The sequence below is a fragment of the Stegodyphus dumicola genome, chromosome X2, assembly GCF_044657685.1.
Source record: "Stegodyphus dumicola isolate Sdum_Otavi_A_Nest chromosome X2, ASM4465768v1".
NCBI classification, from domain to species: Eukaryota; Metazoa; Arthropoda; class Arachnida; order Araneae; family Eresidae; genus Stegodyphus; species Stegodyphus dumicola.
Genome location: NC_140781.1, coordinates 82278440 through 82350528, shown reverse-complemented (window position 1 = coordinate 82350528; position 72089 = coordinate 82278440). Strand labels below are relative to the sequence as shown.

Genomic DNA, 72089 nt, shown 5'->3' with positions numbered 1-72089 from the left:
CTTCATAAGTTTCGTTTCTGGATTTTTAAAATTCTTCTATGAAACTTTTGTAACAGAAGCTGGGATGGAACCCTGGCAGCCAGACAGAATATCCCTTCCCTGAGTGAAAATTTCTATCATTTCTTTGAAAGTGACCTTATAATATTTCAGAATAAACCCTCGTAACACTAATAAATGTATATAGAATTTTTAATGTTTATATAATGCGTGTTTGGTTCATACAATATTTTGAGCTTTTATATTACTAATTCTGTATGTGAATTAACACAGTTTTATATACAACACCTGCTTCAAGGCTAAAAGTAAAGCATTTGAATTATGTTTTACCTTTCGTCTGTTTTCAGACGCAGATTCTATTCTACAATTTACGGAATTTCTCGGTATTGGACATCTCGCATAGCTGACAAAATTTCATTCCTATGTTTAGGTGTTATAGTACAATAAGTCGAGCATCCCTACATTAGTATATGACTTTGATTCCTTCAAAAGAAAAAGGAGTATCTTAGTTTTCTTGAATTTTTGGTCATAATTTTAGTTTGTAGGTAACTGCAATAGCTCTTCCACGAAATTGCATTTAAATTTTTTGCTACATCTCAAAATGCTGTATCTTTCAATGGCATTTGATGTGTTTTGGTTACCTGTATTAAAGCTGGGCTCAAACCCGGGCAGTTAGACAATGTGTTCTTTCCCTGAGTGAAATATTGCTATAATTTCATTAAAGTGACCTGGTAATATTTCATTATTATTTCTTGTACATTGGACTAAGCTGTCCTCTCTCTTGGATGAGAGTACCTAAGTAAAGAACTCAAAATTAGAAACGGTTCTTACGCTAAAATTCGGAATGAAATATTTCTTTTATGGTATATGACTTTTGTTTCCAAGATGTTCTTCGAAGTCTGTTTTTAGAGTGGTGTTTTTGTGCCCTTTTTTTTAAAAATAAAATCTTTAAAAGTATATATGTATAGCTTTTTTAATGTTAATATATTGCGAGTTTGATTCTTACTCTATTTTGATCTGTTATGTCACTAATTCTGTGTGTGAATTAAGATAGTTTAATATATAACACCTGCTTCAAAGCTAACAGTAAAGTTTATTTTGTTTATTTGTGATTTAAAATTACCGACTTATTGTCTTTTGGTGCCATCTTTCTACCAGTGCTGAAATTATTTACTCTTCTCGAAGATCATTATCCCTTTTATTCTGTGTATCTGTAATAACTGTCTAAATTTTTTTTCTTTCGTTATTCATGTTGTACCCATACATTAAAAACCCCTTTCGCTTACTGTACTTCTGTCATATTAGGAAAATCATTTGCTTTTCTATCGACTGCAGTCATGATTTTAGTAACAATGTAGCACATTGCTGGAGTTTAAAACAAAAAAGGCTACTTTTGAACTTTTATGTATTAAGAAACAATATTACATATTTCTCTTTGTGTATAATTATTCTTTAATATCAAAGTAGTTAAAATCTAATGATTCCTTTTTGGCCTCTTGTAGTGTAATTTGTCATCACTTTTGTGCACTCTTGGAATGCAGAACATGAGATCGTGACAGAAAAAGAACGGAGAAATAATGCAGTGCAAAAGGACATCTGTGGCTTTACTGAAAATGTGTGTTTAAATTTTGTTACTTAGATAACTCTATTTTTAACTCTTTTTATATGAAAATGAAACCAAATACAGACAAAGAAATAAAATTGCATTCCTTTACCTTAGTGCAGTTATGCGCAACTTTAACTTACTGGGAGTCAATTTTGAGTTTATAAAATTTTGGCTAGCTACAATTACCTAGTGCACTTTTAATATTTTAGTTATAAATGCGTTACACAAAGTATAAAAATGTGTGGTATAAGATGTTAAGGAAAAGGTATACTCCTTGTATTATTTACAAAAAATTCAGCAAGATGGAAGTTAAATACAGGGAAATCATATTTTAATCTGAAATTTAACACTGCATTTCTTCTGCGAGGTTTCTGTCTCTCTGGTACATGTTATGGCTAAATCCATGCAGTCGTTGGGATGTTGATTTGTTATCCTGTATCTAAACATATATATTAACAAGTTCATTGTTGAAAATCCTCTTTCACATTTTTAAGTAAATCGGAAGCAGAAATTTATCTTTTTAAAAGTTTAACAGTTCATGATTTTTCTGATCTAGGACTATTCAAATGGCTTTTTGTGATATTCTTGATCTTAATTAGGATGAAAATGAGTTTTTTCCATTTCTAGATCAATAGAATTGTTATTTAACATATTCGCAATCATTTACCATTTTTCTTAAATACTAGTATTATGTAATGGGTTTGAAGTGAATGAAGTAGTTGGCCTAATTTTAAATACACTCAAAACATCTAATTTAGAAACTAATTTAAGTTCGATGAGATTTTCCAAATGATTGTTTCAGTTTTCTTATATTTCATGCTTTAGTTCTCCAGATTTTCAAAGTGGCGAAACGTGCATTACATTATGGTAAAAATGTATATTCCTTATATTTGTGTAATATTTTCACAAAATTAATTTTGATTTAAAATGAATTTATAATACCCTTTAATTCAAAGACTTTAGTTCTCCCCCTCTCCCTCAAGTTTAAGATTTAGCTATTATGTCTGTAAGAATGGCTAAATCATAGAACCAGGTATGTTCAATAATTTCTTCATAAGTTTCGTTTCTGGATTTTTAAAATTCTTCTATGAAACTTTTGTAACAGAAGCTGGGATGGAACCCTGGCAGCCAGACAGAATATCCCTTCCCTGAGTGAAAATTTCTATCATTTCTTTGAAAGTGACCTTATAATATTTCAGAATAAACCCTCGTAACACTAATAAATGTATATAGAATTTTTAATGTTTATATAATGCGTGTTTGGTTCATACAATATTTTGAGCTTTTATATTACTAATTCTGTATGTGAATTAACACAGTTTTATATACAACACCTGCTTCAAGGCTAAAAGTAAAGCATTTGAATTATGTTTTACCTTTCGTCTGTTTTCAGACGCAGATTCTATTCTACAATTTACGGAATTTCTCGGTATTGGACATCTCGCATAGCTGACAAAATTTCATTCCTATGTTTAGGTGTTATAGTACAATAAGTCGAGCATCCCTACATTAGTATATGACTTTGATTCCTTCAAAAGAAAAAGGAGTATCTTAGTTTTCTTGAATTTTTGGTCATAATTTTAGTTTGTAGGTAACTGCAATAGCTCTTCCACGAAATTGCATTTAAATTTTTTGCTACATCTCAAAATGCTGTATCTTTCAATGGCATTTGATGTGTTTTGGTTACCTGTATTAAAGCTGGGCTCAAACCCGGGCAGTTAGACAATGTGTTCTTTCCCTGAGTGAAATATTGCTATAATTTCATTAAAGTGACCTGGTAATATTTCATTATTATTTCTTGTACATTGGACTAAGCTGTCCTCTCTCTTGGATGAGAGTACCTAAGTAAAGAACTCAAAATTAGAAACGGTTCTTACGCTAAAATTCGGAATGAAATATTTCTTTTATGGTATATGACTTTTGTTTCCAAGATGTTCTTCGAAGTCTGTTTTTAGAGTGGTGTTTTTGTGCCCTTTTTTTTAAAAATAAAATCTTTAAAAGTATATATGTATAGCTTTTTTAATGTTAATATATTGCGAGTTTGATTCTTACTCTATTTTGATCTGTTATGTCACTAATTCTGTGTGTGAATTAAGATAGTTTAATATATAACACCTGCTTCAAAGCTAACAGTAAAGTTTATTTTGTTTATTTGTGATTTAAAATTACCGACTTATTGTCTTTTGGTGCCATCTTTCTACCAGTGCTGAAATTATTTACTCTTCTCGAAGATCATTATCCCTTTTATTCTGTGTATCTGTAATAACTGTCTAAATTTTTTTTCTTTCGTTATTCATGTTGTACCCATACATTAAAAACCCCTTTCGCTTACTGTACTTCTGTCATATTAGGAAAATCATTTGCTTTTCTATCGACTGCAGTCATGATTTTAGTAACAATGTAGCACATTGCTGGAGTTTAAAACAAAAAAGGCTACTTTTGAACTTTTATGTATTAAGAAACAATATTACATATTTCTCTTTGTGTATAATTATTCTTTAATATCAAAGTAGTTAAAATCTAATGATTCCTTTTTGGCCTCTTGTAGTGTAATTTGTCATCACTTTTGTGCACTCTTGGAATGCAGAACATGAGATCGTGACAGAAAAAGAACGGAGAAATAATGCAGTGCAAAAGGACATCTGTGGCTTTACTGAAAATGTGTGTTTAAATTTTGTTACTTAGATAACTCTATTTTTAACTCTTTTTATATGAAAATGAAACCAAATACAGACAAAGAAATAAAATTGCATTCCTTTACCTTAGTGCAGTTATGCGCAACTTTAACTTACTGGGAGTCAATTTTGAGTTTATAAAATTTTGGCTAGCTACAATTACCTAGTGCACTTTTAATATTTTAGTTATAAATGCGTTACACAAAGTATAAAAATGTGTGGTATAAGATGTTAAGGAAAAGGTATACTCCTTGTATTATTTACAAAAAATTCAGCAAGATGGAAGTTAAATACAGGGAAATCATATTTTAATCTGAAATTTAACACTGCATTTCTTCTGCGAGGTTTCTGTCTCTCTGGTACATGTTATGGCTAAATCCATGCAGTCGTTGGGATGTTGATTTGTTATCCTGTATCTAAACATATATATTAACAAGTTCATTGTTGAAAATCCTCTTTCACATTTTTAAGTAAATCGGAAGCAGAAATTTATCTTTTTAAAAGTTTAACAGTTCATGATTTTTCTGATCTAGGACTATTCAAATGGCTTTTTGTGATATTCTTGATCTTAATTAGGATGAAAATGAGTTTTTTCCATTTCTAGATCAATAGAATTGTTATTTAACATATTCGCAATCATTTACCATTTTTCTTAAATACTAGTATTATGTAATGGGTTTGAAGTGAATGAAGTAGTTGGCCTAATTTTAAATACACTCAAAACATCTAATTTAGAAACTAATTTAAGTTCGATGAGATTTTCCAAATGATTGTTTCAGTTTTCTTATATTTCATGCTTTAGTTCTCCAGATTTTCAAAGTGGCGAAACGTGCATTACATTATGGTAAAAATGTATATTCCTTATATTTGTGTAATATTTTCACAAAATTAATTTTGATTTAAAATGAATTTATAATACCCTTTAATTCAAAGACTTTAGTTCTCCCCCTCTCCCTCAAGTTTAAGATTTAGCTATTATGTCTGTAAGAATGGCTAAATCATAGAACCAGGTATGTTCAATAATTTCTTCATAAGTTTCGTTTCTGGATTTTTAAAATTCTTCTATGAAACTTTTGTAACAGAAGCTGGGATGGAACCCTGGCAGCCAGACAGAATATCCCTTCCCTGAGTGAAAATTTCTATCATTTCTTTGAAAGTGACCTTATAATATTTCAGAATAAACCCTCGTAACACTAATAAATGTATATAGAATTTTTAATGTTTATATAATGCGTGTTTGGTTCATACAATATTTTGAGCTTTTATATTACTAATTCTGTATGTGAATTAACACAGTTTTATATACAACACCTGCTTCAAGGCTAAAAGTAAAGCATTTGAATTATGTTTTACCTTTCGTCTGTTTTCAGACGCAGATTCTATTCTACAATTTACGGAATTTCTCGGTATTGGACATCTCGCATAGCTGACAAAATTTCATTCCTATGTTTAGGTTTTATAGTACAATAAGTCGAGCATCCCTACATTAGTATATGACTTTGATTCCTTCGAAAGAAAAAGGAGTATCTTAGTTTTCTTGAATTTTTGGTCATAATTTTAGTTTGTAGGTAACTGCAATAGCTCTTCCACGAAATTGCATTTAAATTTTTTGCTACATCTCAAAATGCTGTATCTTTCAATGGCATTTGATGTGTTTTGGTTACCTGTATTAAAGCTGGGCTCAAACCCGGGCAGTTAGACAATGTGTTCTTTCCCTGAGTGAAATATTGCTATAATTTCATTAAAGTGACCTGGTAATATTTCATTATTATTTCTTGTACATTGGACTAAGCTGTCCTCTCTCTTGGATGAGAGTACCTAAGTAAAGAACTCAAAATTAGAAACGGTTCTTACGTTAAAATTCGGAATGAAGTATTTCTTTTATGGTATATGACTTTTGTTTCCAAGATGTTCTTCGAAGTCTGTTCTTAGAGTGGTGTTTTTGTGCCCTTTTTTTAAAATAAAATCTTTAAAAGTATATATGTATAGCTTTTTTAATATTAATATATTGCGAGTTTGATCCTTACTCTATTTTGATCTGTTATGTCACTAATTCTGTGTGTGAATTAAGATAGTTTAATATATAACACCTGCTTCAAAGCTAACAGTAAAGTTTATTTTGTTTATTTGTGATTTAAAATTACCGACTTATTGTCTTTTGGTGCCATCTTTCTACCAGTGCTGAAATTATTTACTCTTCTCGAAGATCATTATCCCTTTTATTCTGCGTATCTGTAATAACTGTCTAAATTTTTTTTCTTTCGTTATTCATGTTGTACCCATACATTAAAAACGCCTTTCGCTTACTGTACTTCTGTCATATTAGGAAAATCATTTGCTTTTCTATCGACTGCAGTCATGATTTTAGTAACAATGTAGCACATTGCTGGAGTTTAAAACAAAAAAGGCTACTTTTGAACTTTTATGTATTAAGAAACAATATTACATATTTCTCTTTGTGTATAATTATTCTTTAATATCAAAGTAGTTAAAATCTAATGATTCCTTTTTGGCCTCTTGTAGTGTAATTTGTCATCACTTTTGTGCACTCTTGGAATGCAGAACATGAGATCGTGACAGAAAAAGAACGGAGAAATAATGCAGAGCAAAAGGACATCTGTGGCTTTACTGAAAATGTGTGTTTAAATTTTGTTACTTAGATAACTCTATTTTTAACTCTTTTTATATGAAAATGAAACCAAATACAGACAAAGAAATAAAATTGCATTCCTTTAGCTTAGTGCAGTTATGCGCAACTTTAACTTACTGGGAGTCAATTTTGAGTTTATAAAATTTTGGCTAGCTACAATTACCTAGTGCACTTTTAATATTTTAGTTATAAATGCGTTACACAAAGTATAAAAATGTGTGGTATAACATGTTAAGGAAAAGGTATACTCCTTGTATTATTTACAAAAAATTCAGCAAGATGGAAGTTAAATACAGGGAAATCATATTTTAATCTGAAATTTAACACTGCATTTCTTCTGCGAGGTTTCTGTCCCTCTGGTACATGTTATGGCTAAATCCATGCAGTCGTTGGGATGTTGATTTGTTATCCTGTATCTAAACATATATATTAACAAGTTCATTGTTGAAAATCCTCTTTCACATTTTTAAGTAAATCGGAAGCAGAAATTTATCTTTTTAAAAGTTTAACAGTTCATGATTTTTCTGATCTAGGACTATTCAAATGGCTTTTTGTGATATTCTTGATCTTAATTAGGATGAAAATGAGTTTTTTCCATTTCTAGATCAATAGAATTGTTATTTAACATATTCGCAATCATTTACCATTTTTCTTAAATACTAGTATTATGTAATGGGTTTGAAGTGAATGAAGTAGTTGGCCTAATTTTAAATACACTCAAAACATCTAATTTAGAAACTAATTTAAGTTCGATGAGATTTTCCAAATGATTGTTTCAGTTTTCTTATATTTCATGCTTTAGTTCTCCAGATTTTCAAAGTGGCGAAACGTGCATTACATTATGGTAAAAATGTATATTCCTTATATTTGTGTAATATTTTCACAAAATTAATTTTGATTTAAAATGAATTTATAATACCCTTTAATTCAAAGACTTTAGTTCTCCCCCCCTCCCTCAAGTTTAAGATTTAGCTATTATGTCTGTAAGAATGGCTAAATCATAGAACCAGGTATGTTCAATAATTTCTTCATAAGTTTCGTTTCTGGATTTTTAAAATTCTTCTATGAAACTTTTGTAACAGAAGCTGGGATGGAACCCTGGCAGCCAGACAGAATATCCCTTCCCTGAGTGAAAATTTCTATCATTTCTTTGAAAGTGACCTTATAATATTTCAGAATAAACCCTCGTAACACTAATAAATGTATATAGAATTTTTAATGTTTATATAATGCGTGTTTGGTTCATACAATATTTTGAGCTTTTATATTACTAATTCTGTATGTGAATTAACACAGTTTTATATACAACACCTGCTTCAAGGCTAAAAGTAAAGCATTTGAATTATGTTTTACCTTTCGTCTGTTTTCAGACGCAGATTCTATTCTACAATTTACGGAATTTCTCGGTATTGGACATCTCGCATAGCTGACAAAATTTCATTCCTATGTTTAGGTTTTATAGTACAATAAGTCGAGCATCCCTACATTAGTATATGACTTTGATTCCTTCGAAAGAAAAAGGAGTATCTTAGTTTTCTTGAATTTTTGGTCATAATTTTAGTTTGTAGGTAACTGCAATAGCTCTTCCACGAAATTGCATTTAAATTTTTTGCTACATCTCAAAATGCTGTATCTTTCAATGGCATTTGATGTGTTTTGGTTACCTGTATTAAAGCTGGGCTCAAACCCAGGCAGTTAGACAATGTGTTCTTTCCCTGAGTGAAATATTGCTATAATTTCATTAAAGTGACCTGGTAATATTTCATTATTATTTCTTGTACATTGGACTAAGCTGTCCTCTCTCTTGGATGAGAGTACCTAAGTAAAGAACTCAAAATTAGAAACGGTTCTTACGTTAAAATTCGGAATGAAGTATTTCTTTTATGGTATATGACTTTTGTTTCCAAGATGTTCTTCGAAGTCTGTTCTTAGAGTGGTGTTTTTGTGCCCTTTTTTTAAAATAAAATCTTTAAAAGTATATATGTATAGCTTTTTTAATATTAATATATTGCGAGTTTGATCCTTACTCTATTTTGATCTGTTATGTCACTAATTCTGTGTGTGAATTAAGATAGTTTAATATATAACACCTGCTTCAAAGCTAACAGTAAAGTTTATTTTGTTTATTTGTGATTTAAAATTACCGACTTATTGTCTTTTGGTGCCATCTTTCTACCAGTGCTGAAATTATTTACTCTTCTCGAAGATCATTATCCCTTTTATTCTGTGTATCTGTAATAACTGTCTAAATTTTTTTTCTTTCGTTATTCATGTTGTACCCATACATTAAAAACCCCTTTCGCTTACTGTACTTCTGTCATATTAGGAAAATCATTTGCTTTTCTATCGACTGCAGTCATGATTTTAGTAACAATGTAGCACATTGCTGGAGTTTAAAACAAAAAAGGCTACTTTTGAACTTTTATGTATTAAGAAACAATATTACATATTTCTCTTTGTGTATAATTATTCTTTAATATCAAAGTAGTTAAAATCTAATGATTCCTTTTTGGCCTCTTGTAGTGTAATTTGTCATCACTTTTGTGCACTCTTGGAATGCAGAACATGAGATCGTGACAGAAAAAGAACGGAGAAATAATGCAGAGCAAAAGGACATCTGTGGCTTTACTGAAAATGTGTGTTTAAATTTTGTTACTTAGATAACTCTATTTTTAACTCTTTTTATATGAAAATGAAACCAAATACAGACAAAGAAATAAAATTGCATTCCTTTACCTTAGTGCAGTTATGCGCAACTTTAACTTACTGGGAGTCAATTTTGAGTTTATAAAATTTTGGCTAGCTACAATTACCTAGTGCACTTTTAATATTTTAGTTATAAATGCGTTACACAAAGTATAAAAATGTGTGGTATAACATGTTAAGGAAAAGGTATACTCCTTGTATTATTTACAAAAAATTCAGCAAGATGGAAGTTAAATACAGGGAAATCATATTTTAATCTGAAATTTAACACTGCATTTCTTCTGCGAGGTTTCTGTCCCTCTGGTACATGTTATGGCTAAATCCATGCAGTCGTTGGGATGTTGATTTGTTATCCTGTATCTAAACATATATATTAACAAGTTCATTGTTGAAAATCCTCTTTCACATTTTTAAGTAAATCGGAAGCAGAAATTTATCTTTTTAAAATTTTAACAGTTCATGATTTTTCTGATCTAGGACTATTCAAATGGCTTTTTGTGATATTCTTGATCTTAATTAGGATGAAAATGAGTTTTTTCCATTTCTAGATCAATAGAATTGTTATTTAACATATTCGCAATCATTTACCATTTTTCTTAAATACTAGTATTATGTAATGGGTTTGAAGTGAATGAAGTAGTTGGCCTAATTTTAAATACACTCAAAACATCTAATTTAGAAACTAATTTAAGTTCGATGAGATTTTCCAAATGATTGTTTCAGTTTTCTTATATTTCATGCTTTAGTTCTCCAGATTTTCAAAGTGGCGAAACGTGCATTACATTATGGTAAAAATGTATATTCCTTATATTTGTGTAATATTTTCACAAAATTAATTTTGATTTAAAATGAATTTATAATACCCTTTAATTCAAAGACTTTAGTTCTCCCCCCCTCCCTCAAGTTTAAGATTTAGCTATTATGTCTGTAAGAATGGCTAAATCATAGAACCAGGTATGTTCAATAATTTCTTCATAAGTTTCGTTTCTGGATTTTTAAAATTCTTCTATGAAACTTTTGTAACAGAAGCTGGGATGGAACCCTGGCAGCCAGACAGAATATCCCTTCCCTGAGTGAAAATTTCTATCAATTCTTTGAAAGTGACCTTATAATATTTCAGAATAAACCCTCGTAACACTAATAAATGTATATAGAATTTTTAATGTTTATATAATGCGTGTTTGGTTCATACAATATTTTGAGCTTTTATATTACTATTTCTGTATGTGAATTAACACAGTTTTATATAGAAAACCTGCTTCAAGGCTAAAAGTAAAGCATTTGAATTATGTTTTACCTTTCGTCTGTTTTTGAGACGCAGATTCTATTCTACAATTTACGGAATTTCTCGGTATTGGACATCTCGCATAGCTGACAAAATTTCATTCCTATGTTTAGGTTTTATAGTACAATAAGTCGAGCATCCCTACATTAGTATATGACTTTGATTCCTTCGAAAGAAAAAGGAGTATCTTAGTTTTCTTGAATTTTTGGTCATAATTTTAGTTTGTAGGTAACTGCAATAGCTCTTCCACGAAATTGCATTTAAATTTTTTGCTACATCTCAAAATGCTGTATCTTTCAATGGCATTTGATGTGTTTTGGTTACCTGTATTAAAGCTGGGCTCAAACCCGGGCAGTTAGACAATGTGTTCTTTCCCTGAGTGAAATATTGCTATAATTTCATTAAAGTGACCTGGTAATATTTCATTATTATTTTTTGTACATTGGACTAAGCTGTCCTCTCTCTTGGATGAGAGTACCTAAGTAAAGAACTCAAAATTAGAAACGGTTCTTACGCTAAAATTCGGAATGAAATATTTCTTTTATGGTATATGACTTTTGTTTCCAAGATGTTCTTCGAAGTCTGTTTTTAGAGTGGTGTTTTTGTGCCCTTTTTTTTAAAAATAAAATCTTTAAAAGTATATATGTATAGCTTTTTTAATGTTAATATATTGCGAGTTTGATTCTTACTCTATTTTGATCTGTTATGTCACTAATTCTGTGTGTGAATTAAGATAGTTTAATATATAACACCTGCTTCAAAGCTAACAGTAAAGTTTATTTTGTTTATTTGTGATTTAAAATTACCGACTTATTGTCTTTTGGTGCCATCTTTCTACCAGTGCTGAAATTATTTACTCTTCTCGAAGATCATTATCCCTTTTATTCTGTGTATCTGTAATAACTGTCTAAATTTTTTTTCTTTCGTTATTCATGTTGTACCCATACATTAAAAACCCCTTTCGCTTACTGTACTTCTGTCATATTAGGAAAATCATTTGCTTTTCTATCGACTGCAGTCATGATTTTAGTAACAATGTAGCACATTGCTGGAGTTTAAAACAAAAAAGGCTACTTTTGAACTTTTATGTATTAAGAAACAATATTACATATTTCTCTTTGTGTATAATTATTCTTTAATATCAAAGTAGTTAAAATCTAATGATTCCTTTTTGGCCTCTTGTAGTGTAATTTGTCATCACTTTTGTGCACTCTTGGAATGCACAACATGAGATCGTGACAGAAAAAGAACGGAGAAATAATGCAGAGCAAAAGGACATCTGAGGCTTTACTGAAAATGTGTGTTTAAATTTTGTTACTTAGATAACTCTATTTTTAACTCTTTTTATATGAAAATGAAACCAAATACAGACAAAGAAATAAAATTGCATTCCTTTACCTTAGTGCAGTTATGCGCAACTTTAACTTACTGGGAGTCAATTTTGAGTTTATAAAATTTTGGCTAGCTACAATTACCTAGTGCACTTTTAATATTTTAGTTATAAATGCGTTACACAAAGTATAAAAATGTGTGGTATAACATGTTAAGGAAAAGGTATACTCCTTATATTATTTACAAAAAATTCAGCAAGATGGAAGTTAAATACAGGAAATCATATTTTAATCTGAAATTTAACACTGCATTTCTTCTGCGAGGTTTTTGTCCCTCTGGTACATGTTATGGCTAAATCCATGCAGTCGTTGGGATGTTGATTTGTTATCCTGTATCTAAACATATATATTAACAAGTTCATTGTTGAAAATCCTCTTTCACATTTTTTAGCAGATCGGAATCAGAAATTTATCTTTTTAAAAGTTTAACAGTTCATGATTTTTCTGATCTAGGACTATTCAAATGGCTTTTTGTGATATTCTTGATCTTAATTAGGATGAAAATCAGTTTTTTCCATTTCTAGATCAATAGAATTGTTATTTAACATATTCGCAATCATTTACCATTTTTCTTAAATACTAGTATTATGTAATGGGTTTGAAGTGAATGAAGTAGTTGGCCTAATTTTAAATACACTCAAAACATCTAATTTAGAAACTAATTTAAGTTCGATGAGATTTTCCAAATGATTGTTTCAGTTTTCTTATATTTCATGCTTTAGTTCTCCAGATTTTCAAAGTGGCGAAACGTGCATTACATTATGGTAAAAATGTATATTCCTTATATTTGTGTAATATTTTCACAAAATTAATTTTGATTTAAAATGAATTTATAATACCCTTTAATTCAAAGACTTTAGTTCTCCCCCCCTCCCTCAAGTTTAAGATTTAGCTATTATGTCTGTAAGAATGGCTAAATCATAGAACCAGGTATGTTCAATAATTTCTTCATAAGTTTCGTTTCTGGATTTTTAAAATTCTTCTATGAAACTTTTGTAACCGAAGCTGGGATGGAACCCTGGCAGCCAGACAGAATATCCCTTCCCTGAGTGAAAATTTCTATCATTTCTTTGAAAGTGACCTTATAATATTTCAGAATAAACCCTCGTAACACTAATAAATGTATATAGAATTTTTAATGTTTATATAATGCGTGTTTGGTTCATACAATATTTTGAGCTTTTATATTACTATTTCTGTATGTGAATTAACACAGTTTAATATAGAACACCTGCTTCAAGGCTAAAAGTAAAGCATTTGAATTATGTTTTACCTTTCGTCTGTTTTTGAGACGCAGATTCTTTTCTACAATTTACGGAATTTCTCGGTATTGGACATCTCGCATAGCTGACAAAATTTCATTCCTATGTTTAGGTTTTATAGTACAATAAGTCGAGCATCCCTACATTAGTATATGACTTTGATTCCTTCGAAAGAAAAAGGAGTATCTTAGTTTTCTTGAATTTTTGGTCATAATTTTAGTTTGTAGGTAATTGCAATAGCTCTTCCACGAAATTGCATTTAAATTTTTTGCTACATCTCAAAATGCTGTGTCTTTCAATGGCATTTGATGTGTTTTGGTTACCTGTATTAAAGCTGGGCTCGAACCCGGGCTGTTAGACAATGTGTTCTTTCCCTGAGTGAAATATTGCTATAATTTCATTCAAGTGACCTGGTAATATTTCATTATAATTTCTTGTACATTGGACTAAGCTGTCCTCTCTCTTGGATGAGAGTACCTAAGTAAAGAACTCAAAATTAGAAACGGTTCTTACATTAAAATTCGGAATGAAATATTTCTTTTATGGTATATGACTTTTGTTTCCAAGATGTTCTTCGAAGTCTGTTCTTAGAGTGGTGTTTTTGTGCCCTTTTTTTAAAATAAAATCTTTAAAAGTATATATGTATAGCTCTTTTAATATTAATATATTGCGAGTTTGATCCTTACTCTATTTTGATCTGTTATGTCACTAATTCTGTGTGTGAATTAAGATAGTTTAATATATAACACCTGCTTCAAAGCTAACAGTAAAGTTTATTTTGTTTATTTGTGATTTAAAATTACCGACTTATTGTCTTTTGGTGCCATCATTCTACCAGTGCTGAAATTATTTACTCTTCTCGAATATCATTATCCCTTTTATTGTGTGTATCCGTAATAACTGTCTAAATTTTTTTCTTTCGTTATTCATGTTGTACCCATACATTAAAAACCCCTTTCGCTTACTGTACTTCTGTCGTATTAGGAAAATCATTTGCTTTTCTATCGACTGCAGTCATGATTTTAGTAACAGTGTAGCACATTGCTCGAGTTTAAAACAAAAAAGGGTACTTTTGAACTTTTATGTATTAAGAAACAGTATTAGATATTTCTCTTTGTGTATAATTATTCTTTAATATCAAAGTAGTTAAAATCTAATGACTCCTTTTTTCCCTTTTTGGCCTCTTCTAGTATAATTTGTCATCATTTTTGTGCACTCTTGGAATGCAGAACATGAGATCCTGACAGAAAAGGAACGGAGAAATGATGCAGAGCAAAAGGACATCTGTGGCTGGTAATTCTTGTTTTATATCAACTTTATTTCCACTAGAAATGCTTGAATGTTATAATTTGTACGTCTCTTTTCACATGTTGCTTTATATTGGAGCTTTACTAGTTATTTATTTTACATGAACGCTTCAAATTATGTGTTAATGTTTAGGGTAGCATTTATGCGTTAATTTCGTAGGTTTTGAATTCCATTTTGAATTGTCTGAATTGGTGTTTTCTTTTGTAATATTCGAAGTGAGGTTGAACTGTTAATCACACTATAATTATCAGAAGTCTGAGATTTGTTAGAGTTCTGTTGCTTCGTAGTGGTTTCAAAATTACTGCTGTGGTGTAATTTTTTCCCAAGTGGCCTCCTTTCGCATTACGAGAAGGAGGCTAAACATTTTCTTCTCTGTGTGGCCTAATATTTTCCCTGTCCGACGGGGTTTTCTCTTCCCAACAGGCCAATTTAATTGCACTGCCTGTGTATAAACCAATTTTGTTTCAGATTTTTCTGAATTTAGAGTGTATCTCTCAAGTGCTATTTCTGTTAAAACCATTGAAAGTTAAGTGTTGAACAAAAAATAAATGTAAATAAAAATTTAATGTGTACTTGTAAAGAAAGTTAGTGGAGCCAAATTATCTTCTGTTAAGGATGCTCAAAATGTGCTTTTTCTTAGTTGTTTTAAGCATACTTTATTATATTTTTTCCTTAATCTGAACAATTTTGGCATATTGTGAAGTTTTTTGAACCAATTTGCGAAGATCTATTCAAAATTGATTCGATAAATAAAAATTCATTTTGAAATCAGATCATAGATGTTTTATTATTATCGAAGTAAAATTCTGCAGATTAACTTTCAACTTTGTTTTGAAAAGCACTCTGAAAGTTTCTTTTGGACTTCTTTCCGTTCTCTTGGCAAATACATGACAGAATTATTTTTTGAAAAAGCTGATGTCTTTTGCTTATAATAACGACTGATCAAACTGTAGCCGTTCGCTGTAAAGAGCACATGTTTCCCAGTATTACTTTTAAAGTGTCCTATTTTTTCTTTAATTGGGTCAATCTCCGCTAGAAGATCAGACATTGCTTTTCTGTTATTTAACAATTCCTTCATCTTATCTTTAGTTAAAAGCTCTTCTTCGTAATGAGCGCTTTTATTGTCAAGGGTTTTATAAGAACCCAATTCTTCTTTTGTAATTTTCTGATTCATTGTTTGACTTCTCTATCTTCCGTATGTGAAAATTCTTCGGCATCCTTTGCTTTTGAGGTTTGTAAGATTTTTTTTTGGGCTTCATTTTCAGTCGATGTAAATTGTTTAAAGTAGCAGATAAATTCTTTCCGGTGTTGATGGCTGAATGTTGAACCACGTATGAATGAAATACTAGCAGTGGACAAATTAAATGGAATCCTTCAAGGTACTGCTATACACGAAATCATGCTTTAGAAGTCTGCGCTCAGAAAGTACCTGCTGTATTAAAAATTATAGGCTACGAAACGTGACTTGAAGAATCATACGAGTTATGTAGAATGCAGATTGAGAGTTTAGTCCTGATAAATAAACAGTCTATACAGATGATTGGAAATCATAAAAATTTAGGTGGATTTACTCTAAAGTATTTTATTCCTGGACCTTGGATTAGTTATAAACAGTACTTGTGTCAAAACAGATTAAAGTATATGGATTCCCTGTTTAAGAAAGGAATTTCTCTCTGACAGTATGCAGTCTGTATCATAGCTGGAATAGCGAGGTGTTGCGTCTTCAGGAAGACAAAATCTGTTATTCTGCAATTTTTACTGAAAATGTGTGTTTAAATTTTGTTACTTAGATAACCCTATTTTTAACTCTTTTTATATGAAAATGAAACCAAATACAGACAAAGAAATAAAATTGCATTCCTTACCTTAGTGCAGTTATGCGCAACTTTAACTTACTGGGAGTCAATTTTGAGTTTATAAAATTTTGGCTAGCTACAATTACCTAGTGCACTTTTAATATTTTAGTTATAAATGCGTTACACAAAGTATAAAAATGTGTGGTATAAGATGTTAAGGAAAAGGTATACTCCTTGTATTATTTACAAAAAATTCAGCAAGATGGAAGTTAAATACAGGGAAATCATATTTTAATCTGAAATTTAACACTGCATTTCTTCTGTGAGGTTTTTGTCCCTCTGGTACATGTTATGGCTAAATCCATGCAGTCGTTGGGATGTTGATTTGTTATCCTGTATCTAAACATATATATTAACAAGTTCATTGTTGAAAATCCTCTTTCACATTTTTTAGCAGATCGGAATCAGAAATTTATCTTTTTAAAAGTTTAACAGTTCATGATTTTTCTGATCTAGGACTATTCAAATGGCTTTTTGTGATATTCTTGATCTTAATTAGGATGAAAATCAGTTTTTTCCATTTCTAGATCAATAGAATTGTTATTTAACATATTCGCAATCATTTACCATTTTTCTTAAATACTAGTATTATGTAATGGGTTTGAAGTGAATGAAGTAGTTGGCCTAATTTTAAATACACTCAAAACATCTAATTTAGAAACTAATTTAAGTTCGATGAGATTTTCCAAATGATTGTTTCAGTTTTCTTATATTTCATGCTTTAGTTCTCCAGATTTTCAAAGTGGCGAAACGTGCATTACATTATGGTAAAAATGTATATTCCTTATATTTGTGTAATATTTTCACAAAATTAATTTTGATTTAAAATGAATTTATAATACCCTTTAATTCAAAGACTTTAGTTCTCCCCCCCTCCCTCAAGTTTAAGATTTAGCTATTATGTCTGTAAGAATGGCTAAATCATAGAACCAGGTATGTTCAATAATTTCTTCATAAGTTTCGTTTCTGGATTTTTAAAATTCTTCTATGAAACTTTTGTAACCGAAGCTGGGATGGAACCCTGGCAGCCAGACAGAATATCCCTTCCCTGAGTGAAAATTTCTATCATTTCTTTGAAAGTGACCTTATAATATTTCAGAATAAACCCTCGTAACACTAATAAATGTATATAGAATTTTTAATGTTTATATAATGCGTGTTTGGTTCATACAATATTTTGAGCTTTTATATTACTATTTCTGTATGTGAATTAACACACTTTAATATAGAACACCTGCTTCAAGGCTAAAAGTAAAGCATTTGAATTATGTTTTACCTTTCGTCTGTTTTTGAGACGCAGATTCTTTTCTACAATTTACGGAATTTCTCGGTATTGGACATCTCGCATAGCTGACAAAATTTCATTCCTATGTTTAGGTTTTATAGTACAATAAGTCGAGCATCCCTACATTAGTATATGACTTTGATTCCTTCGAAAGAAAAAGGAGTATCTTGGTTTTCTTGAATTTTTGGTAAAAATTTTAGTTTGTAGGTAATTGTAATAGCTCTTCCACGAAATTGCATTTAAATTTTTTGCCACATTTCAAAATGCTGTATATTTCAATGGCATTTGATGTGTTTTGGCTTGCTGTATTAAATTTGCTGTATTAAATCGAACCCGGGCAGCTAGACAATATGTTTTTTCCCTGAGTGAAATATTGCTATAATTTCATTCAAGTGACCTGGTAATATTTCATTATAATTTCTTGTACATTGGACTAAGCTGTCCTCTCTCTTGGATGAGAGTACCTAAGTAAAGAACTCAAAATTAGAAACGGTTCTTACGCTAAAATTCGGAATGAAATATTTCTTTTATGGTATATGACTTTTGTTTCCAAGATGTTCTTCGAAGTCTGTTCTTAGAGTGGTTTTTTTGTGCCCTTTTTTTAAAATAAAATCTTTAAAAGTATATATGTATAGCTTTTTTAATATTAATATATTGCGAGTTTGATCCTTACTCTATTTTGATCTGTTATGTCACTAATTCTGTGTGTGAATTAAGATAGTTTAATATATAACACCTGCTTCAAAGCTAACAGTAAAGTTTATTTTGTTTATTTGTGATTTAAAATTACCGACTTATTGTCTTTTGGTGCCATCATTCTACCAGTGCTGAAATTATTTACTCTTCTCGAATATCATTATCCCTTTTATTGTGTGTATCCGTAATAACTGTCTAAATTTTTTTCTTTCGTTATTCATGTTGTACCCATACATTAAAAACCCCTTTCGCTTACTGTACTTCTGTCGTATTAGGAAAATCATTTGCTTTTCTATCGACTGCAGTCATGATTTTAGTAACAGTGTAGCACATTGCTCGAGTTTAAAACAAAAAAGGGTACTTTTGAACTTTTATGTATTAAGAAACAGTATTAGATATTTCTCTTTGTGTATAATTATTCTTTAATATCAAAGTAGTTAAAATCTAATGACTCCTTTTTTCCCTTTTTGGCCTCTTCTAGTATAATTTGTCATCATTTTTGTGCACTCTTGGAATGCAGAACATGAGATCCTGACAGAAAAGGAACGGAGAAATAATGCAGAGCAAAAGGACATCTGTGGCTGGTAATTCTTGTTTTATATCAACTTTATTTCCACTAGAAATGCTTGAATGTTATAATTTGTACGTCTCTTTTCACATGTTGCTTTATATTGGAGCTTTACTAGTTATTTATTTTACATGAACGCTTCAAATTATGTTTTAATGTTTAGGGTAGCATTTATGCGTTAATTTCGTAGGTTTTGAATTCCATTTTGAATTGTCTGAATTGGTGTTTTCTTTTGTAATATTCGAAGTGAGGTTGAACTGTTAATCACACTATAATTATCAGAAGTCTGAGATTTGTTAGAGTTCTGTTTCTTCGTAGTGGTTTCAAAATTACTGCTGTGGTGTAATTTTTTCCCAAGTGGCCTCCTTTCGCATTACGAGAAGGAGGCTAAACATTTTCTTCTCTGTGTGGCCTAATATTTTCCCTGTCCGACGGGGTTTTCTCTTCCCAACAGGCCAATTTAATTGCACTGCCTGTGTATAAACCAATTTTGTTTCAGATTTTTCTGAATTTAGAGTGTATCTCTCAAGTGCTATTTCTGTTAAAACCATTGAAAGTTAAGTGTTGAACAAAAAATAAATGTAAATAAAAATTTAATGTGTACTTGTAAAGAAAGTTAGTGGAGCCAAATTATCTTCTGTTAAGGATGCTCAAAATGTGCTTTTTCTTAGTTGTTTTAAGCATACTTTATTATATTTTTTCCTTAATCTGAACAATTTTGGCATATTGTGAAGTTTTTTGAACCAATTTGCGAAGATCTATTCAAAATTGATTCGATAAATAAAAATTCATTTTGAAATCAGATCATAGATGTTTTATTATTATCGAAGTAAAATTCTGCAGATTAACTTTCAACTTTGTTTTGAAAAGCACTCTGAAAGTTTCTTTTGGACTTCTTTCCGTTCTCTTGGCAAATACATGACAGAATTATTTTTTGAAAAAGCTGATGTCTTTTGCTTATAATAACGACTGATCAAACTGTAGCCGTTCGCTGTAAAGAGCACATGTTTCCCAGTATTACTTTTAAAGTGTCCTATTTTTTCTTTAATTGGGTCAATCTCCGCTAGAAGATCAGACATTGCTTTTCTGTTATTTAACAATTCCTTCATCTTATCTTTAGTTAAAAGCTCTTCTTCGTAATGAGCGCTTTTATTGTCAAGGGTTTTATAAGAACCCAATTCTTCTTTTGTAATTTTCTGATTCATTGTTTGACTTCTCTATCTTCCGTATGTGAAAATTCTTCGGCATCCTTTGCTTTTGAGGTTTGTAAGATTTTTTTTTGGGCTTCATTTTCAGTCGATGTAAATTGTTTAAAGTAGCAGATAAATTCTTTCCGGTGTTGATGGCTGAATGTTGAACCACGTATGAATGAAATACTAGCAGTGGACAAATTAAATGGAATCCTTCAAGGTACTGCTATACACGAAATCATGCTTTAGAAGTCTGCGCTCAGAAAGTACCTGCTGTATTAAAAATTATAGGCTACGAAACGTGACTTGAAGAATCATACGAGTTATGTAGAATGCAGATTGAGAGTTTAGTCCTGATAAATAAACAGTCTATACAGATGATTGGAAATCATAAAAATTTAGGTGGATTTACTCTAAAGTATTTTATTCCTGGACCTTGGATTAGTTATAAACAGTACTTGTGTCAAAACAGATTAAAGTATATGGATTCCCTGTTTAAGAAAGGAATTTCTCTCTGACAGTATGCAGTCTGTATCATAGCTGGAATAGCGAGGTGTTGCGTCTTCAGGAAGACAAAATCTGTTATTCTGCAATTTTTACTGAAAATGTGTGTTTAAATTTTGTTACTTAGATAACCCTATTTTTAACTCTTTTTATATGAAAATGAAACCAAATACAGACAAAGAAATAAAATTGCATTCCTTACCTTAGTGCAGTTATGCGCAACTTTAACTTACTGGGAGTCAATTTTGAGTTTATAAAATTTTGGCTAGCTACAATTACCTAGTGCACTTTTAATATTTTAGTTATAAATGCGTTACACAAAGTATAAAAATGTGTGGTATAAGATGTTAAGGAAAAGGTATACTCCTTGTATTATTTACAAAAAATTCAGCAAGATGGAAGTTAAATACAGGGAAATCATATTTTAATCTGAAATTTAACACTGCATTTCTTCTGTGAGGTTTTTGTCCCTCTGGTACATGTTATGGCTAAATCCATGCAGTCGTTGGGATGTTGATTTGTTATCCTGTATCTAAACATATATATTAACAAGTTCATTGTTGAAAATCCTCTTTCACATTTTTTAGCAGATCGGAATCAGAAATTTATCTTTTTAAAAGTTTAACAGTTCATGATTTTTCTGATCTAGGACTATTCAAATGGCTTTTTGTGATATTCTTGATCTTAATTAGGATGAAAATCAGTTTTTTCCATTTCTAGATCAATAGAATTGTTATTTAATATATTCGCAATCATTTACCATTTTTTATAAATACTAGTATTATGTAATGGGTTTGAAGTGAATGAAGTAGTTGGCCTAATTTTAAATACACTCAAAACATCTAATTTAGAAACTAATTTAAGTTCAATGAGATTTTCCAAATGATTGTTTCAGTTTTCTTATATTTCATGCTTTAGTTCTCCAGATTTTCAAAGTGGCGAAACGTGCATTACATTATGGTAAAAATGTATATTCCTTATATTTGTGTAATATTTTCACAAAATTAATTTTGATTTAAAATGAATTTATAATACCCTTTAATTCAAAGACTTTAGTTCTCCCCCCCTCCCTCAAGTTTAAGATTTAGCTATTATGTCTGTAAGAATGGCTAAATCATAGAACCAGGTATGTTCAATAATTTCTTCATAAGTTTCGTTTCTGGATTTTTAAAATTCTTCTATGAAACTTTTGTAACCGAAGCTGGGATGGAACCCTGGCAGCCAGACAGAATATCCCTTCCCTGAGTGAAAATTTCTATCATTTCTTTGAAAGTGACCTTATAATATTTCAGAATAAACCCTCGTAACACTAATAAATGTATATAGAATTTTTAATGTTTATATAATGCGTGTTTGGTTCATACAATATTTTGAGCTTTTATATTACTATTTCTGTATGTGAATTAACACACTTTAATATAGAACACCTGCTTCAAGGCTAAAAGTAAAGCATTTGAATTATGTTTTACCTTTCGTCTGTTTTTGAGACGCAGATTCTTTTCTACAATTTACGGAATTTCTCGGTATTGGACATCTCGCATAGCTGACAAAATTTCATTCCTATGTTTAGGTTTTATAGTACAATAAGTCGAGCATCCCTACATTAGTATATGACTTTGATTCCTTCGAAAGAAAAAGGAGTATCTTGGTTTTCTTGAATTTTTGGTAAAAATTTTAGTTTGTAGGTAATTGTAATAGCTCTTCCACGAAATTGCATTTAAATTTTTTGCCACATTTCAAAATGCTGTATATTTCAATGGCATTTGATGTGTTTTGGCTTGCTGTATTAAATTTGCTGTATTAAATCGAACCCGGGCAGCTAGACAATATGTTTTTTCCCTGAGTGAAATATTGCTATAATTTCATTCAAGTGACCTGGTAATATTTCATTATAATTTCTTGTACATTGGACTAAGCTGTCCTCTCTCTTGGATGAGAGTACCTAAGTAAAGAACTCAAAATTAGAAACGGTTCTTACGTTAAAATTCGGAATGAAATATTTCTTTTATGGTATATGACTTTTGTTTCCAAGATGTTCTTCGAAGTCTGTTCTTAGAGTGGTGTTTTTGTGCCCTTTTTTTAAAATAAAATCTTTAAAAGTATATATGTATAGCTTTTTTAATATTAATATATTGCGAGTTTGATCCTTACTCTATTTTGATCTGTTATGTCACTAATTCTGTGTGTGAATTAAGATAGTTTAATATATAACACCTGCTTCAAAGCTAACAGTAAAGTTTATTTTGTTTATTTGTGATTTAAAATTACCGACTTATTGTCTTTTGGTGCCATCATTCTACCAGTGCTGAAATTATTTACTCTTCTCGAATATCATTATCCCTTTTATTGTGTGTATCCGTAATAACTGTCTAAATTTTTTTCTTTCGTTATTCATGTTGTACCCATACATTAAAAACCCCTTTCGCGTACTGTACTTCTGTCGTATTAGGAAAATCATTTGCTTTTCTATCGACTGCAGTCATGATTTTAGTAACAGTGTAGCACATTGCTCGAGTTTAAAACAAAAAAGGGTACTTTTGAACTTTTATGTATTAAGAAACAGTATTAGATATTTCTCTTTGTGTATAATTATTCTTTAATATCAAAGTAGTTAAAATCTAATGACTCTTTTTTTCCCTTTTTGTCCTCTTCTAGTATAATTTGTCATCATTTTTGTGCACTCTTGGAATGCAGAACATGAGATCCTGACAGAAAAGGAACGGAGAAATAATGCAGAGCAAAAGGACATCTGTGGCTGGTAATTCTTGTTTTATATCAACTTTATTTCCACTAGAAATGCTTGAATGTTATAATTTGTATGTCTCTTTTCACATGTTGCTTTATATTGGAGCTTTACTAGTTATTTATTTTACATGAACGCTTCAAATTATGTGTTAATGTTTAGGGTAGCATTTATGCGTTAATTTCGTAGGTTTTGAATTCCATTTTGAATTGTCTGAATTGGTGTTTTCTTTTGTAATATTCGAAGTGAGGTTGAACTGTTAATCACACTATAATTATCAGAAGTCTGAGATTTGTTAGAGTTCTGTTGCTTCGTAGTGGTTTCAAAATTACTGCTGTGGTGTAATTTTTTCCCAAGTGGCCTCCTTTCGCATTACGAGAAGGAGGCTAAACATTTTCTTCTCTGTGTGGCCTAATATTTTCCCTGTCCGACGGGGTTTTCTCTTCCCAACAGGCCAATTTAATTGCACTGCCTGTGTATAAACCAATTTTGTTTCAGATTTTTCTGAATTTAGAGTGTATCTCTCAAGTGCTATTTCTGTTAAAACCATTGAAAGTTAAGTGTTGAACAAAAAATAAATGTAAATAAAAATTTAATGTGTACTTGTAAAGAAAGTTAGTGGAGCCAAATTATCTTCTGTTAAGGATGCTCAAAATGTGCTTTTTCTTAGTTGTTTTAAGCATACTTTATTATATTTTTTCCTTAATCTGAACAATTTTGGCATATTGTGAAGTTTTTTGAACCAATTTGCGAAGATCTATTCAAAATTGATTCGATAAATAAAAATTCATTTTGAAATCAGATCATAGATGTTTTATTATTATCGAAGTAAAATTCTGCAGATTAACTTTCAACTTTGTTTTGAAAAGCACTCTGAAAGTTTCTTTTGGACTTCTTTCCGTTCTCTTGGCAAATACATGACAGAATTATTTTTTGAAAAAGCTGATGTCTTTTGCTTATAATAACGACTGATCAAACTGTAGCCGTTCGCTGTAAAGAGCACATGTTTCCCAGTATTACTTTTAAAGTGTCCTATTTTTTCTTTAATTGGGTCAATCTCCGCTAGAAGATCAGACATTGCTTTTCTGTTATTTAACAATTCCTTCATCTTATCTTTAGTTAAAAGCTCTTCTTCGTAATGAGCGCTTTTATTGTCAAGGGTTTTATAAGAACCCAATTCTTCTTTTGTAATTTTCTGATTCATTGTTTGACTTCTCTATCTTCCGTATGTGAAAATTCTTCGGCATCCTTTGCTTTTGAGGTTTGTAAGATTTTTTTTGGGCTTCATTTTCAGTCGATGTAAATTGTTTAAAGTAGCAGATAAATTCTTTCCGGTGTTGATGGCTGAATGTTGAACCACGTATGAATGAAATACTAGCAGTGGACAAATTAAATGGAATCCTTCAAGGTACTGCTATACACGAAATCATGCTTTAGAAGTCTGCGCTCAGAAAGTACCTGCTGTATTAAAAATTATAGGCTACGAAACGTGACTTGAAGAATCATACGAGTTATGTAGAATGCAGATTGAGAGTTTAGTCCTGATAAATAAACAGTCTATACAGATGATTGGAAATCATAAAAATTTAGGTGGATTTACTCTAAAGTATTTTATTCCTGGACCTTGGATTAGTTATAAACAGTACTTGTGTCAAAACAGATTAAAGTATATGGATTCCCTGTTTAAGAAAGGAATTTCTCTCTGACAGTCTGTATCATAGCTGGAATAGCGAGGTGTTGCGTCTTCAGGAAGACAAAATCTGTTATTCTGCAATTTTTACTGAAAATGTGTGTTTAAATTTTGTTACTTAGATAACCCTATTTTTAACTCTTTTTATATGAAAATGAAACCAAATACAGACAAAGAAATAAAATTGCATTCCTTACCTTAGTGCAGTTATGCGCAACTTTAACTTACTGGGAGTCAATTTTGAGTTTATAAAATTTTGGCTAGCTACAATTACCTAGTGCACTTTTAATATTTTAGTTATAAATGCGTTACACAAAGTATAAAAATGTGTGGTATAAGATGTTAAGGAAAAGGTATACTCCTTGTATTATTTACAAAAAATTCAGCAAGATGGAAGTTAAATACAGGGAAATCATATTTTAATCTGAAATTTAACACTGCATTTCTTCTGTGAGGTTTTTGTCCCTCTGGTACATGTTATGGCTAAATCCATGCAGTCGTTGGGATGTTGATTTGTTATCCTGTATCTAAACATATATATTAACAAGTTCATTGTTGAAAATCCTCTTTCACATTTTTAAGCAGATCGGAATCAGAAATTTATCTTTTTAAAAGTTTAACAGTTCATGATTTTTCTGATCTAGGACTATTCAAATGGCTTTTTGTGATATTCTTGATCTTAATTAGGATGAAAATCAGTTTTTTCCATTTCTAGATCAATAGAATTGTTATTTAACATATTCGCAATCATTTACCATTTTTCTTAAATACTAGTATTATGTAATGGGTTTGAAGTGAATGAAGTAGTTGGCCTAATTTTAAATACACTCAAAACATCTAATTTAGAAACTAATTTAAGTTCGATGAGATTTTCCAAATGATTGTTTCAGTTTTCTTATATTTCATGCTTTAGTTCTCCAGATTTTCAAAGTGGCGAAACGTGCATTACATTATGGTAAAAATGTATATTCCTTATATTTGTGTAATATTTTCACAAAATTAATTTTGATTTAAAATGAATTTATAATACCCTTTAATTCAAAGACTTTAGTTCTCCCCCCCTCCCTCAAGTTTAAGATTTAGCTATTATGTCTGTAAGAATGGCTAAATCATAGAACCAGGTATGTTCAATAATTTCTTCATAAGTTTCGTTTCTGGATTTTTAAAATTCTTCTATGAAACTTTTGTAACCGAAGCTGGGATGGAACCCTGGCAGCCAGACAGAATATCTCTTCCCTGAGTGAAAATTTCTATCATTTCTTTGAAAGTGACCTTATAATATTTCAGAATAAACCCTCGTAACACTAATAAATGTATATAGAATTTTTAATGTTTATATAATGCGTGTTTGGTTCATACAATATTTTGAGCTTTTATATTACTATTTCTGTATGTGAATTAACACACTTTAATATAGAACACCTGCTTCAAGGCTAAAAGTAAAGCATTTGAATTATGTTTTACCTTTCGTCTGTTTTTGAGACGCAGATTCTTTTCTACAATTTACGGAATTTCTCGGTATTGGACATCTCGCATAGCTGACAAAATTTCATTCCTATGTTTAGGTTTTATAGTACAATAATTCGAGCATCCCTACATTAGTATATGACTTTGATTCCTTCGAAAGAAAAAGGAGTATCTTGGTTTTCTTGAATTTTTGGTAAAAATTTTAGTTTGTAGGTAATTGTAATAGCTCTTCCACGAAATTGCATTTAAATTTTTTGCTACATCTCAAAATGCTGTGTCTTTCAATGGCATTTGATGTGTTTTGGTTACCTGTATTAAAGCTGGGCTCGAACCCGGGCTGTTAGACAATGTGTTCTTTCCCTGAGTGAAATATTGCTATAATTTCATTCAAGTGACCTGGTAATATTTCATTATAATTTCTTGTACATTGGACTAAGCTGTCCTCTCTCTTGGATGAGAGTACCTAAGTAAAGAACTCAAAATTAGAAACGGTTCTTACGTTAAAATTCGGAATGAAATATTTCTTTTATGGTATATGACTTTTGTTTCCAAGATGTTCTTCGAAGTCTGTTCTTAGAGTGGTTTTTTTGTGCCCTTTTTTTAAAATAAAATCTTTAAAAGTATATATGTATAGCTTTTTTAATATTAATATATTGCGAGTTTGATCCTTACTCTATTTTGATCTGTTATGTCACTAATTCTGTGTGTGAATTAAGATAGTTTAATATATAACACCTGCTTCAAAGCTAACAGTAAAGTTTATTTTGTTTATTTGTGATTTAAAATTACCGACTTATTGTCTTTTGGTGCCATCATTCTACCAGTGCTGAAATTATTTACTCTTCTCGAATATCATTTTCCCTTTTATTGTGTGTATCCGTAATAACTGTCTAAATTTTTTTCTTTCGTTATTCATGTTGTACCCATACATTAAAAACCCCTTTCGCTTACTGTACTTCTGTCGTATTAGGAAAATCATTTGCTTTTCTATCGACTGCAGTCATGATTTTAGTAACAGTGTAGCACATTGCTCGAGTTTAAAACAAAAAAGGGTACTTTTGAACTTTTATGTATTAAGAAACAGTATTAGATATTTCTCTTTGTGTATAATTATTCTTTAATATCAAAGTAGTTAAAATCTAATGACTCCTTTTTTCCCTTTTTGGCCTCTTCTAGTATAATTTGTCATCATTTTTGTGCACTCTTGGAATGCAGAACATGAGATCCTGACAGAAAAGGAACGGAGAAATAATGCAGAGCAAAAGGACATCTGTGGCTGGTAATTCTTGTTTTATATCAACTTTATTTCCACTAGAAATGCTTGAATGTTATAATTTGTACGTCTCTTTTCACATGTTGCTTTATATTGGAGCTTTACTAGTTATTTATTTTACATGAACGCTTCAAATTATGTTTTAATGTTTAGGGTAGCATTTATGCGTTAATTTCGTAGGTTTTGAATTCCATTTTGAATTGTCTGAATTGGTGTTTTCTTTTGTAATATTCGAAGTGAGGTTGAACTGTTAATCACACTATAATTATCAGAAGTCTGAGATTTGTTAGAGTTCTGTTTCTTCGTAGTGGTTTCAAAATTACTGCTGTGGTGTAATTTTTTCCCAAGTGGCCTCCTTTCGCATTACGAGAAGGAGGCTAAACATTTTCTTCTCTGTGTGGCCTAATATTTTCCCTGTCCGACGGGGTTTTCTCTTCCCAACAGGCCAATTTAATTGCACTGCCTGTGTATAAACCAATTTTGTTTCAGATTTTTCTGAATTTAGAGTGTATCTCTCAAGTGCTATTTCTGTTAAAACCATTGAAAGTTAAGTGTTGAACAAAAAATAAATGTAAATAAAAATTTAATGTGTACTTGTAAAGAAAGTTAGTGGAGCCAAATTATCTTCTGTTAAGGATGCTCAAAATGTGCTTTTTCTTAGTTGTTTTAAGCATACTTTATTATATTTTTTCCTTAATCTGAACAATTTTGGCATATTGTGAAGTTTTTTGAACCAATTTGCGAAGATCTATTCAAAATTGATTCGATAAATAAAAATTCATTTTGAAATCAGATCATAGATGTTTTATTATTATCGAAGTAAAATTCTGCAGATTAACTTTCAACTTTGTTTTGAAAAGCACTCTGAAAGTTTCTTTTGGACTTCTTTCCGTTCTCTTGGCAAATACATGACAGAATTATTTTTTGAAAAAGCTGATGTCTTTTGCTTATAATAACGACTGATCAAACTGTAGCCGTTCGCTGTAAAGAGCACATGTTTCCCAGTATTACTTTTAAAGTGTCCTATTTTTTCTTTAATTGGGTCAATCTCCGCTAGAAGATCAGACATTGCTTTTCTGTTATTTAACAATTCCTTCATCTTATCTTTAGTTAAAAGCTCTTCTTCGTAATGAGCGCTTTTATTGTCAAGGGTTTTATAAGAACCCAATTCTTCTTTTGTAATTTTCTGATTCATTGTTTGACTTCTCTATCTTCCGTATGTGAAAATTCTTCGGCATCCTTTGCTTTTGAGGTTTGTAAGATTTTTTTTTGGGCTTCATTTTCAGTCGATGTAAATTGTTTAAAGTAGCAGATAAATTCTTTCCGGTGTTGATGGCTGAATGTTGAACCACGTATGAATGAAATACTAGCAGTGGACAAATTAAATGGAATCCTTCAAGGTACTGCTATACACGAAATCATGCTTTAGAAGTCTGCGCTCAGAAAGTACCTGCTGTATTAAAAATTATAGGCTACGAAACGTGACTTGAAGAATCATACGAGTTATGTAGAATGCAGATTGAGAGTTTAGTCCTGATAAATAAACAGTCTATACAGATGATTGGAAATCATAAAAATTTAGGTGGATTTACTCTAAAGTATTTTATTCCTGGACCTTGGATTAGTTATAAACAGTACTTGTGTCAAAACAGATTAAATTCTATGGATTCCCTGTTTAAGAAAGGAATTTCTCTCTGACAGTATGCAGTCTGTATCATAGCTGGAATAGCAAGGTGTTGCGTCTTCAGGAAGACAAAATCTGTTATTCTGCAATTTTTACTGAAAATGTGTGTTTAAATTTTGTTACTTAGATAACCCTAGTTTTAACTCTTTTTATATGAAAATGAAACCAAATACAGACAAAGAAATAAAATTGCATTCCTTACCTTAGTGCAGTTATGCGCAACTTTAACTTACTGGGAGTCAATTTTGAGTTTATAAAATTTTGGCTAGCTACAATTACCTAGTGCACTTTTAATATTTTAGTTATAAATGCGTTACACAAAGTATAAAAATGTGTGGTATAAGATGTTAAGGAAAAGGTATACTCCTTGTATTATTTACAAAAAATTCAGCAAGATGGAAGTTAAATACAGGGAAATCATATTTTAATCTGAAATTTAACACTGCATTTCTTCTGCGAGGTTTCTGTCCCTCTGGTACATGTTATGGCTAAATCCATGCAGTCGTTGGGATGTTGATTTGTTATCCTGTATCTAAACATATATATTAACAAGTTCATTGTTGAAAATCCTCTTTCACATTTTTAAGCAGATCGGAATCAGAAATTTATCTTTTTAAAAGTTTAACAGTTCATGATTTTTCTGATCTAGGACTATTCAAATGGCTTTTTGTGATATTCTTGATCTTAATTAGGATGAAAATCAGTTTTTTCCATTTCTAGATCAATAGAATTGTTATTTAACATATTCGCAATCATTTACCATTTTTCTTAAATACTAGTATTATGTAATGGGTTTGAAGTGAATGAAGTAGTTGGCCTAATTTTAAATACACTCAAAACATCTAATTTAGAAACTAATTTAAGTTCGATGAGATTTTCCAAATGATTGTTTCAGTTTTCTTATATTTCATGCTTTAGTTCTCCAGATTTTCAAAGTGGCGAAACGTGCATTACATTATGGTAAAAATGTATATTCCTTATATTTGTGTAATATTTTCACAAAATTAATTTTGATTTAAAATGAATTTATAATACCCTTTAATTCAAAGACTTTAGTTCTCCCCCCCTCCCTCAAGTTTAAGATTTAGCTATTATGTCTGTAAGAATGGCTAAATCATAGAACCAGGTATGTTCAATAATTTCTTCATAAGTTTCGTTTCTGGATTTTTAAAATTCTTCTATGAAACTTTTGTAACCGAAGCTGGGATGGAACCCTGGCAGCCAGACAGAATATCCCTTCCCTGAGTGAAAATTTCTATCATTTCTTTGAAAGTGACCTTATAATATTTCAGAATAAACCCTCGTAACACTAATAAATGTATATAGAATTTTTAATGTTTATATAATGCGTGTTTGGTTCATACAATATTTTGAGCTTTTATATTACTATTTCTGTATGTGAATTAACACACTTTAATATAGAAAACCTGCTTCAAGGCTAAAAGTAAAGCATTTGAATTATGTTTTACCTTTCGTCTGTTTTTGAGACGCAGATTCTATTCTACAATTTACGGAATTTCTCGGTATTGGACATCTCGCATAGCTGACAAAATTTCATTCCTATGTTTAGGTTTTATAGTACAATAAGTCGAGCATCCCTACATTAGTATATGACTTTGATTCCTTCGAAAGAAAAAGGAGTATCTTAGTTTTCTTGAATTTTTGGTCATAATTTTAGTTTGTAGGTAACTGCAATAGCTCTTCCACGAAATTGCATTTAAATTTTTTGCTACATCTCAAAATGCTGTATCTTTCAATGGCATTTGATGTGTTTTGGTTACCTGTATTAAAGCTGGGCTCAAACCCAGGCAGTTAGACATTGTGTTCTTTCCCTGAGTGAAATATTGCTATAATTTCATTAAAGTGACCTGGTAATATTTCATTATTATTTTTTGTACATTGGACTAAGCTGTCCTCTCTCTTGGATGAGAGTACCTAAGTAAAGAACTCAAAATTAGAAACGGTTCTTACGCTAAAATTCGGAATGAAATATTTCTTTTATGGTATATGACTTTTGTTTCCAAGATGTTCTTCGAAGTCTGTTTTTAGAGTGGTGTTTTTGTGCCCTTTTTTTTAAAAATAAAATCTTTAAAAGTATATATGTATAGCTTTTTTAATGTTAATATATTGCGAGTTTGATTCTTACTCTATTTTGATCTGTTATGTCACTAATTCTGTGTGTGAATTAAGATAGTTTAATATATAACACCTGCTTCAAAGCTAACAGTAAAGTTTATTTTGTTTATTTGTGATTTAAAATTACCGACTTATATTCTTTTGGTGCCATCTTTCTACCAGTGCTGAAATTATTTACTCTTCTCGAAGATCATTATCCCTTTTATTCTGTGTATCTGTAATAACTGTCTAAATTTTTTTTCTTTCGTTATTCATGTTGTACCCATACATTAAAAACCCCTTTCGCTTACTGTACTTCTGTCATATTAGGAAAATCATTTGCTTTTCTATCGACTGCAGTCATGATTTTAGTAACAATGTAGCACATTGCTGGAGTTTAAAACAAAAAAGGCTACTTTTGAACTTTTATGTATTAAGAAACAATATTACATATTTCTCTTTGTGTATAATTATTCTTTAATATCAAAGTAGTTAAAATCTAATGATTCCTTTTTGGCCTCTTGTAGTGTAATTTGTCATCACTTTTGTGCACTCTTGGAATGCAGAACATGAGATCGTGACAGAAAAAGAACGGAGAAATAATGCAGAGCAAAAGGACATCTGAGGCTTTACTGAAAATGTGTGTTTAAATTTTGTTACTTAGATAACTCTATTTTTAACTCTTTTTATATGAAAATGAAACCAAATACAGACAAAGAAATAAAATTGCATTCCTTTACCTTAGTGCAGTTATGCGCAACTTTAACTTACTGGGAGTCAATTTTGAGTATATAAAATTTTGGCTAGCTACAATTACCTAGTGCACTTTTAATATTTTAGTTATAAATGCGTTACACAAAGTATAAAAATGTGTGGTATAACATGTTAAGGAAAAGGTATACTCCTTGTATTATTTACAAAAAATTCAGCAAGATGGAAGTTAAATACAGGGAAATCATATTTTAATCTGAAATTTAACACTGCATTTCTTCTGCGAGGTTTCTGTCCCTCTGGTACATGTTATGGCTAAATCCATGCAGTCGTTGGGATGTTGATTTGTTATCCTGTATCTAAACATATATATTAACAAGTTCATTGTTGAAAATCCTCTTTCACATTTTTAAGTAAATCGGAAGCAGAAATTTATCTTTTTAAAAGTTTAACAGTTCATGATTTTTCTGATCTAGGACTATTCAAATGGCTTTTTGTGATATTCTTGATCTTAATTAGGATGAAAATGAGTTTTTTCCATTTCTAGATCAATAGAATTGTTATTTAACATATTCGCAATCATTTACCATTTTTCTTAAATACTAGTATTATGTAATGGGTTTGAAGTGAATGAAGTAGTTGGCCTAATTTTAAATACACTCAAAACATCTAATTTAGAAACTAATTTAAGTTCGATGAGATTTTCCAAATGATTGTTTCAGTTTTCTTATATTTCATGCTTTAGTTCTCCAGATTTTCAAAGTGGCGAAACGTGCATTACATTATGGTAAAAATGTATATTCCTTATATTTGTGTAATATTTTCACAAAATTAATTTTGATTTAAAATGAATTTATAATACCCTTTAATTCAAAGACTTTAGTTCTCCCCCCCTCCCTCAAGTTTAAGATTTAGCTATTATGTCTGTAAGAATGGCTAAATCATAGAACCAGGTATGTTCAATAATTTCTTCATAAGTTTCGTTTCTGGATTTTTAAAATTCTTCTATGAAACTTTTGTAACAGAAGCTGGGATGGAACCCTGGCAGCCAGACAGAATATCCCTTCCCTGAGTGAAAATTTCTATCATTTCTTTGAAAGTGACCTTATAATATTTCAGAATAAACCCTCGTAACACTAATAAATGTATATAGAATTTTTAATGTTTATATAATGCGTGTTTGGTTCATACAATATTTTGAGCTTTTATATTACTAATTCTGTATGTGAATTAACACAGTTTTATATACAACACCTGCTTCAAGGCTAAAAGTAAAGCATTTGAATTATGTTTTACCTTTCGTCTGTTTTCAGACGCAGATTCTATTCTACAATTTACGGAATTTCTCGGTATTGGACATCTCGCATAGCTGACAAAATTTCATTCCTATGTTTAGGTTTTATAGTACAATAAGTCGAGCATCCCTACATTAGTATATGACTTTGATTCCTTCGAAAGAAAAAGGAGTATCTTAGTTTTCTTGAATTTTTGGTCATAATTTTAGTTTGTAGGTAACTTCAATAGCTCTTCCACGAAATTGCATTTAAATTTTTTGCTACATCTCAAAATGCTGTATCTTTCAATGGCATTTGATGTGTTTTGGTTACCTGTATTAAAGCTGGGCTCAAACCCGGGCAGTTAGACAATGTGTTCTTTCCCTGAGTGAAATATTGCTATAATTTCATTAAAGTGACCTGGTAATATTTCATTATTATTTCTTGTACATTGGACTAAGCTGTCCTCTCTCTTGGATGAGAGTACCTAAGTAAAGAACTCAAAATTAGAAACGGTTCTTACGCTAAAATTCAGAATGAAATATTTCTTTTATGGTATATGACTTTTGTTTCCAAGATGTTCTTCGAAGTCTGTTTTTAGAGTGGTGTTTTTGTGCCCTTTTTTTTAAAAATAAAATCTTTAAAAGTATATATGTATAGCTTTTTTAATGTTAATATATTGCGAGTTTGATTCTTACTCTATTTTCATCTGTTATGTCACTAATTCTGTGTGTGAATTAAGATAGTTTAATATATAACACCTGCTTCAAAGCTAACAGTAAAGTTTATTTTGTTTATTTGTGATTTAAAATTACCGACTTATATTCTTTTGGTGCCATCTTTCTACCAGTGCTGAAATTATTTACTCTTCTCGAAGATCATTATCCCTTTTATTCTGTGTATCTGTAATAACTGTCTAAATTTTTTTTCTTTCGTTATTCATGTTGTACCCATACATTAAAAACCCCTTTCGCTTACTGTACTTCTGTCATATTAGGAAAATCATTTGCTTTTCTATCGACTGCAGTCATGATTTTAGTAACAATGTAGCACATTGCTGGAGTTTAAAACAAAAAAGGCTACTTTTGAACTTTTATGTATTAAGAAACAATATTACATATTTCTCTTTGTGTATAATTATTCTTTAATATCAAAGTAGTTAAAATCTAATGATTCCTTTTTGGCCTCTTGTAGTGTAATTTGTCATCACTTTTGTGCACTCTTGGAATGCAGAACATGAGATCGTGACAGAAAAAGAACGGAGAAATAATGCAGAGCAAAAGGACATCTGAGGCTTTACTGAAAATGTGTGTTTAAATTTTGTTACTTAGATAACTCTATTTTTAACTCTTTTTATATGAAAATGAAACCAAATACAGACAAAGAAATAAAATTGCATTCCTTTACCTTAGTGCAGTTATGCGCAACTTTAACTTACTGGGAGTCAATTTTGAGTATATAAAATTTTGGCTAGCTACAATTACCTAGTGCACTTTTAATATTTTAGTTATAAATGCGTTACACAAAGTATAAAAATGTGTGGTATAACATGTTAAGGAAAAGGTATACTCCTTGTATTATTTACAAAAAATTCAGCAAGATGGAAGTTAAATACAGGGAAATCATATTTTAATCTGAAATTTAACACTGCATTTCTTCTGCGAGGTTTCTGTCCCTCTGGTACATGTTATGGCTAAATCCATGCAGTCGTTGGGATGTTGATTTGTTATCCTGTATCTAAACATATATATTAACAAGTTCATTGTTGAAAATCCTCTTTCACATTTTTAAGTAAATCGGAAGCAGAAATTTATCTTTTTAAAAGTTTAACAGTTCATGATTTTTCTGATCTAGGACTATTCAAATGGCTTTTTGTGATATTCTTGATCTTAATTAGGATGAAAATGAGTTTTTTCCATTTCTAGATCAATAGAATTGTTATTTAACATATTCGCAATCATTTACCATTTTTCTTAAATACTAGTATTATGTAATGGGTTTGAAGTGAATGAAGTAGTTGGCCTAATTTTAAATACACTCAAAACATCTAATTTAGAAACTAATTTAAGTTCGATGAGATTTTCCAAATGATTGTTTCAGTTTTCTTATATTTCATGCTTTAGTTCTCCAGATTTTCAAAGTGGCGAAACGTGCATTACATTATGGTAAAAATGTATATTCCTTATATTTGTGTAATATTTTCACAAAATTAATTTTGATTTAAAATGAATTTATAATACCCTTTAATTCAAAGACTTTAGTTCTCCCCCCCTCCCTCAAGTTTAAGATTTAGCTATTATGTCTGTAAGAATGGCTAAATCATAGAACCAGGTATGTTCAATAATTTCTTCATAAGTTTCGTTTCTGGATTTTTAAAATTCTTCTATGAAACTTTTGTAACAGAAGCTGGGATGGAACCCTGGCAGCCAGACAGAATATCCCTTCCCTGAGTGAAAATTTCTATCATTTCTTTGAAAGTGACCTTATAATATTTCAGAATAAACCCTCGTAACACTAATAAATGTATATAGAATTTTTAATGTTTATATAATGCGTGTTTGGTTCATACAATATTTTGAGCTTTTATATTACTAATTCTGTATGTGAATTAACACAGTTTTATATACAACACCTGCTTCAAGGCTAAAAGTAAAGCATTTGAATTATGTTTTACCTTTCGTCTGTTTTCAGACGCAGATTCTATTCTACAATTTACGGAATTTCTCGGTATTGGACATCTCGCATAGCTGACAAAATTTCATTCCTATGTTTAGGTTTTATAGTACAATAAGTCGAGCATCCCTACATTAGTATATGACTTTGATTCCTTCGAAAGAAAAAGGAGTATCTTAGTTTTCTTGAATTTTTGGTCATAATTTTAGTTTGTAGGTAACTTCAATAGCTCTTCCACGAAATTGCATTTAAATTTTTTGCTACATCTCAAAATGCTGTATCTTTCAATGGCATTTGATGTGTTTTGGTTACCTGTATTAAAGCTGGGCTCAAACCCGGGCAGTTAGACAATGTGTTCTTTCCCTGAGTGAAATATTGCTATAATTTCATTAAAGTGACCTGGTAATATTTCATTATTATTTCTTGTACATTGGACTAAGCTGTCCTCTCTCTTGGATGAGAGTACCTAAGTAAAGAACTCAAAATTAGAAACGGTTCTTACGCTAAAATTCAGAATGAAATATTTCTTTTATGGTATATGACTTTTGTTTCCAAGATGTTCTTCGAAGTCTGTTTTTAGAGTGGTGTTTTTGTGCCCTTTTTTTTAAAAATAAAATCTTTAAAAGTATATATGTATAGCTTTTTTAATGTTAATATATTGCGAGTTTGATTCTTACTCTATTTTCATCTGTTATGTCACTAATTCTGTGTGTGAATTAAGATAGTTTAATATATAACACCTGCTTCAAAGCTAACAGTAAAGTTTATTTTGTTTATTTGTGATTTAAAATTACCGACTTATTGTCTTTTGGTGCCATCTTTCTGCCAGTGCTGAAATTATTTACTCTTCTCGAAGATCATTATCCCTTTTATTCTGTGTATCTGTAATAACTGTCTAAATTTTTTTTCTTTCGTTATTCATGTTGTACCCATACATTAAAAACCCCTTTCGCTTACTGTACTTCTGTCATATTAGGAAAATCATTTGCTTTTCTATCGACTGCAGTCATGATTTTAGTAACAATGTAGCACATTGCTGGAGTTTAAAACAAAAAAGGCTACTTTTGAACTTTTATGTATTAAGAAACAATATTACATATTTCTCTTTGTGTATAATTATTCTTTAATATCAAAGTAGTTAAAATCTAATGATTCCTTTTTGGCCTCTTGTAGTGTAATTTGTCATCACTTTTGTGCACTCTTGGAATGCACAACATGAGATCATGACAGAAAAAGAACGGAGAAATAATGCAGAGCAAAAGGACATCTGAGGCTTTACTGAAAATGTGTGTTTAAATTTTGTTACTTAGATAACTCTATTTTTAACTCTTTTTATATGAAAATGAAACCAAATACAGACAAAGAAATAAAATTGCATTCCTTTACCTTAGTGCAGTTATGCGCAACTTTAACTTACTGGGAGTCAATTTTGAGTTTATAAAATTTTGGCTAGCTACAATTACCTAGTGCACTTTTAATATTTTAGTTATAAATGCGTTACACAAAGTATAAAAATGTGTGGTATAACATGTTAAGGAAAAGGTATACTCCTTGTATTATTTACAAAAAATTCAGCAAGATGGAAGTTAAATACAGGGAAATCATATTTTAATCTGAAATTTAACACTGCATTTCTTCTGCGAGGTTTCTGTCCCTCTGGTACATGTTATGGCTAAATCCATGCAGTCGTTGGGATGTTGATTTGTTATCCTGTATCTAAACATATATATTAACAAGTTCATTGTTGAAAATCCTCTTTCACATTTTTAAGCAGATCGGAATCAGAAATTTATCTTTTTAAAAGTTTAACAGTTCATGATTTTTCTGATCTAGGACTATTCAAATGGCTTTTTGTGATATTCTTGATCTTAATTAGGATGAAAATCAGTTTTTTCCATTTCTAGATCAATAGAATTGTTATTTAACATATTCGCAATCATTTACCATTTTTCTTAAATACTAGTATTATGTAATGGGTTTGAAGTGAATGAAGTAGTTGGCCTAATTTTAAATACACTCAAAACATCTAATTTAGAAACTAATTTAAGTTCGATGAGATTTTCCAAATGATTGTTTCAATTTTCTTATATTTCATGCTTTAGTTCTCCAGATTTTCAAAGTGGCGAAACGTGCATTACATTATGGTAAAAATGTATATTCCTTATATTTGTGTAATATTTTCACAAAATTAATTTTGATTTAAAATGAATTTATAATACCCTTTAATTCAAAGACTTTAGTTTTCCCCCCCTCCCTCAAGTTTAAGATTTAGCTATTATGTCTGTAAGAATGGCTAAATCATAGAACCAGGTATGTTCAATAATTTCTTCATAAGTTTCGTTTCTGGATTTTTAAAATTCTTCTATGAAACTTTTGTAACCGAAGCTGGGATGGAACCCTGGCAGCCAGACAGAATATCCCTTCCCTGAGTGAAAATTTCTATCATTTCTTTGAAAGTGACCTTATAATATTTCAGAATAAACCCTTGTAACACTAATAAATGTATATAGAATTTTTAATGTTTATATAATGCGTGTTTGGTTCATACAATATTTTGAGCTTTTATATTACTATTTCTGTATGTGAATTAACACACTTTAATATAGAACACCTGCTTCAAGGCTAAAAGTAAAGCATTTGAATTATGTTTTACCTTTCGTCTGTTTTTGAGACGCAGATTCTTTTCTACAATTTACGGAATTTCTCGGTATTGGACATCTCGCATAGCTGACAAAATTTCATTCCTATGTTTAGGTTTTATAGTACAATAAGTCGAGCATCCCTACATTAGTATATGACTTTGATTCCTTCGAAAGAAAAAGGAGTATCTTGGTTTTCTTGAATTTTTGGTAAAAATTTTAGTTTGTAGGTAATTGTAATAGCTCTTCCACGAAATTGCATTTAAATTTTTTGCCACATTTCAAAATGCTGTATATTTCAATGGCATTTGATGTGTTTTGGCTTGCTGTATTAAATTTGCTGTATTAAATCGAACCCGGGCAGCTAGACAATATGTTTTTTCCCTGAGTGAAATATTGCTATAATTTCATTCAAGTGACCTGGTAATATTTCATTATAATTTCTTGTACATTGGACTAAGCTGTCCTCTCTCTTGGATGAGAGTACCTAAGTAAAGAACTCAAAATTAGAAACGGTTCTTACATTAAAATTCGGAATGAAATATTTCTTTTATGGTATATGACTTTTGTTTCCAAGATGTTCTTCGAAGTCTGTTCTTAGAGTGGTGTTTTTGTGCCCTTTTTTTAAAATAAAATCTTTAAAAGTATATATGTATAGCTTTTTTAATATTAATATATTGCGAGTTTGATCCTTACTCTATTTTGATCTGTTATGTCACTAATTCTGTGTGTGAATTAAGATAGTTTAATATATAACACCTGCTTCAAAGCTAACAGTAAAGTTTATTTTGTTTATTTGTGATTTAAAATTACCGACTTATTGTCTTTTGGTGCCATCATTCTACCAGTGCTGAAATTATTTATTCTTCTCAAATATCATTATCCCTTTTATTGTGTGTATCCGTAATAACTGTCTAAATTTTTTTCTTTCGTTATTCATGTTGTACCCATACATTAAGAACCCCTTTCGCTTACTGTACTTCTGTCGTATTAGGAAAATCATTTGCTTTTCTATCGACTGCAGTCATGATTTTAGTAACAGTGTAGCACATTGCTCGAGTTTAAAACAAAAAAGGGTACTTTTGAACTTTTATGTATTAAGAAACAGTATTAGATATTTCTCTTTGTGTATAATTATTCTTTAATATCAAAGTAGTTAAAATCTAATGACTCTTTTTTTCCCTTTTTGTCCTCTTCTAGTATAATTTGTCATCATTTTTGTGCACTCTTGGAATGCAGAACATGAGATCCTGACAGAAAAGGAACGGAGAAATAATGCAGAGCAAAAGGACATCTGTGGCTGGTAATTCTTGTTTTATATCAACTTTATTTCCACTAGAAATGCTTGAATGTTATAATTTGTACGTCTCTTTTCACATGTTGCTTTATATTGGAGCTTTACTAGTTATTTATTTTACATGAACGCTTCAAATTATGTGTTAATGTTTAGGGTAGCATTTATGCGTTAATTTCGTAGGTTTTGAATTCCATTTTGAATTGTCTGAATTGGTGTTTTCTTTTGTAATATTCGAAGTGAGGTTGAACTGTTAATCACACTATAATTATCAGAAGTCTGAGATTTGTTAGAGTTCTGTTGCTTCGTAGTGGTTTCAAAATTACTGCTGTGGTGTAATTTTTTCCCAAGTGGCCTCCTTTCGCATTACGAGAAGGAGGCTAAACATTTTCTTCTCTGTGTGGCCTAATATTTTCCCTGTCCGACGGGGTTTTCTCTTCCCAACAGGCCAATTTAATTGCACTGCCTGTGTATAAACCAATTTTGTTTCAGATTTTTCTGAATTTAGAGTGTATCTCTCAAGTGCTATTTCTGTTAAAACCATTGAAAGTTAAGTGTTGAACAAAAAATAAATGTAAATAAAAATTTAATGTGTACTTGTAAAGAAAGTTAGTGGAGCCAAATTATCTTCTGTTAAGGATGCTCAAAATGTGCTTTTTCTTAGTTGTTTTAAGCATACTTTATTATATTTTTTCCTTAATCTGAACAATTTTGGCATATTGTGAAGTTTTTTGAACCAATTTGCGAAGATCTATTCAAAATTGATTCGATAAATAAAAATTCATTTTGAAATCAGATCATAGATGTTTTATTATTATCGAAGTAAAATTCTGCAGATTAACTTTCAACTTTGTTTTGAAAAGCACTCTGAAAGTTTCTTTTGGACTTCTTTCCGTTCTCTTGGCAAATACATGACAGAATTATTTTTTGAAAAAGCTGATGTCTTTTGCTTATAATAACGACTGATCAAACTGTAGCCGTTCGCTGTAAAGAGCACGTTTCCCAGTATTACTTTTAAAGTGTCCTATTTTTTCTTTAATTGGGTCAATCTCCGCTAGAAGATCAGACATTGCTTTTCTGTTATTTAACAATTCCTTCATCTTATCTTTAGTTAAAAGCTCTTCTTCGTAATGAGCGCTTTTATTGTCAAGGGTTTTATAAGAACCCAATTCTTCTTTTGTAATTTTCTGATTCATTGTTTGACTTCTCTATCTTCCGTATGTGAAAATTCTTCGGCATCCTTTGCTTTTGAGGTTTGTAAGATTTTTTTTTGGGCTTCATTTTCAGTCGATGTAAATTGTTTAAAGTAGCAGATAAATTCTTTCCGGTGTTGATGGCTGAATGTTGAACCACGTATGAATGAAATACTAGCAGTGGACAAATTAAATGGAATCCTTCAAGGTACTGCTATACACGAAATCATGCTTTAGAAGTCTGCGCTCAGAAAGTACCTGCTGTATTAAAAATTATAGGCTACGAAACGTGACTTGAAGAATCATACGAGTTATGTAGAATGCAGATTGAGAGTTTAGTCCTGATAAATAAACAGTCTATACAGATGATTGGAACTCATAAAAATTTAGGTGGATTTACTCTTAAAGTATTTTATTCCTGGACCTTGGATTAGTTATAAACAGTACTTGTGTCAAAACAGATTAAAGTATATGGATTCCCTGTTTAAGAAAGGAATTTCTCTCTGACAGTATGCAGTCTGTATCATAGCTGGAATAGCGAGGTGTTGCGTCTTCAGGAAGACAAAATCTGTTATTCTGCAATTTTTACTGAAAATGTGTGTTTAAATTTTGTTACTTAGATAACCCTATTTTTAACTCTTTTTATATGAAAATGAAACCAAATACAGACAAAGAAATAAAATTGCATTCCTTACCTTAGTGCAGTTATGCGCAACTTTAACTTACTGGGAGTCAATTTTGAGTTTATAAAATTTTGGCTAGCTACAATTACCTAGTGCACTTTTAATATTTTAGTTATAAATGCGTTACACAAAGTATAAAAATGTGTGGTATAAGATGTTAAGGAAAAGGTATACTCCTTGTATTATTTACAAAAAATTCAGCAAGATGGAAGTTAAATACAGGGAAATCATATTTTAATCTGAAATTTAACACTGCATTTCTTCTGTGAGGTTTTTGTCCCTCTGGTACATGTTATGGCTAAATCCATGCAGTCGTTGGGATGTTGATTTGTTATCCTGTATCTAAACATATATATTAACAAGTTCATTGTTGAAAATCCTCTTTCACATTTTTAAGCAGATCGGAATCAGAAATTTATCTTTTTAAAAGTTTAACAGTTCATGATTTTTCTGATCTAGGACTATTCAAATGGCTTTTTGTGATATTCTTGATCTTAATTAGGATGAAAATCAGTTTTTTCCATTTCTAGATCAATAGAATTGTTATTTAACATATTCGCAATCATTTACCATTTTTCTTAAATACTAGTATTATGTAATGGGTTTGAAGTGAATGAAGTAGTTGGCCTAATTTTAAATACACTCAAAACATCTAATTTAGAAACTAATTTAAGTTCGATGAGATTTTCCAAATGATTGTTTCAGTTTTCTTATATTTCATGCTTTAGTTCTCCAGATTTTCAAAGTGGCGAAACGTGCATTACATTATGGTAAAAATGTATATTCCTTATATTTGTGTAATATTTTCACAAAATTAATTTTGATTTAAAATGAATTTATAATACCCTTTAATTCAAAGACTTTAGTTCTCCCCCCCTCCCTCAAGTTTAAGATTTAGCTATTATGTCTGTAAGAATGGCTAAATCATAGAACCAGGTATGTTCAATAATTTCTTCATAAGTTTCGTTTCTGGATTTTTAAAATTCTTCTATGAAACTTTTGTAACCGAAGCTGGGATGGAACCCTGGCAGCCAGACAGAATATCCCTTCCCTGAGTGAAAATTTCTATCATTTCTTTGAAAGTGACCTTATAATATTTCAGAATAAACCCTCGTAACACTAATAAATGTATATAGAATTTTTAATGTTTATATAATGCGTGTTTGGTTCTTGCAATATTTTGAGATTTTATATTACTAAATCTGTATGTGAATTAACACAGTTTAATGTAGAACACCTGCTTCAAGGCTAAAAGTAAAGCATTTGAATTATGTTTTACCTTTCGGCTGTTTTCAGACACAGGTTCTATTCTACAATTTACGGAATTTCTCGGTATTGGGCATCTCGCATAGCTGACAAAATTTCATTCCTATGTTTAGGTTTTATAGTACAATAAGTTGAGCATCCCTACAGTAGTATATGACTTTGATTCCTTCGAAAGAAAAAGGAGTATCTTGGTTTTCTTGAATTTTTGGTAAAAATTTTAGTTTGTAGGTAATTGTAATAGCTCTTCCACGAAATTGCATTTAAATTTTTTGCCACATTTCCAAATGCTGTATATTTCAATGGCATTTGATGTGTTTTGGCTTGCTGTATTAAATTTGCTGTATTAAATCGAACCCGGGCAGCTAGACAATATGTTCTTTCCCTGAGTGAAATGTTCTTTCCCTGAGTGAAATATTGCTAAAATTTCATTAAAGTGACCTGGTAATATTTCATTATAATTTCTTGTACATTGGACTAAGCTGTCCTCTCTCTTGGATGAGAGTACCTAAGTAAAGAACTCAAAATTAGAAACGGTTCTTACGTTAAAATTCGGAATGAAATATTTCTTTTATGGTATATGACTTTTGTTTCCAAGATGTTCTTCGAAGTCTGTTCTTAGAGTGGTGTTTTTGTGCCCTTTTTTTAAAATAAAATCTTTAAAAGTATATATGTATAGCTTTTTTAATATTAATATATTGCGAGTTTGATCCTTACTCTATTTTGATCTGTTATGTCACTAATTCTGTGTGTGAATTAAGATAGTTTAATATATAACACCTGCTTCAAAGCTAACAGTAAAGTTTATTTTGTTTATTTGTGATTTAAAATTACCGACTTATTGTCTTTTGGTGCCATCATTCTACCAGTGCTGAAATTATTTATTCTTCTCGAATATCATTATCCCTTTTATTGTGTGTATCCGTAATAACTGTCTAAATTTTTTTCTTTCGTTATTCATGTTGTACCCATACATTAAAAACCCCTTTCGCTTACTGTACTTCTGTCGTATTAGGAAAATCATTTGCTTTTCTATCGACTGCAGTCATGATTTTAGTAACAGTGTAGCACATTGCTCGAGTTTAAAACAAAAAAGGGTACTTTTGAACTTTTATGTATTAAGAAACAGTATTAGATATTTCTCTTTGTGTATAATTATTCTTTAATATCAAAGTAGTTAAAATCTAATGACTCTTTTTTTCCCTTTTTGTCCTCTTCTAGTATAATTTGTCATCATTTTTGTGCACTCTTGGAATGCAGAACATGAGATCCTGACAGAAAAGGAACGGAGAAATAATGCAGAGCAAAAGGACATCTGTGGCTGGTAATTCTTGTTTTATATCAACTTTATTTCCACTAGAAATGCTTGAATGTTATAATTTGTACGTCTCTTTTCACATGTTGCTTTATATTGGAGCTTTACTAGTTATTTATTTTACATGAACGCTTCAAATTATGTGTTAATGTTTAGGGTAGCATTTATGCGTTAATTTCGTAGGTTTTGAATTCCATTTTGAATTGTCTGAATTGGTGATTTCTTTTGTAATATTCGAAGTGAGGTTGAACTGTTAATCACACTATAATTATCAGAAGTCTGAGATTTGTTAGAGTTCTGTTGCTTCGTAGTGGTTTCAAAATTACTGCTGTGGTGTAATTTTTTCCCAAGTGGCCTCCTTTCGCATTACGAGAAGGAGGCTAAACATTTTCTTCTCTGTGTGGCCTAATATTTTCCCTGTCCGACGGGGTTTTCTCTTCCCAACAGGCCAATTTAATTGCACTGCCTGTGTATAAACCAATTTTGTTTCAGATTTTTCTGAATTTAGAGTGTATCTCTCAAGTGCTATTTCTGTTAAAACCATTGAAAGTTAAGTGTTGAACAAAAAATAAATGTAAATAAAAATTTAATGTGTACTTGTAAAGAAAGTTAGTGGAGCCAAATTATCTTCTGTTAAGGATGCTCAAAATGTGCTTTTTCTTAGTTGTTTTAAGCATACTTTATTATATTTTTTGCTTAATCTGAACAATTTTGGCATATTGTGAAGTTTTTTGAACCAATTTGCGAAGATCTATTCAAAATTGATTCGATAAATAAAAATTCATTTTGAAATCAGATCATAGATGTTTTATTATTATCGAAGTAAAATTCTGCAGATTAACTTTCAACTTTGTTTTGAAAAGCACTCTGAAAGTTTCTTTTGGACTTCTTTCCGTTCTCTTGGCAAATACATGACAGAATTATTTTTTGAAAAAGCTGATGTCTTTTGCTTATAATAACGACTGATCAAACTGTAGCCGTTCGCTGTAAAGAGCACGTTTCCCAGTATTACTTTTAAAGTGTCCTATTTTTTCTTTAATTGGGTCAATCTCCGCTAGAAGATCAGACATTGCTTTTCTGTTATTTAACAATTCCTTCATCTTATCTTTAGTTAAAAGCTCTTCTTCGTAATGAGCGCTTTTATTGTCAAGCGTTTTATAAGAACCCAATTCTTCTTTTGTAATTTTCTGATTCATTGTTTGACTTCTCTATCTTCCGTATGTGAAAATTCTTCGGCATCCTTTGCTTTTGAGGTTTGTAAGATTTTTTTTTGGGCTTCATTTTCAGTCGATGTAAATTGTTTAAAGTAGCAGATAAATTCTTTCCGGTGTTGATGGCTGAATGTTGAACCACGTATGAATGAAATACTAGCAGTGGACAAATTAAATGGAATCCTTCAAGGTACTGCTATACACGAAATCATGCTTTAGAAGTCTGCGCTCAGAAAGTACCTGCTGTATTAAAAATTATAGGCTACGAAACGTGACTTGAAGAATCATACGAGTTATGTAGAATGCAGATTGAGAGTTTAGTCCTGATAAATAAACAGTCTATACAGATGATTGGAAATCATAAAAATTTAGGTGGATTTACTCTAAAGTATTTTATTCCTGGACCTTGGATTAGTTATAAACAGTACTTGTGTCAAAACAGATTAAAGTATATGGATTCCCTGTTTAAGAAAGGAATTTCTCTCTGACAGTATGCAGTCTGTATCATAGCTGGAATAGCGAGGTGTTGCGTCTTCAGGAAGACAAAATCTGTTATTCTGCAATTTTTACTGAAAATGTGTGTTTAAATTTTGTTACTTAGATAACCCTATTTTTAACTCTTTTTATATGAAAATGAAACCAAATACAGACAAAGAAATAAAATTGCATTCCTTACCTTAGTGCAGTTATGCGCAACTTTAACTTACTGGGAGTCAATTTTGAGTTTATAAAATTTTGGCTAGCTACAATTACCTAGTGCACTTTTAATATTTTAGTTATAAATGCGTTACACAAAGTATAAAAATGTGTGGTATAAGATGTTAAGGAAAAGGTATACTCCTTGTATTATTTACAAAAAATTCAGCAAGATGGAAGTTAAATACAGGGAAATCATATTTTAATCTGAAATTTAACACTGCATTTCTTCTGTGAGGTTTTTGTCCCTCTGGTACATGTTATGGCTAAATCCATGCAGTCGTTGGGATGTTGATTTGTTATCCTGTATCTAAACATATATATTAACAAGTTCATTGTTGAAAATCCTCTTTCACATTTTTAAGCAGATCGGAATCAGAAATTTATCTTTTTAAAAGTTTAACAGTTCATGATTTTTCTGATCTAGGACTATTCAAATGGCTTTTTGTGATATTCTTGATCTTAATTAGGATGAAAATCAGTTTTTTCCATTTCTAGATCAATAGAATTGTTATTTAACATATTCGCAATCATTTACCATTTTTCTTAAATACTAGTATTATGTAATGGGTTTGAAGTGAATGAAGTAGTTGGCCTAATTTTAAATACACTCAAAACATCTAATTTAGAAACTAATTTAAGTTCGATGAGATTTTCCAAATGATTGTTTCAGTTTTCTTATATTTCATGCTTTAGTTCTCCAGATTTTCAAAGTGGCGAAACGTGCATTACATTATGGTAAAAATGTATATTCCTTATATTTGTGTAATATTTTCACAAAATTAATTTTGATTTAAAATGAATTTATAATACCCTTTAATTCAAAGACTTTAGTTCTCCCCCCCTCCCTCAAGTTTAAGATTTAGCTATTATGTCTGTAAGAATGGCTAAATCATAGAACCAGGTATGTTCAATAATTTCTTCATAAGTTTCGTTTCTGGATTTTTAAAATTCTTCTATGAAACTTTTGTAACCGAAGCTGGGATGGAACCCTGGCAGCCAGACAGAATATCCCTTCCCTGAGTGAAAATTTCTATCATTTCTTTGAAAGTGACCTTATAATATTTCAGAATAAACCCTCGTAACACTAATAAATGTATATAGAATTTTTAATGTTTATATAATGCGTGTTTGGTTCATACAATATTTTGAGCTTTTATATTACTATTTCTGTATGTGAATTAACACACTTTAATATAGAACACCTGCTTCAAGGCTAAAAGTAAAGCATTTGAATTATGTTTTACCTTTCGTCTGTTTTTGAGACGCAGATTCTCTTCTACAATTTACGGAATTTCTCGGTATTGGACATCTCGCATAGCTGACAAAATTTCATTCCTATGTTTAGGTTTTATAGTACAATAAGTCGAGCATCCCTACATTAGTATATGACTTTGATTCCTTCGAAAGAAAAAGGAGTATCTTGGTTTTCTTGAATTTTTGGTAAAAATTTTAGTTTGTAGGTAATTGTAATAGCTCTTCCACGAAATTGCATTTAAATTTTTTGCCACATTTCAAAATGCTGTATATTTCAATGGCATTTGATGTGTTTTGGCTTGCTGTATTAAATTTGCTGTATTAAATCGAACCCGGGCAGCTAGACAATATGTTTTTTCCCTGAGTGAAATATTGCTATAATTTCATTCAAGTGACCTGGTAATATTTCATTATAATTTCTTGTACATTGGACTAAGCTGTCCTCTCTCTTGGATGAGAGTACCTAAGTAAAGAACTCAAAATTAGAAACGGTTCTTACATTAAAATTCGAAATGAAATATTTCTTTTATGGTATATGACTTTTGTTTCCAAGATGTTCTTCGAAGTCTGTTCTTAGAGTGGTGTTTTTGTGCCCTTTTTTTAAAATAAAATCTTTAAAAGTATATATGTATAGCTTTTTTAATATTAATATATTGCGAGTTTGATCCTTACTCTATTTTGATCTGTTATGTCACTAATTCTGTGTGTGAATTAAGATAGTTTAATATATAACACCTGCTTCAAAGCTAACAGTAAAGTTTATTTTGTTTATTTGTGATTTAAAATTACCGACTTATTGTCTTTTGGTGCCATCATTCTACCAGTGCTGAAATTATTTACTCTTCTCGAATATCATTATCCCTTTTATTGTGTGTATCCGTAATAACTGTCTAAATTTTTTTCTTTCCTTATTCATGTTGTACCCATACATTAAAAACCCCTTTCGCTTACTGTACTTCTGTCGTATTAGGAAAATCATTTGCTTTTCTATCGACTGCAGTCATGATTTTAGTAACAGTGTAGCACATTGCTCGAGTTTAAAACAAAAAAGGGTACTTTTGAACTTTTATGTATTAAGAAACAGTATTAGATATTTCTCTTTGTGTATAATTATTCTTTAATATCAAAGTAGTTAAAATCTAATGACTCTTTTTTTCCCTTTTTGTCCTCTTCTAGTATAATTTGTCATCATTTTTGTGCACTCTTGGAATGCAGAACATGAGATCCTGACAGAAAAGGAACGGAGAAATAATGCAGAGCAAAAGGACATCTGTGGCTGGTAATTCTTGTTTTATATCAACTTTATTTCCACTAGAAATGCTTGAATGTTATAATTTGTACGTCTCTTTTCACATGTTGCTTTATATTGGAGCTTTACTAGTTATTTATTTTACATGAACGCTTCAAATTATGTGTTAATGTTTAGGGTAGCATTTATGCGTTAATTTCGTAGGTTTTGAATTCCATTTTGAATTGTCTGAATTGGTGTTTTCTTTTGTAATATTCGAAGTGAGGTTGAACTGTTAATCACACTATAATTATCAGAAGTCTGAGATTTGTTAGAGTTCTGTTGCTTCGTAGTGGTTTCAAAATTACTGCTGTGGTGTAATTTTTTCCCAAGTGGCCTCCTTTCGCATTACGAGAAGGAGGCTAAACATTTTCTTCTCTGTGTGGCCTAATATTTTCCCTGTCCGACGGGGTTTTCTCTTCCCAACAGGCCAATTTAATTGCACTGCCTGTGTATAAACCAATTTTGTTTCAGATTTTTCTGAATTTAGAGTGTATCTCTCAAGTGCTATTTCTGTTAAAACCATTGAAAGTTAAGTGTTGAACAAAAAATAAATGTAAATAAAAATTTAATGTGTACTTGTAAAGAAAGTTAGTGGAGCCAAATTATCTTCTGTTAAGGATGCTCAAAATGTGCTTTTTCTTAGTTGTTTTAAGCATACTTTATTATATTTTTTGCTTAATCTGAACAATTTTGGCATATTGTGAAGTTTTTTGAACCAATTTGCGAAGATCTATTCAAAATTGATTCGATAAATAAAAATTCATTTTGAAATCAGATCATAGATGTTTTATTATTATCGAAGTAAAATTCTGCAGATTAACTTTCAACTTTGTTTTGAAAAGCACTCTGAAAGTTTCTTTTGGACTTCTTTCCGTTCTCTTGGCAAATACATGACAGAATTATTTTTTGAAAAAGCTGATGTCTTTTGCTTATAATAACGACTGATCAAACTGTAGCCGTTCGCTGTAAAGAGCACATGTTTCCCAGTATTACTTTTAAAGTGTCCTATTTTTTCTTTAATTGGGTCAATCTCCGCTAGAAGATCAGACATTGCTTTTCTGTTATTTAACAATTCCTTCATCTTATCTTTAGTTAAAAGCTCTTCTTCGTAATGAGCGCTTTTATTGTCAAGGGTTTTATAAGAACCCAATTCTTCTTTTGTAATTTTCTGATTCATTGTTTGACTTCTCTATCTTCCGTATGTGAAAATTCTTCGGCATCCTTTGCTTTTGAGGTTTGTAAGATTTTTTTTTGGGCTTCATTTTCAGTCGATGTAAATTGTTTAAAGTAGCAGATAAATTCTTTCCGGTGTTGATGGCTGAATGTTGAACCACGTATGAATGAAATACTAGCAGTGGACAAATTAAATGGAATCCTTCAAGGTACTGCTATACACGAAATCATGCTTTAGAAGTCTGCGCTCAGAAAGTACCTGCTGTATTAAAAATTATAGGCTACGAAACGTGACTTGAAGAATCATACGAGTTATGTAGAATGCAGATTGAGAGTTTAGTCCTGATAAATAAACAGTCTATACAGATGATTGGAAATCATAAAAATTTAGGTGGATTTACTCTAAAGTATTTTATTCCTGGACCTTGGATTAGTTATAAACAGTACTTGTGTCAAAACAGATTAAAGTATATGGATTCCCTGTTTAAGAAAGGAATTTCTCTCTGACAGTATGCAGTCTGTATCATAGCTGGAATAGCGAGGTGTTGCGTCTTCAGGAAGACAAAATCTGTTATTCTGCAATTTTTACTGAAAATGTGAGTTTAAATTTTGTTACTTAGATAACCCTATTTTTAACTCTTTTTATATGAAAATGAAACCAAATACAGACAAAGAAATAAAATTGCATTCCTTACCTTAGTGCAGTTATGCGCAACTTTAACTTACTGGGAGTCAATTTTGAGTTTATAAAATTTTGGCTAGCTACAATTACCTAGTGCACTTTTAATATTTTAGTTATAAATGCGTTACACAAAGTATAAAAATGTGTGGTATAAGATGTTAAGGAAAAGGTATACTCCTTGTATTATTTACAAAAAATTCAGCAAGATGGAAGTTAAATACAGGGAAATCATATTTTAATCTGAAATTTAACACTGCATTTCTTCTGTGAGGTTTTTGTCCCTCTGGTACATGTTATGGCTAAATCCATGCAGTCGTTGGGATGTTGATTTGTTATCCTGTATCTAAACATATATATTAACAAGTTCATTGTTGAAAATCCTCTTTCACATTTTTAAGCAGATCGGAATCAGAAATTTATCTTTTTAAAAGTTTAACAGTTCATGATTTTTCTGATCTAGGACTATTCAAATGGCTTTTTGTGATATTCTTGATCTTAATTAGGATGAAAATCAGTTTTTTCCATTTCTAGATCAATAGAATTGTTATTTAACATATTCGCAATCATTTACCATTTTTCTTAAATACTAGTATTATGTAATGGGTTTGAAGTGAATGAAGTAGTTGGCCTAATTTTAAATACACTCAAAACATCTAATTTAGAAACTAATTTAAGTTCGATGAGATTTTCCAAATGATTGTTTCAGTTTTCTTATATTTCATGCTTTAGTTCTCCAGATTTTCAAAGTGGCGAAACGTGCATTACATTATGGTAAAAATGTATATTCCTTATATTTGTGTAATATTTTCACAAAATTAATTTTGATTTAAAATGAATTCATAATACCCTTTAATTCAAAGACTTTAGTTCTCCCCCCCTCCCTCAAGTTTAAGATTTAGCTATTATGTCTGTAAGAATGGCTAAATCATAGAACCAGGTATGTTCAATAATTTCTTCATAAGTTTCGTTTCTGGATTTTTAAAATTCTTCTATGAAACTTTTGTAACCGAAGCTGGGATGGAACCCTGGCAGCCAGACAGAATATCCCTTCCCTGAGTGAAAATTTCTATCATTTCTTTGAAAGTGACCTTATAATATTTCAGAATAAACCCTCGTAACACTAATAAATGTATATAGAATTTTTAATGTTTATATAATGCGTGTTTGGTTCTTGCAATATTTTGAGATTTTATATTACTAAATCTGTATGTGAATTAACACAGTTTAATGTAGAACACCTGCTTCAAGGCTAAAAGTAAAGCATTTGAATTATGTTTTACCTTTCGGCTGTTTTCAGACACAGGTTCTATTCTACAATTTACGGAATTTCTCGGTATTGGGCATCTCGCATAGCTGACAAAATTTCATTCCTATGTTTAGGTTTTATAGTACAATAAGTTGAGCATCCCTACAGTAGTATATGACTTTGATTCCTTCGAAAGAAAAAGGAGTATCTTGGTTTTCTTGAATTTTTGGTAAAAATTTTAGTTTGTAGGTAATTGTAATAGCTCTTCCACGAAATTGCATTTAAATTTTTTGCCACATTTCCAAATGCTGTATATTTCAATGGCATTTGATGTGTTTTCGCTTGCTGTATTAAATTTGCTGTATTAAATCGAACCCGGGCAGCTAGACAATATGTTCTTTCCCTGAGTGAAATGTTCTTTCCCTGAGTGAAATATTGCTAAAATTTCATTAAAGTGACCTGGTAATATTTCATTATAATTTCTTGTACATTGGACTAAGCTGTCCTCTCTCTTGGATGAGAGTACCTAAGTAAAGAACTCAAAATTAGAAACGGTTCTTACGTTAAAATTCGGAATGAAATATTTCTTTTATGGTATATGACTTTTGTTTCCAAGATGTTCTTCGAAGTCTGTTCTTAGAGTGGTGTTTTTGTGCCCTTTTTTTAAAATAAAATCTTTAAAAGTATATATGTATAGCTTTTTTAATATTAATATATTGCGAGTTTGATCCTTACTCTATTTTGATCTGTTATGTCACTAATTCTGTGTGTGAATTAAGATAGTTTAATATATAACACCTGCTTCAAAGCTAACAGTAAAGTTTATTTTGTTTATTTGTGATTTAAAATTACCGACTTATTGTCTTTTGGTGCCATCATTCTACCAGTGCTGAAATTATTTACTCTTCTCGAATATCATTATCCCTTTTATTGTGTGTATCCGTAATAACTGTCTAAATTTTTTTCTTTCGTTATTCATGTTGTACCCATACATTAAAAACCCCTTTCGCTTACTGTACTTCTGTCGTATTAGGAAAATCATTTGCTTTTCTATCGACTGCAGTCATGATTTTAGTAACAGTGTAGCACATTGCTCGAGTTTAAAACAAAAAAGGGTACTTTTGAACTTTTATGTATTAAGAAACAGTATTAGATATTTCTCTTTGTGTATAATTATTCTTTAATATCAAAGTAGTTAAAATCTAATGACTCTTTTTTTCCCTTTTTGTCCTCTTCTAGTATAATTTGTCATCATTTTTGTGCACTCTTGGAATGCAGAACATGAGATCCTGACAGAAAAGGAACGGAGAAATAATGCAGAGCAAAAGGACATCTGTGGCTGGTAATTCTTGTTTTATATCAACTTTATTTCCACTAGAAATGCTTGAATGTTATAATTTGTACGTCTCTTTTCACATGTTGCTTTATATTGGAGCTTTACTAGTTATTTATTTTACATGAACGCTTCAAATTATGTGTTAATGTTTAGGGTAGCATTTATGCGTTAATTTCGTAGGTTTTGAATTCCATTTTGAATTGTCTGAATTGGTGTTTTCTTTTGTAATATTCGAAGTGAGGTTGAACTGTTAATCACACTATAATTATCAGAAGTCTGAGATTTGTTAGAGTTCTGTTGCTTCGTAGTGGTTTCAAAATTACTGCTGTGGTGTAATTTTTTCCCAAGTGGCCTCCTTTCGCATTACGAGAAGGAGGCTAAACATTTTCTTCTCTGTGTGGCCTAATATTTTCCCTGTCCGACGGGGTTTTCTCTTCCCAACAGGCCAATTTAATTGCACTGCCTGTGTATAAACCAATTTTGTTTCAGATTTTTCTGAATTTAGAGTGTATCTCTCAAGTGCTATTTCTGTTAAAACCATTGAAAGTTAAGTGTTGAACAAAAAATAAATGTAAATAAAAATTTAATGTGTACTTGTAAAGAAAGTTAGTGGAGCCAAATTATCTTCTGTTAAGGATGCTCAAAATGTGCTTTTTCTTAGTTGTTTTAAGCATACTTTATTATATTTTTTCCTTAATCTGAACAATTTTGGCATATTGTGAAGTTTTTTGAACCAATTTGCGAAGATCTATTCAAAATTGATTCGATAAATAAAAATTCATTTTGAAATCAGATCATAGATGTTTTATTATTATCGAAGTAAAATTCTGCAGATTAACTTTCAACTTTGTTTTGAAAAGCACTCTGAAAGTTTCTTTTGGACTTCTTTCCGTTCTCTTGGCAAATACATGACAGAATTATTTTTTGAAAAAGCTGATGTCTTTTGCTTATAATAACGACTGATCAAACTGTAGCCGTTCGCTGTAAAGAGCACGTTTCCCAGTATTACTTTTAAAGTGTCCTATTTTTTCTTTAATTGGGTCAATCTCCGCTAGAAGATCAGACATTGCTTTTCTGTTATTTAACAATTCCTTCATCTTATCTTTAGTTAAAAGCTCTTCTTTGTAATGAGCGCTTTTATTGTCAAGGGTTTTATAAGAACCCAATTCTTCTTTTGTAATTTTCTGATTCATTGTTTGACTTCTCTATCTTCCGTATGTGAAAATTCTTCGGCATCCTTTGCTTTTGAGGTTTGTAAGATTTTTTTTTGGGCTTCATTTTCAGTCGATGTAAATTGTTTAAAGTAGCAGATAAATTCTTTCCGGTGTTGATGGCTGAATGTTGAACCACGTATGAATGAAATACTAGCAGTGGACAAATTAAATGGAATCCTTCAAGGTACTGCTATACACGAAATCATGCTTTAGAAGTCTGCGCTCAGAAAGTACCTGCTGTATTAAAAATTATAGGCTACGAAACGTGACTTGAAGAATCATACGAGTTATGTAGAATGCAGATTGAGAGTTTAGTCCTGATAAATAAACAGTCTATACAGATGATTGGAAATCATAAAAATTTAGGTGGATTTACTCTAAAGTATTTTATTCCTGGACCTTGGATTAGTTATAAACAGTACTTGTGTCAAAACAGATTAAAGTATATGGATTCCCTGTTTAAGAAAGGAATTTCTCTCTGACAGTATGCAGTCTGTATCATAGCTGGAATAGCGAAGTGTTGCGTCTTCAGGAAGACAAAATCTGTTATTCTGCAATTTTTACTGAAAATGTGTGTTTAAATTTTGTTACTTAGATAACCCTATTTTTAACTCTTTTTATATGAAAATGAAACCAAATACAGACAAAGAAATAAAATTGCATTCCTTACCTTAGTGCAGTTATGCGCAACTTTAACTTACTGGGAGTCAATTTTGAGTTTATAAAATTTTGGCTAGCTACAATTACCTAGTGCACTTTTAATATTTTAGTTATAAATGCGTTACACAAAGTATAAAAATGTGTGGTATAAGATGTTAAGGAAAAGGTATACTCCTTGTATTATTTACAAAAAATTCAGCAAGATGGAAGTTAAATACAGGGAAATCATATTTTAATCTGAAATTTAACACTGCATTTCTTCTGTGAGGTTTTTGTCCCTCTGGTACATGTTATGGCTAAATCCATGCAGTCGTTGGGATGTTGATTTGTTATCCTGTATCTAAACATATATATTAACAAGTTCATTGTTGAAAATCCTCTTTCACATTTTTAAGCAGATCGGAATCAGAAATTTATCTTTTTAAAAGTTTAACAGTTCATGATTTTTCTGATCTAGGACTATTCAAATGGCTTTTTGTGATATTCTTGATCTTAATTAGGATGAAAATCAGTTTTTTCCATTTCTAGATCAATAGAATTGTTATTTAACATATTCGCAATCATTTACCATTTTTCTTAAATACTAGTATTATGTAATGGGTTTGAAGTGAATGAAGTAGTTGGCCTAATTTTAAATACACTCAAAACATCTAATTTAGAAACTAATTTAAGTTCGATGAGATTTTCCAAATGATTGTTTCAGTTTTCTTATATTTCATGCTTTAGTTCTCCAGATTTTCAAAGTGGCGAAACGTGCATTACATTATGGTAAAAATGTATATTCCTTATATTTGTGTAATATTTTCACAAAATTAATTTTGATTTAAAATGAATTTATAATACCCTTTAATTCAAAGACTTTAGTTCTCCCCCCCTCCCTCAAGTTTAAGATTTAGCTATTATGTCTGTAAGAATGGCTAAATCATAGAACCAGGTATGTTGAATAATTTCTTCATAAGTTTCGTTTCTGGATTTTTAAAATTCTTCTATGAAACTTTTGTAACCGAAGCTGGGATGGAACCCTGGCAGCCAGACAGAATATCCCTTCCCTGAGTGAAAATTTCTATCATTTCTTTGAAAGTGACCTTATAATATTTCAGAATAAACCCTCGTAACACTAATAAATGTATATAGAATTTTTAATGTTTATATAATGCGTGTTTGGTTCATACAATATTTTGAGCTTTTATATTACTATTTCTGTATGTGAATTAACACACTTTAATATAGAACACCTGCTTCAAGGCTAAAAGTAAAGCATTTGAATTATGTTTTACCTTTCGTCTGTTTTTGAGACGCAGATTCTTTTCTACAATTTACGGAATTTCTCGGTATTGGACATCTCGCATAGCTGACAAAATTTCATTCCTATGTTTAGGTTTTATAGTACAATAAGTCGAGCATCCCTACATTAGTATATGACTTTGATTCCTTCGAAAGAAAAAGGAGTATCTTGGTTTTCTTGAATTTTTGGTAAAAATTTTAGTTTGTAGGTAATTGTAATAGCTCTTCCACGAAATTGCATTTAAATTTTTTGCCACATTTCAAAATGCTGTATATTTCAATGGCATTTGATGTGTTTTGGCTTGCTGTATTAAATTTGCTGTATTAAATCGAACCCGGGCAGCTAGACAATATGTTTTTTCCCTGAGTGAAATATTGCTATAATTTCATTCAAGTGACCTGGTAATATTTCATTATAATTTCTTGTACATTGGACTAAGCTGTCCTCTCTCTTGGATGAGAGTACCTAAGTAAAGAACTCAAAATTAGAAACGGTTCTTACATTAAAATTCGGAATGAAATATTTCTTTTATGGTATATGACTTTTGTTTCCAAGATGTTCTTCGAAGTCTGTTTTTTGAGTGGTGTTTTTGTGCCCTTTTTTTAAAATAAAATCTTTAAAAGTATATATGTATAGCTTTTTTAATATTAATATATTGCGAGTTTGATCCTTACTCTATTTTGATCTGTTATGTCACTAATTCTGTGTGTGAATTAAGATAGTTTAATATATAACACCTGCTTCAAAGCTAACAGTAAAGTTTATTTTGTTTATTTGTGATTTAAAATTACCGACTTATTGTCTTTTGGTGCCATCATTCTACCAGTGCTGAAATTATTTACTCTTCTCGAATATCATTATCCCTTTTATTGTGTGTATCCGTAATAACTGTCTAAATTTTTTTCTTTCGTTATTCATGTTGTACCCATACATTAAAAACCCCTTTCGCTTACTGTACTTCTGTCGTATTAGGAAAATCATTTGCTTTTCTATCGACTGCAGTCATGATTTTAGTAACAGTGTAGCACATTGCTCGAGTTTAAAACAAAAAAGGGTACTTTTGAACTTTTATGTATTAAGAAACAGTATTAGATATTTCTCTTTGTGTATAATTATTCTTTAATATCAAAGTAGTTAAAATCTAATGACTCTTTTTTTCCCTTTTTGTCCTCTTCTAGTATAATTTGTCATCATTTTTGTGCACTCTTGGAATGCAGAACATGAGATCCTGACAGAAAAGGAACGGAGAAATAATGCAGAGCAAAAGGACATCTGTGGCTGGTAATTCTTGTTTTATATCAACTTTATTTCCACTAGAAATGCTTGAATGTTATAATTTGTACGTCTCTTTTCACATGTTGCTTTATATTGGAGCTTTACTAGTTATTTATTTTACATGAACGCTTCAAATTATGTGTTAATGTTTAGGGTAGCATTTATGCGTTAATTTCGTAGGTTTTGAATTCCATTTTGAATTGTCTGAATTGGTGTTTTCTTTTGTAATATTCGAAGTGAGGTTGAACTGTTAATCACACTATAATTATCAGAAGTCTGAGATTTGTTAGAGTTCTGTTGCTTCGTAGTGGTTTCAAAATTACTGCTGTGGTGTAATTTTTTCCCAAGTGGCCTCCTTTCGCATTACGAGAAGGAGGCTAAACATTTTCTTCTCTGTGTGGCCTAATATTTTCCCTGTCCGACGGGGTTTTCTCTTCCCAACAGGCCAATTTAATTGCACTGCCTGTGTATAAACCAATTTTGTTTCAGATTTTTCTGAATTTAGAGTGTATCTCTCAAGTGCTATTTCTGTTAAAACCATTGAAAGTTAAGTGTTGAACAAAAAATAAATGTAAATAAAAATTTAATGTGTACTTGTAAAGAAAGTTAGTGGAGCCAAATTATCTTCTGTTAAGGATGCTCAAAATGTGCTTTTTCTTAGTTGTTTTAAGCATACTTTATTATATTTTTTCCTTAATCTGAACAATTTTGGCATATTGTGAAGTTTTTTGAACCAATTTGCGAAGATCTATTCAAAATTGATTCGATAAATAAAAATTCATTTTGAAATCAGATCATAGATGTTTTATTATTATCGAAGTAAAATTCTGCAGATTAACTTTCAACTTTGTTTTGAAAAGCACTCTGAAAGTTTCTTTTGGACTTCTTTCCGTTCTCTTGGCAAATACATGACAGAATTATTTTTTGAAAAAGCTGATGTCTTTTGCTTATAATAACGACTGATCAAACTGTAGCCGTTCGCTGTAAAGAGCACGTTTCCCAGTATTACTTTTAAAGTGTCCTATTTTTTCTTTAATTGGGTCAATCTCCGCTAGAAGATCAGACATTGCTTTTCTGTTATTTAACAATTCCTTCATCTTATCTTTAGTTAAAAGCTCTTCTTCGTAATGAGCGCTTTTATTGTCAAGGGTTTTATAAGAACCCAATTCTTCTTTTGTAATTTTCTGATTCATTGTTTGACTTCTCTATCTTCCGTATGTGAAAATTCTTCGGCATCCTTTGCTTTTGAGGTTTGTAAGATTTTTTTTTGGGCTTCATTTTCAGTCGATGTAAATTGTTTAAAGTAGCAGATAAATTCTTTCCGGTGTTGATGGCTGAATGTTGAACCACGTATGAATGAAATACTAGCAGTGGACAAATTAAATGGAATCCTTCAAGGTACTGCTATACACGAAATCATGCTTTAGAAGTCTGCGCTCAGAAAGTACCTGCTGTATTAAAAATTATAGGCTACGAAACGTGACTTGAAGAATCATACGAGTTATGTAGAATGCAGATTGAGAGTTTAGTCCTGATAAATAAACAGTCTATACAGATGATTGGAAATCATAAAAATTTAGGTGGATTTACTCTAAAGTATTTTATTCCTGGACCTTGGATTAGTTATAAACAGTACTTGTGTCAAAACAGATTAAAATATATGGATTCCCTGTTTAAGAAAGGAATTTCTCTCTGACAGTATGCAGTCTGTATCATAGCTGGAATAGCGAGGTGTTGCGTCTTCAGGAAGACAAAATCTGTTATTCTTCAATTTTTACTGAAAATGTGTGTTTAAATTTTGTTACTTAGATAACCCTATTTTTAACTCTTTTTATATGAAAATGAAACCAAATACAGACAAAGAAATAAAATTGCATTCCTTACCTTAGTGCAGTTATGCGCAACTTTAACTTACTGGGAGTCAATTTTGAGTTTATAAAATTTTGGCTAGCTACAATTACCTAGTGCACTTTTAATATTTTAGTTATAAATGCGTTACACAAAGTATAAAAATGTGTGGTATAAGATGTTAAGGAAAAGGTATACTCCTTGTATTATTTACAAAAAATTCAGCAAGATGGAAGTTAAATACAGGGAAATCATATTTTAATCTGAAATTTAACACTGCATTTCTTCTGTGAGGTTTTTGTCCCTCTGGTACATGTTATGGCTAAATCCATGCAGTCGTTGGGATGTTGATTTGTTATCCTGTATCTAAACATATATATTAACAAGTTCATTGTTGAAAATCCTCTTTCACATTTTTAAGCAGATCGGAATCAGAAATTTATCTTTTTAAAAGTTTAACAGTTCATGATTTTTCTGATCTAGGACTATTCAAATGGCTTTTTGTGATATTCTTGATCTTAATTAGGATGAAAATCAGTTTTTTCCATTTCTAGATCAATAGAATTGTTATTTAACATATTCGCAATCATTTACCATTTTTCTTAAATACTAGTATTATGTAATGGGTTTGAAGTGAATGAAGTAGTTGGCCTAATTTTAAATACACTCAAAACATCTAATTTAGAAACTAATTTAAGTTCGATGAGATTTTCCAAATGATTGTTTCAGTTTTCTTATATTTCATGCTTTAGTTCTCCAGATTTTCAAAGTGGCGAAACGTGCATTACATTATGGTAAAAATGTATATTCCTTATATTTGTGTAATATTTTCACAAAATTAATTTTGATTTAAAATGAATTTATAATACCCTTTAATTCAAAGACTTTAGTTCTCCCCCCCCTCCCTCAAGTTTAAGATTTAGCTATTATGTCTGTAAGAATGGCTAAATCATAGAACCAGGTATGTTGAATAATTTCTTCATAAGTTTCGTTTCTGGATTTTTAAAATTCTTCTATGAAACTTTTGTAACCGAAGCTGGGATGGAACCCTGGCAGCCAGACAGAATATCCCTTCCCTGAGTGAAAATTTCTATCATTTCTTTGAAAGTGACCTTATAATATTTCAGAATAAACCCTCGTAACACTAATAAATGTATATAGAATTTTTAATGTTTATATAATGCGTGTTTGGTTCATACAATATTTTGAGCTTTTATATTACTATTTCTGTATGTGAATTAACACACTTTAATATAGAACACCTGCTTCAAGGCTAAAAGTAAAGCATTTGAATTATGTTTTACCTTTCGTCTGTTTTTGAGACGCAGATTCTTTTCTACAATTTACGGAATTTCTCGGTATTGGACATCTCGCATAGCTGACAAAATTTCATTCCTATGTTTAGGTTTTATAGTACAATAAGTCGAGCATCCCTACATTAGTATATGACTTTGATTCCTTCGAAAGAAAAAGGAGTATCTTGGTTTTCTTGAATTTTTGGTAAAAATTTTAGTTTGTAGGTAATTGTAATAGCTCTTCCACGAAATTGCATTTAAATTTTTTGCCACATTTCAAAATGCTGTATATTTCAATGGCATTTGATGTGTTTTGGCTTGCTGTATTAAATTTGCTGTATTAAATCGAACCCGGGCAGCTAGACAATATGTTTTTTCCCTGAGTGAAATATTGCTATAATTTCATTCAAGTGACCTGGTAATATTTCATTATAATTTCTTGTACATTGGACTAAGCTGTCCTCTCTCTTGGATGAGAGTACCTAAGTAAAGAACTCAAAATTAGAAACGGTTCTTACATTAAAATTCGGAATGAAATATTTCTTTTATGGTATATGACTTTTGTTTCCAAGATGTTCTTCGAAGTCTGTTCTTAGAGTGGTGTTTTTGTGCCCTTTTTTTAAAATAAAATCTTTAAAAGTATATATGTATAGCTTTTTTAATATTAATGTATTGCGAGTTTGATCCTTACTCTATTTTGATCTGTTATGTCACTAATTCTGTGTGTGAATTAAGATAGTTTAATATATAACACCTGCTTCAAAGCTAACAGTAAAGTTTATTTTGTTTATTTGTGATTTAAAATTACCGACTTATTGTCTTTTGGTGCCATCATTCTACCAGTGCTGAAATTATTTACTCTTCTCGAATATCATTATCCCTTTTATTGTGTGTATCCGTAATAACTGTCTAAATTTTTTTCTTTCGTTATTCATGTTGTACCCATACATTAAAAACCCCTTTCGCTTACTGTACTTCTGTCGTATTAGGAAAATCATTTGCTTTTCTATCGACTGCAGTCATGATTTTAGTAACAGTGTAGCACATTGCTCGAGTTTAAAACAAAAAAGGGTACTTTTGAACTTTTATGTATTAAGAAACAGTATTAGATATTTCTCTTTGTGTATAATTATTCTTTAATATCAAAGTAGTTAAAATCTAATGACTCTTTTTTTCCCTTTTTGTCCTCTTCTAGTATAATTTGTCATCATTTTTGTGCACTCTTGGAATGCAGAACATGAGATCCTGACAGAAAAGGAACGGAGAAATAATGCAGAGCAAAAGGACATCTGTGGCTGGTAATTCTTGTTTTATATCAACTTTATTTCCACTAGAAATGCTTGAATGTTATAATTTGTATGTCTCTTTTCACATGTTGCTTTATATTGGAGCTTTACTAGTTATTTATTTTACATGAACGCTTCAAATTATGTGTTAATGTTTAGGGTAGCATTTATGCGTTAATTTCGTAGGTTTTGAATTCCATTTTGAATTGTCTGAATTGGTGTTTTCTTTTGTAATATTCGAAGTGAGGTTGAACTGTTAATCACACTATAATTATCAGAAGTCTGAGATTTGTTAGAGTTCTGTTGCTTCGTAGTGGTTTCAAAATTACTGCTGTGGTGTAATTTTTTCCCAAGTGGCCTCCTTTCGCATTACGAGAAGGAGGCTAAACATTTTCTTCTCTGTGTGGCCTAATATTTTCCCTGTCCGACGGGGTTTTCTCTTCCCAACAGGCCAATTTAATTGCACTGCCTGTGTATAAACCAATTTTGTTTCAGATTTTTCTGAATTTAGAGTGTATCTCTCAAGTGCTATTTCTGTTAAAACCATTGAAAGTTAAGTGTTGAACAAAAAATAAATGTAAATAAAAATTTAATGTGTACTTGTAAAGAAAGTTAGTGGAGCCAAATTATCTTCTGTTAAGGATGCTCAAAATGTGCTTTTTCTTAGTTGTTTTAAGCATACTTTATTATATTTTTTCCTTAATCTGAACAATTTTGGCATATTGTGAAGTTTTTTGAACCAATTTGCGAAGATCTATTCAAAATTGATTCGATAAATAAAAATTCATTTTGAAATCAGATCATAGATGTTTTATTATTATCGAAGTAAAATTCTGCAGATTAACTTTCAACTTTGAAAGTTAATCTGCAGAATTTGAAAAGCACTCTGAAAGTTTCTTTTGGACTTCTTTCCGTTCTCTTGGCAAATACATGACAGAATTATTTTTTGAAAAAGCTGATGTCTTTTGCTTATAATAACGACTGATCAAACTGTAGCCGTTCGCTGTAAAGAGCACATGTTTCCCAGTATTACTTTTAAAGTGTCCTATTTTTTCTTTAATTGGGTCAATCTCCGCTAGAAGATCAGACATTGCTTTTCTGTTATTTAACAATTCCTTCATCTTATCTTTAGTTAAAAGCTCTTCTTCGTAATGAGCGCTTTTATTGTCAAGGGTTTTATAAGAACCCAATTCTTCTTTTGTAATTTTCTGATTCATTGTTTGACTTCTCTATCTTCCGTATGTGAAAATTCTTCGGCATCCTTTGCTTTTGAGGTTTGTAAGATTTTTTTTGGGCTTCATTTTCAGTCGATGTAAATTGTTTAAAGTAGCAGATAAATTCTTTCCGGTGTTGATGGCTGAATGTTGAACCACGTATGAATGAAATACTAGCAGTGGACAAATTAAATGGAATCCTTCAAGGTACTGCTATACACGAAATCATGCTTTAGAAGTCTGCGCTCAGAAAGTACCTGCTGTATTAAAAATTATAGGCTACGAAACGTGACTTGAAGAATCATACGAGTTATGTAGAATGCAGATTGAGAGTTTAGTCCTGATAAATAAACAGTCTATACAGATGATTGGAAATCATAAAAATTTAGGTGGATTTACTTTAAAGTATTTTATTCCTGGACCTTGGATTAGTTATAAACAGTACTTGTGTCAAAACAGATTAAAGTATATGGATTCCCTGTTTAAGAAAGGAATTTCTCTCTGACAGTATGCAGTCTGTATCATAGCTGGAATAGCGAGGTGTTGCGTCTTCAGGAAGACAAAATCTGTTATTCTGCAATTTTTACTGAAAATGTGTGTTTAAATTTTGTTACTTAGATAACCCTATTTTTAACTCTTTTTATATGAAAATGAAACCAAATACAGACAAAGAAATAAAATTGCATTCCTTACCTTAGTGCAGTTATGCGCAACTTTAACTTACTGGGAGTCAATTTTGAGTTTATAAAATTTTGGCTAGCTACAATTACCTAGTGCACTTTTAATATTTTAGTTATAAATGCGTTACACAAAGTATAAAAATGTGTGGTATAAGATGTTAAGGAAAAGGTATACTCCTTGTATTATTTACAAAAAATTCAGCAAGATGGAAGTTAAATACAGGGAAATCATATTTTAATCTGAAATTTAACACTGCATTTCTTCTGTGAGGTTTTTGTCCCTCTGGTACATGTTATGGCTAAATCCATGCAGTCGTTGGGATGTTGATTTGTTATCCTGTATCTAAACATATATATTAACAAGTTCATTGTTGAAAATCCTCTTTCACATTTTTAAGCAGATCGGAATCAGAAATTTATCTTTTTAAAAGTTTAACAGTTCATGATTTTTCTGATCTAGGACTATTCAAATGGCTTTTTGTGATATTCTTGATCTTAATTAGGATGAAAATCAGTTTTTTCCATTTCTAGATCAATAGAATTGTTATTTAACATATTCGCAATCATTTACCATTTTTCTTAAATACTAGTATTATGTAATGGGTTTGAAGTGAATGAAGTAGTTGGCCTAATTTTAAATACACTCAAAACATCTAATTTAGAAACTAATTTAAGTTCGATGAGATTTTCCAAATGATTGTTTCAGTTTTCTTATATTTCATGCTTTAGTTCTCCAGATTTTCAAAGTGGCGAAACGTGCATTACATTATGGTAAAAATGTATATTCCTTATATTTGTGTAATATTTTCACAAAATTAATTTTGATTTAAAATGAATTTATAATACCCTTTAATTCAAAGACTTTAGTTCTCCCCCCCTCCCTCAAGTTTAAGATTTAGCTATTATGTCTGTAAGAATGGCTAAATCATAGAACCAGGTATGTTCAATAATTTCTTCATAAGTTTCATTTCTGGATTTTTAAAATTCTTCTATGAAACTTTTGTAACCGAAGCTGGGATGGAACCCTGGCAGCCAGACAGAATATCCCTTCCCTGAGTGAAAATTTCTATCATTTCTTTGAAAGTGACCTTATAATATTTCAGAATAAACCCTCGTAACACTAATAAATGTATATAGAATTTTTAATGTTTATATAATGCGTGTTTGGTTCATACAATATTTTGAGATTTTATATTACTAAATCTGTATGTGAATTAACACACTTTAATATAGAACACCTGCTTCAAGGCTAAAAGTAAAGCATTTGAATTATATTTTACCTTTCGTCTGTTTTTGAGACGCAGATTCTTTTCTACAATTTACGGAATTTCTCGGTATTGGACATCTCGCATAGCTGACAAAATTTCATTCCTATGTTTAGGTTTTATAGTACAATAAGTCGAGCATCCCTACATTAGTATATGACTTTGATTCCTTCGAAAGAAAAAGGAGTATCTTGGTTTTCTTGAATTTTTGGTAAAAATTTTAGTTTGTAGGTAATTGTAATAGCTCTTCCACGAAATTGCATTTAAATTTTTTGCCACATTTCAAAATGCTGTATATTTCAATGGCATTTGATGTGTTTTGACTTGCTGTATTAAATTTGCTGTATTAAATCGAACCCAGGCAGCTAGACAATATGTTTTTTCCCTGAGTGAAATATTGCTATAATTTCATTCAAGTGACCTGGTAATATTTCATTATAATTTCTGGTACATTGGACTAAGCTGTCCTCTCTCTTGGATGAGAGTACCTAAGTAAAGAACTCAAAATTAGAAACGGTTCTTACATTAAAATTCGGAATGAAATATTTCTTTTATGGTATATGACTTTTGTTTCCAAGATGTTCTTCGAAGTCTGTTCTTAGAGTGGTTTTTTTGTGCCCTTTTTTTAAAATAAAATCTTTAAAAGTATATATGTATAGCTTTTTTAATATTAATATATTGCGAGTTTGATCCTTACTCTATTTTGATCTGTTATGTCACTAATTCTGTGTGTGAATTAAGATAGTTTAATATATAACACCTGCTTCAAAGCTAACAGTAAAGTTTATTTTGTTTATTTGTGATTTAAAATTACCGACTTATTGTCTTTTGGTGCCATCATTCTACCAGTGCTGAAATTATTTACTCTTCTCGAATATCATTTTCCCTTTTATTGTGTGTATCCGTAATAACTGTCTAAATTTTTTTCTTTCGTTATTCATGTTGTACCCATACATTAAAAACCCCTTTCGCTTACTGTACTTCTGTCGTATTAGGAAAATCATTTGCTTTTCTATCGACTGCAGTCATGATTTTAGTAACAGTGTAGCACATTGCTCGAGTTTAAAACAAAAAAGGGTACTTTTGAACTTTTATGTATTAAGAAACAGTATTAGATATTTCTCTTTGTGTATAATTATTCTTTAATATCAAAGTAGTTAAAATCTAATGACTCCTTTTTTCCCTTTTTGGCCTCTTCTAGTATAATTTGTCATCATTTTTGTGCACTCTTGGAATGCAGAACATGAGATCCTGACAGAAAAGGAACGGAGAAATAATGCAGAGCAAAAGGACATCTGTGGCTGGTAATTCTTGTTTTATATCAACTTTATTTCCACTAGAAATGCTTGAATGTTATAATTTGTACGTCTCTTTTCACATGTTGCTTTATATTGGAGCTTTACTAGTTATTTATTTTACATGAACGCTTCAAATTATGTTTTAATGTTTAGGGTAGCATATATGCGTTAATTTCGTAGGTTTTGAATTCCATTTTGAATTGTCTGAATTGGTGTTTTCTTTTGTAATATTCGAAGTGAGGTTGAACTGTTAATCACACTATAATTATCAGAAGTCTGAGATTTGTTAGAGTTCTGTTTCTTCGTAGTGGTTTCAAAATTACTGCTGTGGTGTAATTTTTTCCCAAGTGGCCTCCTTTCGCATTACGAGAAGGAGGCTAAACATTTTCTTCTCTGTGTGGCCTAATATTTTCCCTGTCCGACGGGGTTTTCTCTTCCCAACAGGCCAATTTAATTGCACTGCCTGTGTATAAACCAATTTTGTTTCAGATTTTTCTGAATTTAGAGTGTATCTCTCAAGTGCTATTTCTGTTAAAACCATTGAAAGTTAAGTGTTGAACAAAAAATAAATGTAAATAAAAATTTAATGTGTACTTGTAAAGAAAGTTAGTGGAGCCAAATTATCTTCTGTTAAGGATGCTCAAAATGTGCTTTTTCTTAGTTGTTTTAAGCATACTTTATTATATTTTTTCCTTAATCTGAACAATTTTGGCATATTGTGAAGTTTTTTGAACCAATTTGCGAAGATCTATTCAAAATTGATTCGATAAATAAAAATTCATTTTGAAATCAGATCATAGATGTTTTATTATTATCGAAGTAAAATTCTGCAGATTAACTTTCAACTTTGAAAGTTAATCTGCAGAATTTGAAAAGCACTCTGAAAGTTTCTTTTGGACTTCTTTCCGTTCTCTTGGCAAATACATGACAGAATTATTTTTTGAAAAAGCTGATGTCTTTTGCTTATAATAACGACTGATCAAACTGTAGCCGTTCGTTGTAAAGAGCACATGTTTCCCAGTATTACTTTTAAAGTGTCCTATTTTTTCTTTAATTGGGTCAATCTCCGCTAGAAGATCAGACATTGCTTTTCTGTTATTTAACAATTCCTTCATCTTATCTTTAGTTAAAAGCTCTTCTTCGTAATGAGCGCTTTTATTGTCAAGGGTTTTATAAGAACCCAATTCTTCTTTTGTAATTTTCTGATTCATTGTTTGACTTCTCTATCTTCCGTATGTGAAAATTCTTCGGCATCCTTTGCTTTTGAGGTTTGTAAGATTTTTTTTTGGGCTTCATTTTCAGTCGATGTAAATTGTTTAAAGTAGCAGATAAATTCTTTCCGGTGTTGATGGCTGAATGTTGAACCACGTATGAATGAAATACTAGCAGTGGACAAATTAAATGGAATCCTTCAAGGTACTGCTATACACGAAATCATGCTTTAGAAGTCTGCGCTCAGAAAGTACCTGCTGTATTAAAAATTATAGGCTACGAAACGTGACTTGAAGAATCATACGAGTTATGTAGAATGCAGATTGAGAGTTTAGTCCTGATAAATAAACAGTCTATACAGATGATTGGAAATCATAAAAATTTAGGTGGATTTACTCTAAAGTATTTTATTCCTGGACCTTGGATTAGTTATAAACAGTACTTGTGTCAAAACAGATTAAAGTCTATGGATTCCCTGTTTAAGAAAGGAATTTCTCTCTGACAGTATGCAGTCTGTATCATAGCTGGAATAGCGAGGTGTTGCGTCTTCAGGAAGACAAAATCTGTTATTCTGCAATTTTTACTGAAAATGTGTGTTTAAATTTTGTTACTTAGATAACCCTAGTTTTAACTCTTTTTATATGAAAATGAAACCAAATACAGACAAAGAAATAAAATTGCATTCCTTACCTTAGTGCAGTTATGCGCAACTTTAACTTACTGGGAGTCAATTTTGAGTTTATAAAATTTTGGCTAGCTACAATTACCTAGTGCACTTTTAATATTTTAGTTATAAATGCGTTACACAAAGTATAAAAATGTGTGGTATAAGATGTTAAGGAAAAGGTATACTCCTTGTATTATTTACAAAAAATTCAGCAAGATGGAAGTTAAATACAGGGAAATCATATTTTAATCTGAAATTTAACACTGCATTTCTTCTGTGAGGTGTTTGTCCCTCTGGTACATGTTATGGCTAAATCCATGCAGTCGTTGGGATGTTGATTTGTTATCCTGTATCTAAACATATATATTAACAAGTTCATTGTTGAAAATCCTCTTTCACATTTTTAAGCAGATCGGAATCAGAAATTTATCTTTTTAAAAGTTTAACAGTTCATGATTTTTCTGATCTAGGACTATTCAAATGGCTTTTTGTGATATTCTTGATCTTAATTAGGATGAAAATCAGTTTTTTCCATTTCTAGATCAATAGAATTGTTATTTAACATATTCGCAATCATTTACCATTTTTCTTAAATACTAGTATTATGTAATGGGTTTGAAGTGAATGAAGTAGTTGGCCTAATTTTAAATACACTCAAAACATCTAATTTAGAAACTAATTTAAGTTCGATGAGATTTTCCAAATGATTGTTTCAGTTTTCTTATATTTCATGCTTTAGTTCTCCAGATTTTCAAAGTGGCGAAACGTGCATTACATTATGGTAAAAATGTATATTCCTTATATTTGTGTAATATTTTCACAAAATTAATTTTGATTTAAAATGAATTTATAATACCCTTTAATTCAAAGACTTTAGTTCTCCCCCCCTCCCTCAAGTTTAAGATTTAGCTATTATGTCTGTAAGAATGGCTAAATCATAGAACCAGGTATGTTGAATAATTTCTTCATAAGTTTCGTTTCTGGATTTTTAAAATTCTTCTATGAAACTTTTGTAACCGAAGCTGGGATGGAACCCTGGCAGCCAGACAGAATATCCCTTCCCTGAGTGAAAATTTCTATCATTTCTTTGAAAGTGACCTTATAATATTTCAGAATAAACCCTCGTAACACTGATAAATGTATATAGAATTTTTAATGTTTATATAATGAGTGTTTGGTTCATACAATATTTTGAGCTTTTATATTACTATTTCTGTATGTGAATTAACACACTTTAATATAGAACACCTGCTTCAAGGCTAAAAGTAAAGCATTTGAATTATGTTTTACCTTTCGTCTGTTTTTGAGACGCAGATTCTTTTCTACAATTTACGGAATTTCTCGGTATTGGACATCTCGCATAGCTGACAAAATTTCATTCCTATGTTTAGGTTTTATAGTACCATAAGTCGAGCATCCCTACATTAGTATATGACTTTGATTCCTTCGAAAGAAAAAGGAGTATCTTAGTTTTCTTGAATTTTTGGTCATAATTTTAGTTTGTAGGTAATTGCAATAGCTCTTCCACGAAATTGCATTTAAATTTTTTGCTACATCTCAAAATGCTGTGTCTTTCAATGGCATTTGATGTGTTTTGGTTACCTGTATTAAAGCTGGGCTCGAACCCGGGCTGTTAGACAATGTGTTCTTTCCCTGAGTGAAATATTGCTATAATTTCATTCAAGTGACCTGGTAATATTTCATTATAATTTCTTGTACATTGGACTAAGCTGTCCTCTCTCTTGGATGAGAGTACCTAAGTAAAGAACTCAAAATTAGAAACGGTTCTTACGTTAAAATTCGGAATGAAATATTTCTTTTATGGTATATGACTTTTGTTTCCAAGATGTTCTTCGAAGTCTGTTCTTAGAGTGGTGTTTTTGTGCCCTTTTTTTAAAATAAAATCTTTAAAAGTATATATGTATAGCTTTTTTAATATTAATATATTGCGAGTTTGATCCTTACTCTATTTCGATCTGTTATGTCACTAATTCTGTGTGTGAATTAAGATAGTTTAATATATAACACCTGCTTCAAAGCTAACAGTAAAGTTTATTTTGTTTATTTGTGATTTAAAATTACCGACTTATTGTCTTTTGGTGCCATCATTCTACCAGTGCTGAAATTATTTACTCTTCTCGAATATCATTATCCCTTTTATTGTGTGTATCCGTAATAACTGTCTAAATTTTTTTCTTTCGTTTTTCATGTTGTACCCATACATTAAAAACCCCTTTCGCTTACTGTACTTCTGTCGTATTAGGAAAATCATTTGCTTTTCTATCGACTGCAGTCATGATTTTAGTAACAGTGTAGCACATTGCTCGAGTTTAAAACAAAAAAGGGTACTTTTGAACTTTTATGTATTAAGAAACAGTATTAGATATTTCTCTTTGTGTAGAATTATTCTTTAATATCAAAGTAGTTAAAATCTAATGACTCCTTTTTTCCCTTTTTGGCCTCTTCTAGTATAATTTGTCATCATTTTTGTGCACTCTTGGAATGCAGAACATGAGATCCTGACAGAAAAGGAACGGAGAAATAATGCAGAGCAAAAGGACATCTGTGGCTGGTAATTCTTGTTTTATATCAACTTTATTTCCACTAGAAATGCTTGAATGTTATAATTTGTACGTCTCTTTTCACATGTTGCTTTATATTGGAGCTTTACTAGTTATTTATTTTACATGAACGCTTCAAATTATGTTTTAATGTTTAGGGTAGCATGCGTTAATTTCGTAGGTTTTGAATTCCATTTTGAATTGTCTGAATTGGTGTTTTCTTTTGTAATATTCGAAGTGAGGTTGAACTGTTAATCACACTATAATTATCAGAAGTCTGAGATTTGTTAGAGTTCTGTTGCTTCGTAGCGGTTTCAAAATTACTGCTGTGGTGTAATTTTTTCCCAAGTGGCCTTTCGCATTACGAGAAGGAGGCTAAACATTTTCTTCTCTGTGTGGCCTAATATTTTCCCTGTCCGACGGGGTTTTCTCTTCCCAACA

General features: G+C 30.6%; 1 long non-coding RNA gene across 1 annotated transcript; it reads left to right on the top strand.

Annotated features, from left to right (window-relative positions):
• The first annotated feature begins 14749 nt into the window (after window positions 1-14749).
• LOC146992786 (uncharacterized) lies at window positions 14750-71654 on the top strand. The gene is made up of 12 exons (XR_015038976.1): window positions 14750-14865; window positions 19199-19301; window positions 23635-23737; window positions 28056-28158; window positions 40449-40551; window positions 44903-45005; window positions 49337-49439; window positions 53792-53894; window positions 58226-58328; window positions 62661-62763; window positions 67112-67214; window positions 71557-71654. It is a non-coding gene; the product is annotated as an uncharacterized LOC146992786 (long non-coding RNA).
• Window positions 71655-72089: the final 435 nt, after the last annotated feature.